Here is a 72,089-nt window from a genome sequence, read left to right on the forward strand (position 1 = left end):
CAACGAGTACAAAATTCGAAAATAAAACGATGAAGAATCATATAAAATTTGTGACAACGTAATGCTCGTAATGTTGAAAATAAAAGTAGCGATATTAGTAGTAGTAGTAATAAAATAAAGTATTTAGCTCGTCAGTAAATTTAGAAACCCGAGTAAATTAAATAAAAGAGGGACAAAATTGGGTGTCAACAATGGGTAGGGACGTTTTCGGTTTTGATGGATATGGTAGAAATCAAGGCCAAAAAAATCACTATTATCCTAGCCCCACGATGGGCGTCAAACTGTTTACCCCGTTTTCGGATAATCAATTAAATTTGTAAATGGGTATAGGATATGTGCTTTGTTCTTGATGTGTGTTAGATAGAGAAAATAAGTATTTGAGAGCTCCTTAATAAAGCGGCTAATGATGATAGTTTGCTAATGATATGAACGTTTGTGAACAATGTACGACACTTGATGGATGGAATGCAATAATAATAATGACGGGTGGCCTTGGCCGAATCAGATAATGAGAGAGATTGTATATATGAATTCTTCTACTACAAGTGTTCTTGGAAAATAAAAGGAGCCAACCTCCACAAAGGAAGGGGATATGCCCTATTTATAGTGGCACTCTCATGGTTCTCATACAATATGAGCTAATAAAATAATAATAACAAGGACTGCTCTGCACGGATTTGGTGGGATTAGACTGACGGCGCCGTCTGACACACGCATGGTAGGTAGTTGACCATGACTGGACGTTACTGGCGCGTGACTCGTCTGCAACGGCCACACGGACAAACGGCCACTCGGGCTAACGGCCATGCGGACCAATGGCCATGAAAGCCCGAGTCCTCGGGCTTGGCCGTTTCAACGATGCAGAAGGCAGATCAGTCGGTGCCCTTGCTCAGCTTCGGCCCAGGCACTGTTTCGGTCAAGAGCGAATAGCATCGGGCGCATTCCTATTCCCTCCTCCGGTTCCCGTTCCACCGGTTTGGCTTACATCCGGTTTTTACCGTATACAAACCACTGAAATGTAAATATGAAAATATGACTAATTGCATCATGGCTCAAGGTGGTGATAATCTTGTCATACTGCTTGCTCCACTTAAATTACGCAAATAATGTACCAAGCAATAAAATGAGCGAAAATATAAATGAACAATCCCACCCCCTAAATATCCCGCCTTCATTACGTCTTCTCCCCCGCATAAATAACAATATGAATTCTCTCATAATTTATATATGTATTGTTAAGCAAAAAAGAAAAACATGTATCAAACATTGTATTAGCAATGTTATGTTTTATGTTGAAAAGAGAAAAGCCCAACCAAACGTTGTAGTATAACTTGTGTTAGATTCTATGTAGAAATTACTTTTTCCAATTTTTGCAATCAAACAATTTATAAAGTTATGATAGTTTTAACACATAAATAACTCTCTAACCAGCAACTAAATGGCACCTTAAGCAATAATTTCTTTATCTTTAATTGGAGCTTTCAGGTCGAGCCGTGTGATAAAAATCCCTTGTAAAAGAGGTACTTCTCCTTTTATACCACAATCCTAAATTAATTGGGTCAGAATAAATGTCTTCTAGATGGGGTAAAGAAAAAAGAAGAAGAAAAAAATAATGAAAGCCATGTTTTAATTCAGTTGTAGCTACCAAAACTTTGTGTAAGGAAGGAAGGTAGCTTATGTGGCTTTTCATTTTTGACCTTTTTTTCTCAATTTTTTCTATTTCCTTCATCTCAATTTATATGAATGTATTTAACTGGATACAAAATTTAAGAAAAAAGAAAAACTTTGAATATTATGGTGTAAAACAAGCTAAAGAAATCTTCATGACTAAAATCGTTTTATTAAGGGTAAAATGGAATTTTAGAGTTTAAGTCGTTGCTACATATAGAAATGTGTCATTCTTTTTGGACCGAGGATTATTAATTAGAGTTACGACAACACCTTTCTTTATAGGAAGTAGGCGATGCAAACTCTGATGACTCCACCGCCGCACAACACCACGTTTTCGGTTGTGGAGTGTCCATTGACGGCGATGATGAGGATTGAGAGTTAAAAGCTTATATGATTACTCAACTTTGGGTAATTGGCCACCGTAGTCACTCAACTTTGGGTAAGTGACCTCTATAGTCACTCAACTTTATTTTGTCTTCCAAAAGTCACTCAACTTTGGGTAATTGACTCCCATAGTCACTCAACTTTGGGTAATTGGTCTCCACAATTATTTAGCCTGTAATATAATTTCTAGTACATATTTAATGACGTCACAGTTATAATTTTCTTAAAAATATCTTAAAAAATTAAAATCAATAATTAACTTTATTTATTTAGGATCCAATTCATCATAATTAGAATATATAATACTAAACTTTAGGATATTATGCATCATTAATACATAAAATAATGAACTTAGACAATATATCTCAAGTAATATTGCAAGGCATAAAAAATATTCTAAGAAATTAAAATTCTATCAAATTAAACAAGTGAACCAATAAACCCAATTAACCGGATTGTCAGCAAAAAATACTGTAGTTTATAAAAAGTTACTGAAACAACACTAATAACAACCGTAGAAGATTTAACCATCCGACCAAAAAGTTAATACCAATATCAATTGTTCCATGTTGATATTAACAGTTTGTACAGATCTTAATATTAATACATAAAAATAATGAACTTAGACAACATATCTCAAGTAACATTGCAAGACATAAATAATAAAAAGATTATGCTAAGAATATAAAATTCTATCAAATTAAACAAGTTAACCAATAAACCCAATCAGCCGTATTGTCAGCAATAAAAACTGAGATTTGTTAAATTGTTAATATCAACAAGTAACAGTTGATATTGGTATTAACTTTTTGTCAAATGATTAAATCTTCTACGGTTGTTATTAGTGTTGTTTCAATAAATTTTTGTAGACTTCAGTTGTTGTTGCTGACAATGCAACTAATTGGGTTTATTGGCTCACTTGTTTAATTCGATAGAATTTTATGCCTTGCAATATTACTTGAGGTATATTGCCTAAATTCATTATTTTATGTAATGACGAATAATATCCTAACTTTAGTATTGTATGCACTAATTATGATGAATTGGATCCTAAATAAATAAATTTAGTTATTGATTTTAAGATACTTTTTTAAAAAAAAATTATAACTTCCGAGTCATTAAATATGTATCGGAAATTATATTTTTCGCTATGGAGCCCAATTACCCAAAGTTTAGTGACTATGGAGGTCAATTACCCAAAGTTGAGTGACTGTGGAGGTCAATTACCAAAAGTTGAGTGACTTGTGAAAGACAAAATAAAGTTGAATGACTATAGAGGCCATTTACCTAAAGTTGAGTGACTTTGATGACCAATTACACAAAGTTGAGTGATCTTATAAGCTTTTAACTATGAGGATTGGATGATGAAGATTGACAGGGATTTACGTGTGGGAGTTTTGATGGGGACTGAAATGGATGGAAATGGAAGTGCAAGGGTTAGTAACATTTCTTAATTTTAGAGTTAGGGACTTGGAATTGGCAGTTACTCGAAGATGACACGTGGTGCCATTGCTTGGGTTGTGCTTATACTTACTCTATCTCGTAGTAGTTGTCCACATTACTAAAGATATTCGTTCCAAAATACTCCCTTCTTTTACTTTTATTTGTCTACTATTCCAAAAATAGATTTTCACTTTTATTTGTCCACTTTCGCATATCAAAGGAAAAATAATTTGTTTTTTCCTGTTTTGCCCTTAGCATTAATTACTCACTCTAAATCATTTTCCAAATTCAATACAATTATACACCAATTAATATGGGTATCATGATAAAATATGCACTTCATTTATTACTAGTGAATTTGTCGCGCTTCGCACGGACATTAAACAAATTAAAGTAAGGATAGATAATGATTGTTGCTTTAATTTTTAATTTAAAATAATTAATCTTTACTTTTAGATTTTTTTTTCCTATACACTTTAACAATAACACTATCAATTGTTTTCATAATATTCATAAGATTGGTATCAAATGAAAGAAGAATATCCAGTCCAGCACGTTCAACACTGAACAACTAAGAAATAATGCAATTATAAGCAATAAGCCAAAATATATACTCCCTATTATTAATTATTTTCATTTCATCTATTTTCGTGTGTATTATATTAGACATCTTGATTTAATAAAGAACTCAAATGCTCTCATTATTTTCTATTGAGAAAGATAAATACATAAACAACATGCATTTAGAGTTGATTCATACGTTAATACATACATTTGCGTCATCTAAAACATATATTTTTATGTAACGTATCGTTATGTAGGTAGTTTTACGTAGTATGCCTTATTATACATTCCCAGTGAAATTTATTTAAGTTTTAGGTAGTTAAAAAGGATTCAAGGAGAATACTAAAAATAAAAAGGTAAAACTAAAATTAAATGTAAAATTGTTAAACTATTGATTGCCATACAAATTATATAATTAACTTTTTATTAGTTGTACATTAAGAAGATATATTTTTATCATCTCGTATTCAATTTCTGTATCACCTATTACCATTTATCAAAAATTAGGTTCAATAAAAACTTTATGAAAAATATATTCACATTGGAGTTTGCAAGTTCGACATCTAACTAATATAACCTCCGATCAATGAAAAAAGAGCCAGCACCACCTGTCACAGTTTATCATAAATTAAGTTCACTATAAAGACATAAATTATATCTAGATAAGAACTTGCAAATACAAATCTAAAAAATATAACCTCCGATTGATGCACTAAGAGCGATAAAACATATTAACTTAGCACCTCCTTTAAAGTTATCTATCCTAAAATATCTAAGGATCTCAACGTATTCTTAAATTTTTAAGTTTCAATCTCTCATATATTTGGATAAATTCAAAAATAGCCATGGTAATTCAACTCAGTTTTCTTTGACTTGTTAGAATTATTGAGAATAAACCCGTATTCAAATTATTCATGTAAAATACAATTCATCATATAATAAAATGAGATTATTCGATTTTTTAAAAGGCTGGTCGAGCACAATTCACTCTTTTTTATTGGGACCAAATTTTGAAACTTTTCATATGACACATTAAGTTTGATTTTTTTTCCCTCTGTCAATCAACTTTGTCTAAGAAAGTATATTCGTTGATATTATTTTCAAAAACTAAGATCAAGCCTTCTGGTATTTAAATGTTTTGAGAAATAATAATATCAATGAAAAAAATAATCAACTAATGTCTCATGATGAGAAACTTTCATTTTCTGCATTTTAATCATGGATAATTGTTTATCATCTCCACAACCACCAGTGAAAAATAATAAAAAAAATTATTATATAAAATAATGAACAAATAAGAAATTAAAACTAAAATACAAAAGGAGTGCATATATGAATTATGATGCGTATTAAGTAAAATTAAGCCTTCTGATACCTAAATAATAATACCTACAAGCTTATCCAAAGAGATATATTTGACATATTCATAATGAGTGGTTTGATATAAGCAGTCTATCTAGTTTATCTCCTCTTGAAACATACAAGAACCCGGTCATGCAGTGGTACTTGATTTAGTCTATATTGCTCTGTACTTTCTAAAACTTCTTTAGCCAATTGATGCATTTTCTTTTTAACTTGCTGCAACATAACAGATACGGTTATTCTGAAAATATAATGACATGATGATAGAATATATAGCTAAAATGAACCAAAGACAAATTAAATATATACATAAACTCTCCGTAGAAACCTTTGTATTGAATTGATCAAACAATTCTCTAGAACTTGTATAAAAGTACAACTTAAATGACAAAATAACTGCAAAGCTGAAAAAAGGGATTAAAGAAAACAACATGGAAAATAACAAACTTTGATATCATGCCTTCAACTCACGAAAGAGATCCCATAGGATTATGTTGTGCTAGGGAAGGGCCTTGGGGAAACACACGTTGAACATGAAAGATAGAAAAAGGGACAATGCCACTTATATATCCTCACTACAATGCTTTTAATGTGGTTTAAGATGAACAATTATTAGCCATCCCACGTTGCACCAACGGTTAAGGTGTACAAACTGTTATAGAGGAAGAAGAAAAGGTGCAATTAAAATAATGAAAGAGTGTAATTAATAGAATTAAGAGAGTGATTTTTTTGATTTTTAATATATAACACATTAATTTTAAAATGAGAAAAATCTCAAAAAAATGAGAAAAAGGATAAATGGTGTTCTAGGCCATAGAGATGTGTCACATCACCTTGTTTATGATTAGCTTTATATTATATAGATACATAATTTTTTTAAGGGGTGTGCAAAATTAATAGTGGACAACTAAAAGTGAACGGAGGGAATGCTTGTCAATTTACAAAATCAAGATAGAATTAATTACTTTTTTCTATTTTGTCCTTAACATTAATTATTTTATTAATTATTTTTTAAAGTAACCAATATTGGTTAGAATGTAATTTACTGGAGAAATTTAAGGATAATATAATATTTATTTATGATTTCTTAAAGGGTGTGTAAAAAGGAAATAGAACGAGTAATATGGGACGGAGGAGGTAACTCATTCATGAATATTGTGAATGTAACCTCAGCTTAGATAAAAAAAAACAAAAGAAAAACAATTGCGTAGCTACCAGAACTTTTTTTTTGTTTCCCATCCGGTGTTCGGCACTCACATTAGAGCCCGACTAAATTCAGATTGGTGCAGTCTTAGATATCTTCTGAATCGGAAAAGAGAAAGAAACAAAGTAAGATAGCTTGCAGCGAGTTTTAAAACTTGGAAAATTTTAAAAAATATACGGCTGAATACAATATGTCGTATCTATATAGTCATATTTTTAAAATAAAATTGCATAGTCAAAAAAGATTCACAATAGTGTTTATATACTAAAATTTATGTCCGATCAAATAATATGCACATAAATTGGACGGACGGAGTAATTGCTTGCGGATGTAGGAAATGATTATAAGCAATCAGTTTCCGATACTTATCTAAAAAAAAAAATTCAAGCTAACAACTTTATTTATTATTGTTAATATAACATTATTAACACGTTTTCTAACTGTTTATTTTTCAGATTTGTCACTTATCCAATGACTTGAATATATTTGATTATGCGGCGAAAGTCCAATTCTTTCGTGAAAATACTATCATGCACTTTTATCTCAATTATCACTCAATCATACGCATGGTTTATGGTATGGGTTTGGTCCATCAAATTTCTTTTTCATTTTTGAAGTCATCATTCACGAATTGAAAAATTAAGGCACTAAACGGCCAAATGTAAAGTAGATATATATAATGATATATCACCTGTGGTTGCATTATACAATCTTAGTATAAAACGATACTAAGGAACCTTTTAACTTGCTAAAAATAATTTGCTACAATCTATACCTATATATATTATAAAGCTAGAAATAGACAAAGTGATGTGACATCTCTCTATGACTAGCATTCCTATTTATCCTTTTTCTGATTTTTTTTTTGACAATTTACCCTAGTTCTCAATCTTTTTTATATGTTTTAATTCATTTTGGCTATTAATGTTTAGAAACTGAAAAACAAAAACGGTTGAGTTCCACAGAATGACGGTTACTTATGGTTTTTTCCTATTTGTGCTCTTTCGTGACTTCAATATGGAATTTGGGAAGACTATTTATTTCCTACTAATTAATTTATATTAATGTCTGTGTTCATCATCTTTCGTCCTCTCCTCAGCACAAAATTGTAAGTGTTTTTCTTCTTGAACCGTTATTCAACTTTTCTTCTGAATAAATAACAAATTAAATACAATGATTATGAGTATTAATGCATGGTTGAATCTGTTATGAAATTTTACCCCTTTTCTTGATTGTTGCTTGCAATGCGAACAGACGCCTTTTGCCTTTTAAAACACATTGTATCCTCTTCTTCTCTTTTATATATATATATATATATATATATATATATATATATATATATATATATATAAGAATATAATTTTCTCATTTCGATAAACTGCCGATTAATTAATTTACAGTAGCTAAGCTTGTATTTTAACGGATCATCCTTATTTTGTTGCTCCGGTACATTAGTTTGTATTTGACCCCTAATTTTGGCCATTTCTCTCCTTTATCTGATTTTCCTCGATTATGTAATTCAGGAGATAAAGTGACTAGAAGATGAAGTGATCACTCGAAGTTTCTGGAGCTGTCTATGAAGGATAAGGTAGTTAATTAGTTTGGCTTGTCTCTACGCAGTATAATTTCTCATTTTTATGCTCCTATATTAAAATAATATAAAATATGTAGTTATGGTATCACTTTTTGTAACTGTTATTTTACGTATGATGCAAGGAACACTTATTTTTTCATTTGTTCCTATCAAATTGGTCTAAATCAATATAAATGGGTAAAATGCTTTTGGAGTTAATAGTAATTACGGATATAATTATTCAAGGACAGGAAAATAATTATTCAAGAACTGGTAAACTTAAATTAGCTTTGGAATTTTATGGACAAATAGTACATCATTTTGGTATCACTTAATTTGTTAATGAGTTAGCACATCCATTTTCGCATTTTAAATTTAGAACATGCTAACAAACAACTACAAGTAATAAGCTATTTATCACTTTTCTCTTTTTTGGTTTTCCTCTTTGTTCTATATGTACATGTGATATCGCATGCATGGCTTGTGGTTGAAATTGGGAAGGACTTATAAATTGATAGACTTGGTTATTTTGATGTTGTTTTAGTTATGTTCATATTTCTAAATAATTTAATTATTTTAAATTCTTAATTTTGTTTATTTCAAATACAAGATATACATCCTTTAAGAATAAGATTTCAACACAATTTGACCCAAAAATTCAAAAAAATTAAAATAAAATTTCAACATATTTAAAAGTTTTAAAATTCATCTGACAAAGGTATGAGTAGCTGGTCTTCCTAATGACAGTGTTGCTAATAAATTTTGTATTTCATTCTGCAAAGTTTAGCTTCCAATATATGCATGCTAATAATTATTTAAGTAGTCTTTTTGTGAGAATTAGTATGTTTAAGATGAGATATGAATTAAAGTATTTTTTTTTTTAATAAAGAAATTGTATCTTTCCCAGGACATCGCGTGCGGAGCGTGGGCTATTTACTAGTTAGCATTAATAGTTGGTATAGTCGTACAAGTAGCCAGGGCCAGGGTAGCTAGCATGGAAAGTGCGAATTTGGCATGATCCAATAACTTTGGTCCAAATCTATTGAAAAATTTACTAAATATGTGTACATAATAAATTTCATATGTATAAATTTCAAATTCAGAATCCCGTATACTCCAAATTCTAGATCTGCCTAGCTTAAAGAGAATAAAACATTATATATGCAAAGAATGAAACAAATCAATATTAATAAAAATTTAAGGCATGCCAAATATTACACTATAGTAGTTCATGCCACTATTGATGATTGCCAGTGACAACTTAGTGTCCTGCTCCAGGGCTTGGACCTGAATCCTTAATTCCTCCAAGTATTTGTACTCTGTTTGTAAACTTTTGGCCAACACCAGGACTAGGCCCATCTTTAATAGAACCCAAGATTAACTGATCAAAAGTTGCCACATTGCCGGAGCCAGAACCAAGGTCAGAGTCGTGAATCTTCAAGATATTGAGAGGACGTGCTTCAGAAGCCAAAAAATTAATCGAAGTAACCAAAAGAAGAAGCAAAATGTGGTTCAAAAATCTCACCATGATGGAGATTACAAAGATTAAAGTGGTGTTTTTTGTGCAGTAAATCCCTCTGGCTGAAAACTCGTAGTTTTAGGAGATGGATATTAGCACAATAATGAACCACGACGAACCCTCCAAATAAACTAAATTGTCTTGCTAGTTGAGTTTGTTTGGTACTTGTATGATTTCTTGTTATGTTGATTCATATGCCAATTTATACTAGTTAACGACTGGGCTAGGTTTTGACCACTATAGGTGGCTAATTGTTATTCAAATTCAACGTGAGTATAGCAATGCTAGATGAATTGATTTATCAAATGTAGGAAATTGTCAGGTAGTTTCTTAATTTTGAACAAAAAAATGTCATTACTGTTCAGCTTAGAAATGTTGTAGAATGTGGACTGGAGAGTCTAATTTGGGCAGCACCAACGTACAGAATTTCTATATTTTCTATGTTTGCTGTATTTATAGAAAAACCTTGTACTCAACTGCTACTAATTAAGACTGATTAGTTAATTAAGCTAAGAATGTTAATTGGAATTTGGGGGCCAAGGATTTATATATTGGAGATTTTCAGGTTTTAGTCAATTGTTTCCATGTGTAACTACCGAATAACGCCCCAACCACCTCGGACTTGGCACTCTGGCAGGTTTGAATATATGCTATGGGGTTAATTTTATTTGTATACGCTATAATTTAAGAATTTCTAACAGTATCAATGTATTTCAATATAGTCTAGCAAGTACTTTATCTTATTTTTCAGATTATCTTTTTCATTTTTATAGTTAATTATTTGTGTCATATTTTAGGTGACCTCATGGTGAATTTATTTTACATACACAATCAATTTATAAAGGTTAAATTCCTATGCAATGATGAGATGGATGGAGAATAGAAGTTAAACTTGTAAGGGTCGTTTAGTTGCTGGTTAGAGTTATGTAGGTAATAAGTAATACATGAATTAGCCATACGGGTATTAAAATGCCCGAATTAATTATGTAGGATTTAGTTATTCATGTATTAGTTCTTCTCATAATTTATAGATGTATTAGTTATGCAAAAAAAGGAATACATGTATCAAAAATTGTTTTAGAAATGTTATGTTTTATGTTGAAAAGAGGAAAAGCAACCAAACGTTGTAGTATAACTTATGTTAGATTCTATGTGGAAATTACTTTTTCCTATTTTTGCAATCAAACAATATATAAAATTTTGATAGTGTTAAGTTTAAAACATAAATAACTCTCTAATCAGCAACAAAATGGTGCTTTAAGCAATGATTTCTTTATCTTTAATTGGAGGTTTTCGAGCCATGTGAATAAAAATCCCTTGTCAAAGACGTACTTCTCATTTTTTACGACTGACTTAAGAAATTACTTAACTTCAAATTAATTGGATCAGAATAAATGTCGCCATCCAGATGAAAACAAAAATAGAAGAAAAAAAAGATATAAAAGCCATGTTTTAATTCATGCCTTTGAAAGTTTGAAAACTGTACAGCAGCCCTATATCTTTGACAGGTTGACGACGACTTAGCCTACGTAGGAATTGGAAAAATAATATCTCGTCTCTTGTCGACCATTCTTTAGTATCGTTCATTTGGACTTTGGAGGTCTATAATGGATCATATCTCCCTTAGCTTGTGCTATAAAAGACTTCATTTTGGGACCAAGACCTAGCTAAATATTTTATTCTACTAACTAAAATCACATGCTACGTGAGGTATGATTTTTTAGAACAAAGGTGTAATTTGGAGGTATTAAATCTTTGTAATCTTCTCCCACTATCACTACAAGAAAAATTATATTTGGCAACAATTTTTTTTTATTGCCATAGATTGATTATTGTTACAAAAAATATTTTTGGCAACAAAAAAATATATTTTGTTGCATGAACTTTTCCCAACGGCTGTTATTGCAACAACGTGCAACAACTTTTTTTTTAATTGCCAAAAGTACTTTTCGCAACAATAATCAATACTATGACAACAAAATTAAATTCTTTGACAACAAAAAAATCATTTGCCAACAATAAAATTAAGTTGGTGCCAAATATAATTTTTTTTCTTGTGATTTCTATACTTTCTTATAGTGTAATACTAAGTTATGTTCTTCATTCTTTTAAATAGTTGATAGAAACTTGATCTAATCGCTATTAAACCACAACTATTGACTCAACCTAAGACATCACTTGTGTTTTTGTGATTGAAATTCATCTGTCCAACTCGGTTACAATGGTTATACGCCTCTCCACTTAAATACCAAACTTTAGGCCCCAAAAAGGTGTTGGTAGGTAATTTCACAGCTTTTTCTTTTTATAAGGAACATGGAAGTTTGTTACTGATTACAATTTTTCAAAAATAGTACTCCCTTCGTCTCAATTTATGTGATATAGTTAGACTAGGTACAATTTTTAAGAAAGAAAGGAAGACTTTTAAAACTTGTGGTCTATTACAAGTCATAGATATTTGTGTGGCTCAAAATTATTTTATTAAGGGTAAAAGGAGAAGCGTCAAGTTAAATTATTTCTAAATATAAAAATATGTTTTTTTATAGACTAAAAAGAAAAGTGTATAACATAAATTGGGACAGAGGAAATTACTACTTATTTCATAGGTTTGTATTATGGAGTATTATTTTTTTCATTTCATATTAGTAGTTGAATATTTCCCAGATTCAATTGGTGGGATTTCACTGGGTCTGTTGTTGTATTAGTAGTTAATATTTCAACTACAATATGAATCGGTTATTCAAAATTCACATAAAAAAGAATTGTTGACAATTGAAACATTAGTTGAGTTTAATGAGTGTGTTTACCCCGAATTTAGGTAATCAATTAAATTTATGAGTGAGGTATAAGATATGTGGTTGAGCTTTAATCTATTTGGTTGGAAAAAGATATATATGGATATGCTATGAAGAAGTGAATAATAATCGATGGTTTGCACTAAATATATGTATTTAATAATATATGAATATTGTTTAATTGAATAAAGCTAAAGAATAACACACTGAATCCGGACCAAAATCAGAGAATGAGATAGAGAGATTTTATATATTTTGCTATTACAATGTTCTAGAACTGAAGAAGCCAACCCCTGAAAGTAGGGTAATGGCCCCTATTTATAGTTTTGCCTTATGGGCCTCATACAACATAAAACCCTTTTGAATAAAGAAAACCCCTAAAAGGGATAAGGTTGGGTCGTACGATCTGACACCTGTACGACAGGTAGTACAATGTGGCAGAACGGTCTTAACGCATGGCAATTGCATAACGGATCAACCGGACCAACGACCACGAACAACCGGACCAATGGTCATGACCAACTGGACCAACGACCACGAACAACCGAGCCAGCGGCCTCGAAAAACCGGACCAACGATCTTCTTCGCTTTCTTCGAATCAAGCACTTCTTCGGTCTGAAAGAAAGTCTTCATGCTCGTGCTTGTTTCTCTCTTCCCTCGATCTCCGGTCTCACCGGTCTAGCATACGTCCGATTTTTACCGTATACAGATAGTCCCCACACTTTCCAGACCGTAGTTTTATCGGAGTAACGGGAAGTGGATGAATCAAGAAACTGGTGGTTCCATATGCTCGTTATTATCTTTTCATTTTGGCGGGAACAGTTGCATCACATCCTCCTGTCATCAGCCACGTGTCTAATCCCAGATGGTCAGCTCTGACAACCGCCGTAACGCACGTCGTTTCAAGTCATTTCTCATTAATTATGGGACACGTGGCATCCCCAGTTGGCTGGGTTTGAAACCGCCTCGATCCCATATCTATATAACGCCTTTCTCCTCTTCATTTTTACATTTTACATCTTCATTTCACTTCTTCTCTGTTTTATTTCTTCATTTCATCACTTCTAATCATCCTTCATCTCATATTTCTTGCTGATTCGTTGCTTATATTGCGTGAGAGGAAACCAGCTTCACCAACTTCTTTAGCTGTTCTCGTTTAGAAAGTGCTGCTTCCTTTTCTTCCTACTCTTACCATTTTGAATTTTTTCTTGACTGCTCTCTTACTCCATTTTTTAACTTCTTTTTCGAATTCGCCAAATCTCCATAACTTCCAAATGTCTGCTAACACCGAAACCACCTCCCATGATGTTCCCTCGGTTTCTTCTGAGGGAACCGAGCCAACTTATCAATCCTAGGGAAAATCCGCCTTAGAGCCCACTGCTTTGGACATTATACCATCCAAACCCAACTATAACAAGGATTTCGAGGTTGAGAAACCTTCTCTGGTTTTCGACAGGGGGTTTGATGTAAGACGGTACCCCTCGTCCATTACCGAGGACAAACTTGATTTAGTCCGGGCTGATTGCGGATGGGATAACCGTCCGATACATGTTTTTGCCCCCGGACCTGATGAATCAATCACCGACTATCGGGAGGGCTTCTTATACGATTACACCTACCCTTTCACACTCAAGATCGACCCTTCGATCGACCCGGTTATCCTAGATATGTGCCGAATTTACGATGTCACCCTGGCCCAGATTGGTCCGATCGTATGGAGGACCGTGGCCTGCCTCCGACTATTGGACAGTAACTTGAAAAAGGAGTTCACGTTGGCTCACTTTATCCGGCTATACTTCTCGAGGTTGTTCCGGGGAGGTGTAATAAAGCTCGCTAAGTGAAGCCGGAACCCCATCTTCTCGAAGATGGACGAAGATAGAGACCGGGGTTGGCTGGAGCGTTACGTCCGGGTGAGGACCGCAGACATTATTCCGGCCAACTACATGCCCTTCCCGGAGAGGTGGAATGATAATCGTAAGTTCTTTTAATAATTGTTTTTGAATGCTTTGTCAAACAATAGTCCTTTCACATTCTCACTACTTGTCCCCTTTTTTATACCAGCCGTGGCGTGGATACCTCCGGCTGTCCGGAACATCAACAAATGGGTTAATGCACTTCTTAGCCAGTACACCCACGAAGCACGGACATGGGGACTCCTGTCACGTGGCCGATGGGTCGCTCACAACCACGGTAAAACCTTGCTTCTATCGGTATTCATTGCATTTTATACCTTTCCCTTTTGTAACATCTTCGGCATTCAGGTTTACCCAAGGGCTCGGTAAACCCAAGACCAGAGCCAGCAGCTGAACTCGCTATGTCGGCACCCGAGTTCGATTCAGCGGGTACATCCCGTATCATTGCTGCCGCTAACAAGAGAAAGAAGCCCTCTGACAAAGGGCAGAAACCGAAGAAGAGGGTGAGGAGCGCTCGGATTCTAATAGATGAAACAGAGCCCGAGTTCCTTGTCCGGAGGATCAGTGTGACCCCTCCTGATACTTCTATTCCAAAGGAGGGTACCACCATTTCATCACTCCCTCCAGCTGGGAAAGGACCGTCAGCTTCGGCCTTGCACACAGGTGGGGAAGAAATTCATTACCCGACTCCTCTACGGTCGATTGAATTTGTCGGTATTTCAGGTGATGGTTCCTCCGAGAAAACCCCCCTGCAAAGGACCAGAAGGTCTGGGCGTGCACCCGAGACCGATCTGACGGCTGAGCCGGTCCCCGAGACCGAAGTTCCAGTGGATGTGGGCCCACTACCCGGCTATGAGACCGTCACACCTTCCGAGATCCCTGCCTCTACCGAGGCTGCTGAGGCCGGCCTGAGTTCTCCAACTCCAACTTCAAGGTCGGAAAACTTTGATGACATGTTCTCGGATACTCCTCCTGCTACCGGCGAAGCTGCCGGTTTTGGACATCTCCCGATCCCTCGAGCCACGAGGGCGGCTAGCCGGACCACTGAGACTGGAGCTAAGGATAGCCTGGTGCGTGTCTTCTTGGCCCCAAGCGTAGAACCCAAGAGGACTAAATCGGCCGTAATCACCGTTCCCGAGGATTGTAGCTTTTTGTCTCGCTAGGTGGGAGTAGCAAGCTACCTGAGGCCGCTCGTCTCGGACTCGGACAAACAAAAGATGAATGGAGTCCCCTGGTAGTGTCTCATTAACGAGGGCATGCACGCGGGCAATCGAGTAAGTTTATCAGCCATCCTTGCATAATTCATTGAGAATTTTAGTTTCCCGTTTATCCGAGTTTTAACTTGTTTCTTTTGCAGAGTGTGGTGCTTGTTGACGAGGCCTTCGTCCATGCTTAGCAAGAAGTTGACGATCTCAAGGGCCAGCTAGATGCCCAAGGTCGAGAAACGGAGAAGTTCCAGCACCTTTTGCGGGTGAAGGAGGATGAATTAAACCGAGCAGTTACTCTTTCCAACCATCAACCCAAGCTTGACGTGGCAAAGGCCGAGAACCTTCGATTAAAGAATGAGTTGGCCGAGATGGTCGAGAAGAACCGGCTTCTTGAAGCAGATAAGGTCGGCCTTAGCCAGGACAAGGCTCGTTTTTCCTCAAGGCTCGGCGAGCTCGACGCTACTATCTCTCAACTCCGGGGGAGCTAGACTCGGTCAAGTCCGATGCCGTGAGCATGGTCGAAAGGCATTAGATGCTTGAATCTGAGAGTGCCAAGTACAAGGAGCGGATGAGGGTGTTTGAGCGAAAAGCAGAGGACGGGGCCCGGATATGTAATGAGCTGAAAACCGAACTCGAGGAGATGGACGAAGCTAATGACCTTCTCAAGGCCGAGCTCGAGTCGGCCACTCAAATCCAAAGGGTCTTCGAAGAAGAGCGGGGTGAACTGGTGGCAAAGCTAGCCCAGGATGAGGCTGATTTGGCAGAAGCCCTTAGGAGTGTAGAGGCTGCCGAGGCTCATACTACGATTGCGGTGGAGTTTGAACAGTGGAAGTCTCGGAGGGTCACCCTTGAGCAAGCTGGGCATGGCTTTGCGGATCTTCCGGCCCTGATACTTGAAGCTAAAAGGGTCGAGGAAGAAGCTAAGAGAGCCCTCGATGCTGACTCCGATGATTCCGAGCGGACAGTGTCCGAACACTCCGGATCCAGCCATACCGGATAGACTAGGGCGTGTAGTTAGCCTTTATTTTGTTTTTTTGCCTTTTTGGCTTGTTTTTTATTTTCCGACCTCGTAGGGGTCTCCGGTGTGAAAACCTTATATAAATGGAACATGCATTTTTCCTGATTTTCTTTATTTCTCTTTGCTTGAATGCTTATGACTTTTGCCCCAATTGCCGGTCCATTTTTAGGACAAGCAAAGACTCGGAGTCATTATTTTGGACTGCCTAAGTATTGGCTTTTCTCTTTGTCCGGTATGTTTTGTCCGGGAAGTTTACCGAGTGGTTTGCCCGTGGGACTTATCTAATACTTTGTGAATTCAGAGGTCTCCGAATCACGTTAGGCATTTTTTACCGGTATTTTCAGCATTTCTTAGGGCCGATATTTTTTGGCTATTCACTTATCATAGATTAGGTTCGGACACCTGAATCCCAGCCTTAGCAAATTTTGATGTAGCAGTCCCCATTCGAGAGAGTTTAAATATTTTGGCTTGGTTCATTGTGACCTTGTTGCCTTTGTCGAATTTCGACCGTAGTGCCCGAATTAGGATATATGAATGAAGAAATGCCGAAATATGGCAATAATCACCGGGGTAGGGTGTTTCGACAAGAAGACATCTGAAATACAATAATTCGAACTTTCGATAATCTTTGTATTGCAAGTATTTGTGCGTACATAATATGAGAATTTTTTCCGCTTCCTTCTGCTTTTGCCGCAACAAATACTAAATGGACACGATTCATTCTGATCGTTTGGTCCTTACATCGAAACCTAATGCAGAAGGTCCGATTTTGGTTTTGCTGTAGCAAATGTTGAGTGGACACGATTCATTCTGATCGTTTGGTCCTTACATCGAAACCTAATGTAGCAGATCGGTTTTGATTTGTTGAGCTCCTCCGTTTTCCCCTAACCGGGGTAAACCTCGATGTGGGTACAATAGTCCCCTAGTGCTTATCTGAGTTGCAAGATCGGGTAAGTGCTATTAAGTCCCCACTCGTACGGTGTGACCCCGAGTTTCCGGGCATGTGTCCTTGTCTTTGTCAAGTAACACGTTGTACTTGTTGCCTCATTGTTATACCCCGTATTTTTATACGCCGAGATTTTTCGCAAAAGAATCGACGCGAGTAAAGACGGAACCCTTCCCGGACACGAAATAGAAACTTGTAATTTTCAATTTTAATTAGAACATAAATTATTTATAAATTGCAGTTAGTGTAAAAATGTTATTATTGGAGATTGGGAATTAATTAATTGTGATTAGATTATTAGATAATATTTAGTGATTAATTAAGAATTTATTAGTTTAATTCGGTTTTTGTGGGTCCCACCCGATTAATCTTAAAAAAAAGAGTTTAAACTTATAATAATAATAATGAAACAATGCAATGGTGAATCAACATACGGGGGGGGGGGGGGGGGGGGAGTACGTGTAACAACATAGGAAACCATATATATACTTAAAACAAGTCATGAAATGTTCATTTCATGAACTTGTTCCAAAAACTAAGCAAACACAAAAGAAAAGAGTTGAAAGGAAAGGGGTCTCGGCCAGGACTGCTTAGTCGAGCAGTGGAGGAAAATTCTTTTGAAGCTTCAAGTGTAATTAATGTCTCAAAGTGTTGTGGATATTCAAGTGATTAGAAAGGCTAAGAAACCAACTTGTTAAGGTAAGAATTGATCACTTTTCATATGCTTTGTGGTGGGTTAGATGCATTGTGAATATGTATAATTGTAAATGGAATGTATAAGAATTATGTATGTTAGTATTAGAATGTTGTTGTTGAAGTTTAAAGTGAGCCGTGTGATAAGCTTATGTGAAGCAATGTTTAACCTTATTTTGCATGTATTGTGGATGGTTTGAACGTGTGGTAATATGTGGAAATGAATGAAAGTTTTAGAATTTTGTGTGATTGGTATTGAAGCCGTGTAGGGGCTGGTTTAGGAGAAATTAGTGAATTGGTTATTTGATGGTTGGTTGATTGTTGTTATGGACGTTATGGTGAGTTGGATGCATCGTGAATATGTATAAACGTGAGTTTGATGTGTAAAAGAAATGGTATATGTTGATGTAGGAAAACAATCCAAGCCGTGGACTGTTTTAAGAAAAAGGATGGGTTGAATTTATTTGGAATGTTGATTGTTATTGCCATGATTTCTATAATAAGAATAAGGATAATTGATGGTTAAAAATTGGAGTTGGAGTCGTTGTGGGCTGTCGTAGAAGTTAGTATGTCGTTAATATAGTTTCTTGCGATTATATAGATAATGTTGCTAAACGTGATGTTGTTATTTTGGTTGAAGTTTGGAAAATTTCGAGTTGTGTGGTATCTTGGTCGGGCTGTTTTGAATATTGTACGGGCTGTCCGGAGTTCCCTCGAGTCATGTTTAAATGGTCTCGGGTTGATACTTGAATGCATGACTAGTGATATTGGCTTAGTGGTAGTAGTCGGGTTGAATACGAACGAAACGTCGTCTAATTGTTTAAAAGGGGTTATTAACGTTAGAATACGTATTGAATTCCCTCGTAGCCTAATTCTTGATATCTTAATATAGGATAAAGTACTATTGGGCAGTGTGTACGAGTTGTATTACGACTAAACGCTAAAGGTATGTAAAGCCTATCCCTTCTTTCTTTTGGCATGTCCTAGATGTAAGTAAGATATGATATGAGCCTTGGGGTAATTCTACTCATTAGTTTCAAGCATGACTCATGATTTTTATTCGTTTCTTGATGTTAGAACTTTCAGGATAGTCAAGCTATTGTCTCGAGTCTATTATATGATTGACTAATATATGATGTATAGAAGTTCCTATTCTTAAAGTATTCCATAATTAGAGGTGTCCTTGACTTTCATAAGCTATCTCATGTTAATTTGATACATGTATATGATCCCTGAGACATCCCTTGTTATAGTTTATAATGACATTTAGAAAGAACTCAATATGATTATTATCCTGATACTTGAGAGCTGATTAGTCTACTTATCTATTGAGTCTCAAAAGATGATTTGTATGTATATGGTTACTCACTACTCTGCTCGTGCTTACTGTTACATACTTCCCTGAGTCCCGGGCCAGGACATGTTTTCGTGCGCAGATCCACTGCATTATTCACCGAGTCCCTCACTAGAGGGCCAGGACACGTTATATATATATATATATATATATATATATATATATATATATATATATATATAATGTATATTATGATATGATGATATGATGACATGATGATATGGGGATGGCGGTCGGGATGGCATATGATCATTTTATTCACCGAGTCCCTCACTAGAGGGCCGGGACATGTTATATGTACATGTATATGATGATTTTGTTTACCGAGCCCCTCACTAGAGGGCCGGGACACGTTATATATGCTTATGTACAGTATAATTATCTAGTCATGTTATTAAGTCCTATAATGGTGTGGGTATGATGTTGACACATATGATTTATGTTCAAAGGTAAGTCTTATGGTTTTCTGGTTGTTGCACTGGGTCCTACACTCTTGTCTCAGTATGATCCTATTTACTATATTTCATGCTTTACATGCTCAATACATATTTCGTAATGACCCCCTTTCTTCGGGGGGCTGCGTTTCATGCCCGCAGGTACAGACGCTCGTTTCGGAGATCCGCCAGTATAGAATATCTACTCAGCTATTTTGGAGTGCTCCTTTGTTCCGGAGCCTAGATATATAGATCCTCCTTGTTGTATATATATGTGTTTTTTCAGGGTACGGCGGGGCCCTGTCCCGTCATATGATAATGTCGTTACTCTTAGAGGTCTGTAGACATATGTGTGGGTCTGTATATAGTTGCTGTTTCGTTGTGTGGACATGACTTATGTTTGGGGCGTACCCATTCGTAGTGGCAGCCTTGTCGGCTTGCGTATATATATATATGTTTGGGATGTTGTGTGTAGTGGTAGCCTTGTTTGCTTGCGTATCTATATATATATATATATATATTTGTTGTGAAAGCTGTATATTATGGTAGCCTTGTTGGCTTGTGTATAGCTGGGACGTTCCCCTATATATGACAGCCTTGCCGGCTTATGTGCGATATAATCTGTTGACAGTTGTAACTCCTCAGGAGACAGGTGGCTATGACATGCATATATGCGACATCTTTAAAGCAACGTCTTGCCTTATATATATATATATATATATATATATATATATATATATATATATATATATATATATATATATATATATATATAAGTTATTGTTATGCTAGCTGTAGATGATTATAGTTAACAGGTGTATACGAGTGTCCAACTCGAGCATTAGTCACGACCTACGGGGTTGGGTCGTGACAAAAGGTCACGACCCAACCCCGTAGGCCGTGACTAGTGCCCGAGCTGGACACTCGTATGTACCTGTTAACTATAATCATCCACAACTAGCATAATACAGACTTATCAATACCAAGGCAAGACGTCGTCTCAAAACTGTCGCATTATTTAGACGTGTCACAACAACCTGTCTCCTGGGGAGGTACAACTTTCAACAGACACTATAGTACATAAGCCGACAAGGCTTTCATAATATATAAGGGAACATCCCCGCCATAAACGAGCCGACAAGGCTATCATAACACATTACTTCTCAAAACATATATATATATATATATATATATATATATATATATATATATATATATATATATATATATATATATATATATATATATATATATATATATCTACCCAAGCCGACAAGGCTGCCACTACGAATGGGAACGTCCCAAAACATAAGCCATATAGACACAACTGAACAGCATCGATACACAACCCACACATATGTCTACAGACCTCTAAGAGTAACAACAGTATCATATGACGGGACAGGGCCCCGCCGTACCCCTGGATAAAATACATATATACCACAGAGATTCTGTACCAAAATCTAGGCTCCGAAACAAGGGAGCTCTCAACGATAGCTGAATAGGACTCCTAAGCTGGCGGGTTACCAACGTGAGCATCTGTACCTGCGAGCATGAACGCAGCCCCCCGAAGAAAGGGGGTCAGTACGGAATATGTACTGAGCATATAAAGCTACAATAAATAGGATCATACTGAAGTGAGGAGTACAGAAAACCAGTACAATAACCAGAAAACCACAAGGCTTACCTTTGAATCATAAATCATGGTGTCAATATCAGACTTAACTCGTTATGAAACTTAATGTCACCATTAGAGAATCATCCTGTTCATATGCATATGTATAACGTGTCCCGGCCCTCTAGTGAGGGACTCGGTAAATAAAATCATATCATCATCATGTATATATATAACGTGTCCCGGCCCTCTAGTGAGGGACTCGGTGAATAAGATCATCATGTGCCATCCTGGCCACCATTCCCATATCATAATGTCATCATATCATCATATACATAGACATATAACGTGTCCCGGCCCTCTAGTGAGGGACTCGATGAATAATGCAGTGGATCTGTGCACAAATACATGTCCTGGCCCGGGACTCGGTGAAAGATGTAACAGTATGCACGAGCAGAGTAATAAGTAACCATATACACATAAATCATCTTTTGAGACTCAATAGATACGTAGACTAGTCAATGCTCGAGTATCAAGATAATAGTCAGATTCAGTATTCTTTGAAAATCATTACGAACTATGTCAAATAACGTCTCAGGAAACATAGACATGTATCAAGTCAATCCGAGGCAACTTATAAAAGTTATGGTCATTAGGCAATATGGAGTTTTTCAGGAATAGAAACTTTCATGAATCATTTACTATCCGATCATATAGAAAGCTCGAGGGCAGTAGTTCGACTATTTAAGAACTCTAATATCAAGAAGTGGATAAAATCATAATACATGATCGGAACTTATGAGTAGAATTACCCCGAATCTCATATCGCTTCATACTTATATCTAGGACATGCCAAAAGAAAGAAAGGATAGGCTTTACATACCTGTTATAGATTAACCGTAACCAAGTTTGCTTCGTCACCTCTTTAGCCTATTTAATATGAAAGTAACACTATTGTTAGTAAACTACAACTTTCTAGCTTATAAATCTACAACCAATCACTTATAGGAATCATTTCTTAGTTCATACTTCTTGATTAGGATTTTGATTAGTTAAGAACTTGACGGAAATCGGGCAGCACTTCCTCTATATAACTCGCCTAACCCGAATTTACAGTTAATCTCCGATTATCACAACAATACCAACAACAACCCAGTAATCTCTCTTAATTCCTTTTCAACTAATTCAAGAACACAAAATCTCTTTCCTCGAGTGTTAGTCCATATCTTATATCGATAAATTTTCCATCGATTCTCTTTATAAACACATAGACATATATAGCAACATCAAGAACGTAGTATTCATGCTATTTACCATAATTTCCATCCATAACAACATCTACATAATCCACAAAACAGCCTATAAGCCAACAACAACATCAAATACAATCTACGGTATAATTTTCGTATTTCTCATCCCACAATTTAGTTATGACTTCAATGAATTTGAGTATACTTAGAAGAGGATAATGCTTACCTTATGTGCCAAGAAATACTCTTTTTCCACATTACTTAACCTTGAAGAAATTTCAAATTCAACAACATGACAAAATGAAACAACGAGATCGAAGTGGTGAGCAAAACTCGTACATTGTTCTTGAGAGAAAAAAAAAATACACTTTCTTCCGTAACATATCAAGTCACGTTGCTGCTGATTCCCTTGTACGAGAATTCTCCAAATAAAGATGAGAAATTTCCACACGTATATTTTTTTATTATGCCAAACCCAACAGGAGAGAATACTATATTTACATATGCTTCTAACGAATTATGATAAGTTGCTGCACTAGCACATTTTCATCTGACCCCTTTCAACTAAGGTGGACTCCATTTAAATCATTTTTCTAGTGGTGGTGTGGCCCACTTACTCTCATACTAATTAATAATTACCCTACACCTAAAGTTGCCACAAATCACCTAAAATTACTTAGTCATAGCTGGTCATTTCCGTGTTTGCCATGTGGAAAGGATGGTTGTCACTTGACTTCATCTAGTAAGTGATTATTTCATTCTTTTATCCCCACCATAATTCAACATTTAAATAATTACACATATAATTAATTTCTTTATCTCAAGTCGCTTAAACATGGATCACTTTTAACATACTTCATATATTCGTCATCATAATCATGTGGTAGAACTCTAGTCCAAAACCTCCTTATAAATACACCAAATATTATTCCCAAATTACCGCCATCATACTTGTTAATTCCTAAGTTATTTCGGGACCTCATCCTTTTATACACCGAGCTCTTAATTTGCATGCTTGAATATGACCGAATCCTTCGGGCTCGAGTAAATTTGCTCATGTTAAATGGTTCAATTTCCTAGCTTGGATCATATTTTACTCAAATAAATTTCAAACCTTGACGAAACTTATTTTCTTCGATTTGTTTAACTTCAAATATTTACAACACATCTGTACCATTACTCTAACCACCTATAAGCTTGTGGGATAACCTCGTTTTCGTAACTAATGTCATTTAAATCGCACGCTTTCCAATGCATGAAAACATGGGATGTAACAAATCCCCACTTAATATTCTAATCATGGTAAATTAATCCCACTTCACTAATATCTCCACTAATTGTAATTAATAAGCAAACCGTGCGTTATTAAAATCAGGATTAAGAAGTCCTTGTCTCATATCTCAAAAATAATCCTGTCCTTGAACTTATATCGATTAGCTTACGAATAATCCAACGTACGAAAATACGGGATATAACATCTTTCCCCCCTTTGGAACATTCGTCCTCGAATGTTAAACTAGTCTTGCACTCCCAATACTTCTTTAAATGTTCTTTTATTGATTTATGCCTTTCACATGCCTCTCTCGTTGGTCAATTCCCTCCAAATTACAACGCATTATAGATCCAAACTGTAACGCTTTAGGCATACCATCTCCTGTTGTTTCTTTATCCATACTTCAAACTCTTCTATTGCCTCTTTATTCAGATTTCGCTCTTAGTTTTTCTATCACACATCATGTTATAATCTTATATGAATAAACGTGGGTTCTCAAATTAGCCCAAGAAATACCTTAGCGTCGTCTTACTAGTCTTCATGCTTAACCTCGCCTTCTCCTCTCGTATCTTGCAATCAGTACCGGAGCTCAATTATGGCCATGTTCAATTTGCCCTTCGTACTAATTCTATAGTGGTAATTTAGCTTAAACCATTTTTACATCCTTCTTTAATGTACCCCAAATATCACAACCGCATTGATTTTGCTGAATCTTTACTCTTCTTATCAAGTACTCACTTGGTCCCATTCTTAGCATACAAATATTCGTAGATTGCATAGTTATCCTTGTACTACTTAGATAGAACATATCCAATCTTAGTCATAGCCTTTCCTTCTCCTGGTTTATTCTGCTTTACATATCTTATTTGTACTAAAACTCACTTGCTGTCTATCTTGTTGTACTCCTTTCCCTTCCTTTACTTACCATTCAATTTTCTCATATTCTACTATAGGAGATTCCCTATCTCTTTTTCTTTGCTACTTATAAGTCATAATATCATTAGCAAGCAACCCCGTTGCCAACGTCTCAACCTCCAATCCAGTATAGCATTGCTATCCTTTATAATATCTCTTAAGTTACTCGTTACCATTTTCTTGTCGTATTCTTCCTTTTTATAAGCATTCACTTTCTAATGTCATATTATATAGAATCTTTACAAATGATCCTTAGTCTTGTCTCAAATACCATCTTGTCTTTTATCCACCCATTGCTGGCTATCAGATCTTATTAACTTGTTTCAGCAAGGGATCTCAATTGAAATTTAAGCATCTATATCAAATATATTTCAGTCTTAATTGTTTCCATTTATACTTACTTTTCTTTCACCCGCTTCCCCCCTTTGGGGTTGTACTTATACCATATCCATAGTTTTTTTTCTTTATCATTTATAACTTTGATTCCCCACGTACGAAACCTTAACCAAATCACAAAGCAATGAGAACTCTCGATATATAGTACAAAATCTTATCTGTTGGTTGGTACTCGAGTAATATAATTAATGTAGCAATTTATCCAAAGCCACATTCCATTTATTCCGATCAGTAATTAGCTAGTGCTTATAGTCGTTTCAAATTCTCAATTAGGTAGCACTTATGTTTTCATGATAAGTGTCCCAAGCTTTCCTAAAACACTATCTTTATCCCAACGGATATCATTTGTTTCTTCTTAATAAATTCACAATACGTCAGTTGTTTCGCAAATCCACAATCCTTGTCCTTTACGGATTTCACCGTTTCCGAGGTAAAGTCATATATATGCAGCACCCCTTTAGGCCTTATGCCCTTTCACCCTTGTTGTGTACCCAACACTAACTTCTAACTTATTCAAAATCATATCAAATTCGTCTTAGTAATGGTCTTATCTTACCACCGTGTCGTCGTACTGCACCCTTAAGTTCGCGACTATATATTTTCCTTTCTATCTTATACTCGTACTCAATTGATTATGTCTATCTTGGGTGCTTTCTTTAGTATTCCTTTCATTTCTCCAGTCTATGTCCATCTTTTATTTTGTGCACGAGGAATCTCATGCTACTCCTGTATCCTTCGGAAAACACTACTTCTACATAACCCCTTTCTCATTTTCAAAACATATTCTGTTCATCCCTATTTGTTCTTACCATCCAGTCATTTCTGACGCTCATTCTGCCTCATTGCTCATCTTTCTTTAGTTTGGTCTTTCACAATTCTGTCTTTTATATTACTCGTTTTCTTAGCTATACACGTCATAACACATTGCTACACTGCAATCCCACTCGCTTTCTTCTTATCTTCTTCCTTCTATTAACTCCTTCTATCCCTGTGCTCGCTTTCACTTTCGTTATCACTTGATCTCTATTCTGAACTCGCCTTATAGGACTTTGTAAATCTTTTTTTTTCTTTCTATATTTGCTTTTCCGTTTCACACTGATTACATCATATCCTTTAGTTACTTCCTCGCTAGGATTTACTCATTTCTATAACAATCCTTATGGTATTCACATTACATCCTGTTCGTAATCAATCCTATAACGTAGCACTTCTTAACCTTATTCACGATTCTTACTATGTTTTAATTGCACGGAGTAGGCGTATTTAACCCTTCACCCTTTTTGATCAATCTTATCCTTAATATCTCACAAGCTGTCTTATAAATACCTTCATAATTTGTCATAATTCTTCCTCCTCCGAACTTATATCTCAATCATACTATTAGTCCTTTAAACTGTAAACTCATTGTGATTTATCTCTACTTATCAGTTCAGTCGATACCTCAATATAACCTTCTGTTAAGATTTGCCCCCTTCTCTACACCATCTCTTAGTGTCGTAAGCCCTTCCAAATTATCCTAGCATCTCGTCAACAACACGTGAAACACATGACCCAAGACAACCTACAGGTTTGAGTTTTTCCTTCTACAAATTCCATCTCCAGTTAATTGATTAAACTAATAAAATGTCACCATGAAGCATTCTCCAAAGCTACCACAAGAAGAAGAACTAGAATCCAACAAGCACAACGAGACTCCTAATGCTTGATTCACATAGTTCATCTTCAAATTTGTTCTTGGGTCATGAACGAACTATTTAGTTCATAAACTACTTGATACTTTGTACTCTTCAAATAAAAGTGAGACTTAATTGATGGACGTTTTTGCCCTTCAACATGAGCTTTTTCTAAGGTAAAATGTGACTGGAAAGTATTCTGGTCCGTTCAAATGAATTCCAAACTTTGCTGCTCATATATGCTTCTTTGAAATAAAATTTACCAAGCAAGAATGATTCCTCTTACGGATGACATGGAGAGTATCTCCTAAAGCTTTAATCCAACATGATAAATTTACCCTATCGATATCGACCTCATACTTACTATTACTATCGCTTCAATAGTTAACTTCATTTCTCGAAGTCAGGCTCGCAACTTGGTCAAATCCTATTATTACTGTCGACACGACCTTTCAAGACATGTTACGAACTTATATCTCATTCCCTTTTTATTTCTAAGAAAATTTTGGTAGAGTTTCCTCTGTATTTCTTACTATCCCAAAACATGCACGCAGGAAATACCAACAATGCCTCACAGGGCCAACATATATACGTATGTATTATATCATATCATAGCCACACAGGGCTCCCAATTTCAAATAGAAGCATAAAGATGTCGAAACGTACCTGATCCTTTAACGATCTGTCCTGTTATACCTTCATATATATCTTCCCTTTCACCCTTCAACTTTACATTTAAATCATACTTCAATATTCTTACCTTATCCGACATACATCTTTTGCACCGTTGCTTACCTGTGTACTTTGTAACTTCCAGTATTATCAGTCGCTTTCTTCTGTCGATGCCGTTCTTCAGCTGAAATCAAGGGTTAGTATAAGGAATTCCATTTCCTATGGCTGAGCTCTATCGCACGATCTTAGATATTAAAGAAGCGAAACATCCTAAATGTCCTGTAGCTTCCTGTTTATAGATGTGGTGCACAACACACCGATAAACAAGACTCTACTAGACACGGTCTGTAGACACTCCGAGGATGAACTGCTCTGATATCACTTTTGTCACGACCCAACCCCGTAGGCCTTGACTAGTGCCTGAGCTGGACACTTGTATGTACCTGTTAACTATAATCATCCACAACTAGCATAATACAGACTTATCAATACCAAGGCAAGACGTCGTCTCAAAACTATCGCATTATTTAGACGTGTCACAACAACCTGTCTCTTGGGGAGGTACAACTTTCAACAGACATTATAGTACATAAGCCGACAAGGCTTTCATAATATATAAGGGAACATCCCCGCCATAAACGAGCTGACAAGGCTATCATAACACATTACTTCTCAAAACATATATATATATATATATCTGCGCAAGCCGACAAGGCTGCCACTACGAATGGGAACGTCCCAAAAACATAAGCCATATAGACACAACTGAACAACATCGATACACAACCCACACATATGTCTACAGACCTCTAAGAGTAACAATAGTATGATATAACGGGACAGGACCCCGCCGTACCCCTGGATAAAATACATATACACCACAGAGATTCTGTACCAAAATCTAGGCTCCGGAACAAAGGATCTCTCCAAGATAGCTGAATAGGACTCCTAAGATGGTGGGTTACCAACGTGAGCATCTGTACCTGCGGGCATGAACGCAGCCCCCCCGAAGAAAGGGGGTCAGTACGGAATATGTACTGAGCATATAAAGCATAAATACAATAAACAGGATCATACTGAAGTGAGGAGTACAGAAAACCACAAGGCTTACCTTTGAATCATAAATCATGGTGTCAATATCAGACTTAACTCGTTAAGAAACTTAATGTCACCATTAGAGAATCATCCTGTTCATATGCATTTGTATAACGTGTCCCGGCCCTCTAATGAGGGACTCAGTGAATAAGATCATCATGTGCCATCCTGGCCGCCATCCCCATATCATCATGTCATCATATCATCATATACATATACATAAAACGTGTCCCGACCCTCTAGTGAGGGGCTCGGTGAATAATGCAGTGGATCTGTGCACGAAAACATGTCCTGGCCCGGGACTCGGTGAAAGATGTAACAGTATGCATGAGCAGAGTAATAAGTAACCATATACACATAAATCATCTTTTGATACTCAATAGATAAGTAGACTAGTCAATGCTCGAGTATCAAGATAATAGTCACATTCAGTATTCTTTGTAAATCATTACAAACTATGTCAAATAACGTCTCAGGAATCATAGACATGTATCAAGTCAATCCGAGGCAACTTATAAAAGTTATGATCATTAGGCAATATGGAGTTTTTCAGGAATAGGAACTTTCATGAATCATTTACTATCCGATCATATAGAATGCTCGAGGGCAGTAGTTCGACTATTTAAGAACTCTAATATCAAGAAGTGGATAAAATCATAATACATGCTCGGAACTTATGAGTAGAATTACCCCGAATCTCATATCGCTTCATACTTATATCTAGGACATTCCAAAAGAAAGAAAGGATAGGCTTTACATACCCGTTATAGATTAACCGTAACCAAGTTTGCTTTGTCGCCTCTTTAGCCTATTTAATATGAAAGTAACACTATTGTTAGTAAAGTACAAATTTCTTGCTTATAAATCTACAACCAATCACTTATAGGAATCATTTCTTAGTTCATACTTCTTGATTAGGATTTTGATTAGTTAATAACTTGACGGAAATCGGGCAGCACTTCCTCTACTCGCCTAACCCGAATTTACAGTTAATCTCCGATTATCACAACAATACCAACAACAACCCAGTAATCTCTCTTAATTCATTTTCAACTAATTTAAGAACACAAAATTTCTTTCCTCGAGTGTTAGTCCATATCTTATATCGATAAATTTTCCATCGATTCTCTTTATAAACACATAGACATATATAGTAACATCAAGAACGTATTATTCATGCTATTTACCATAATTTCCATCCATAACAACATCTACATAATCCACAAAACAGCCTATAAACCAACAACAACATCAAATACAATCTACGGTATAACTTTCGTATTTCTCATCCCACAATTTAGTTATGACTTCAATGAATTTGAGTATACTTAGAAGAGGATAATTCTTACCTTATGTACCAAGAAATACTCTTCTTCCACATTACTTAACCTTGAAGAAATTCCAAATTCAACAACATGACAAAATGAAACAACGAGATCCATGGGCGGAGCCAGGATTTTTATCAAGGGTGTTCATATTTTAGGACAGGGGATGTGTGAGGGGGGGGGGGGGGGGGAGCAACGCATGAAAAAAACACAATGCCTCTGCCAACTATCAATATGGCCCAGTATTGCGTCAAAATAGTTGCAACAGTGAATTATTCCTTTAAGCTCCCACCGACACTCTACCCCTTCATAGAATTTATTACGAAATAAGCTCTACCATAGAACACTTTATCTAATGCAAGCTAAAGAATAAATAAGTAACTTACACGTTCAATGGCCTCACTCTCTTCAGGTGTAACGGTCACAACTTGTAGGAAGGAAAAACAAAAGAGTGTGACGCCGAGTCTTCAGGTGTAACTGTCCAAGCAATTTATCTGCAGTGTATCTCAACCGAAGATCATGAAATTCAACTTTGATAGGAAGGAAAAACAAAAGAGTTGTAACATCAAGTTAGAATATGAAAAAATAGAATGGAGTCGGGAAGATACTTGTACAAAATAAAATTAACATAAAGAAGTCAACAACAAAATATGCTATTACAAACTAATAAATTACAATTGCACTCGACGAGTTTTCATCCCTTGAAATGTTTTTATAATACACTCATTAGAAACATCTTTAAATACTTTTTTTTCCACATAAGGTACTATGCAACCATCTAAGAATTCATCGTCCATTCGATTCCGCAAGTCATTCTTAATAAACTTCATCGCAGAAAAAGCTCTTTCAGCTGTTGCAGTGGCAACTGGTTGAAGCAAAGAAAACTTCACCAAAAGGAATACAAGAGAATAGTTTAAATGCTTCTTTGTCTCAACTAACTTTCTTGAAAGTTCCCCAAGTCCACCTAAATTGGAGAACCTTTTGTCAATATCATGAACATCAATAATGTAATTAGCAAGTTGATTCTCAAGGGCCCTCATGCTAAATCCATCAAAGTCATCAGGATATAAGTCAGCCATTCTCACTATTTTTTGTTATGTCAAAACTAGAAAATGAATCAATTGGATTCAATCAAGCTACTCTATTAAGCAAATCACTAGTCACCTCATTGAAACGCTCATTGAGTTCTTGTAGCTACCAATCAATAATTTTATAAAACAAATCCACACGGTAATGATGCAAAGTAGTGTAATCAACTACTTTGCGTCGTGATCTTCCAGAGTTAGCATATGGATCATCATAATTAGGCAATGAAATTTTATGCTTGATACAAAAAGTTTCTACCTTTTCTTTAAGTGAATCACATCCAGAATGCTTTTCTAAGAGAGGATCCCATTCATTATCTATTAAAGCTTGCAACCTTCTCTTGCAAACCTTAACAAGAATCATGGCATTTGCAATATCTTGTTACTTTTTTTGTAATGACACATTAAGATCATATGTGATTCCTAAAACATCAGTCATCAAATGCAACAAGAAAACAGTCTCAAATGTTTGACAACTTCTAAGAAATCCCGATGCACTAGCTCTTTCATCTGGAGTACTTGCATTTACAACAAGAGCATCAAGTACATTAACAATAGAGGCAAAGTTATTAATAAATTTTCCAAACGACTTGTAGTGAGATCCCCAACGAGTATCACCGGCTTTAATAAGGCCAAGTTCTTGTTTCAGGCCTCTACCTGTTTCTAGCTCACCCATATCTAATGCTTCCCGGAGTTTTTGTTTTTGAGATTCTCGAAATCCATCCACACGTTTAAAAGAAGCTCCCAACACATTCAAAACATTTGAAACCAAGAGTACTAGTTCTCCCACTTGAACACACTTTTTAGAAACTGCAACAAGAGTTAGTTGAAGTTGATGAGCAAAACAATGAACGGAATGAGCCGATCTACTTTCTTGTTTGATCAACGTTTTAAGACCACCAAGCTCACCTTGCATATTGCTTGCCCCATCATAACATTGCCCCCGTACATAAGATAAAGTTAAAGAATGGTGAGCGAGTACATCCACAATTGCTTTCTTTAGAGATAACGCACTAGTATCTTTAACATGAACAAGTCCAATAAATGCCTCCATCACAAATCCCCTTTTATCAACACATCTCTAGATTCATCAACCAATAGAGCAAAGTAGTCACCATTTAAGTCCTCTATTATAGCCTTAATTGTTTCAATCTTACAAGCACTCACAATATCTTTCTGGATATCATGAGAAGTCATTTTATTATTTTTTGGAGTTTTTCCTAACACATAAGGTTGAATTTGATCACATTTATCCGCGTACCATGAAAGAACTTCAAGAAAATTACCTTTGTTCAATGACGATTCACTCTCATCATGACTGCGAAGTGCCAAACCTTGATTCAAGAGAAGTCGTACCACATCGATTGAAGCATTTAAGCGAACCCAATATTCATGCTTACCTTTATCATCCAACTTGTAAAATGCAGCCTGAATGGATTGTTCTTCTCGCATTAGATCTTCACACATTCTTTTTGATTGATTATGAATACTATTTGGTGCGATAGCAAGCTATCCTTTCTATACCAATTTTTAAACCCTTTAGTCGAAAATACATTACCACCACCTTAGATGAATGCTTTCACCGTGAAACAAATAACAAGGCAAACAATAAGCTGCATTTGCACTTGTACTATATTCCAACCAATCAGGAAATTCATCAAACCATTTAGAAACAAAACGACGTGGTATTCCAGAAATATCAGTTTTAGGAAACTTATGATCCTTAGGTTGGCAAGGACCTTTTGGAATGTATGCCCTCCTTACCTCATCAGAATGTTTGGATGATAATCCAAAATTCGAGTTCTTTCGGTCGGGTCAGCCTTTAGATCATTTACATCAAATTCTTGTCTTTGAGAAGAGTGAGACGATGGTATTTCTGCTTGGTTGGCATTTTCATCTCGGCCTAGTTGATTTTGATTCTGAGAAGAGTGAGACACCAAACATTGTTTTGGTACTTTCTGAAAATATTTCTCCATTCAAACTGAAATAACAGTTAAATGCGATGCACTTATTAGAAATCAGTCATACAAATTACTCGCTGAATATGTAAAGAAATTAAAAAAACACAAAAATTGCTGTTGGTACATCTAACACAGTACACTTCTACAATTGAAGATAGGTCCTAACTACATAATTTTTCTTGCCATCAGCCCATCACCTAGAAATAAAAAAAAATCTCTACTGAAAAAGTAGCAATATATGAAAATCCCTAATTTTTCTTCCCATCACCTAGAAATAATAATAAAAAAAAAAGATAGGTCCTAATACTTTGCACTTACTCTCATCCTCGCCATCTCTGTTACTGGAAGTTGATATTAGACAATTGAAGAGACAAAAGTACAACAAAATTTACATGCTCTCAATGATGTTATTTACTTACATCTATTAACTGGCATTATGGTTGCGGATCTTGCGGTGATAGTTGATAGCGGTGGTCGGTGGTGCAGGTGGTTTTTTGATGGAGTAAGAGAAGGCAGAGCCGCAGAGGGGCTGACAGTGGTGGGAAAGAGAAGCAAAGGGGGGTTTTTAGTTTATGAGGAAAAGAGGTGTTTTGGGTAGAAAATAGAATTTTGACTATGTTAATACAAAATAAGATGGCTTCTGCCGGAAGACAAAAAGTTTGATAAGTAACTTTTTTTTATTTTAAAAGAAAAAGTCACCACTTTTTAAAAGTTGTAAGAAAAAGTCGCTACTTTTTAAAAGTTGTGGACTTGTGGCAATACGGAGCAGTGAAAATAGACTACTAGTTTCTCTAATGCAAAAATAAAAAAAGTTGTGCCACAGCCGGGATTAGAACTCGTGTCCTCAACGATAATTTGCACACCCTTAGCCGCTAGGCTATTCTTCATTTCTATGTCAAGGTTGTTCATTACTAGTATATATCTACAAAATTCTATATTTAACATAGGCACTCGATAACGTTTTCCGACGAAGGATGTTCATATGACCATCCTTCGTCGGATTTGGCTCCGCCTCTGACGAGATCGAAGTGGTGAGCAAAACCCGTACATTGTTCTTGAGAGAAAAAAAAATACACTTTCTTCCGTAACATATCAAGTCACGTTGCTGCTGATTCCCTTGTACGAGAATTCTCCAAATAAAGATGAGAAATTTCCACACGTATATTTTTTTATTATGCTAAACCCAACAGGAGAGAATGCTATATTTACATATGCTTCTAACGAATTATGATAAGTTGCTGCACTAGCATATTTTCATCTGACCCCTTTCAACTAAGGTGGACTCCATTTAAATCATTTTTCTAGTGGTGGTGTGGCCCACTTACTCTCATACTAATTAATAATTACCCGACACCTAAAGTTGCCACAAATCACCTAAAATTACTTAGTCATAGGCTGGTCATTTCCGTGTTTGCCATGTGGAAAGGATGGTTGTCACTTGACTTCATCTAGTAAGTGATTATTTCATTCTTTTACCCCCACCATAATCAAACATTTAAATAATTACGCATATAATTAATTTCTTTATCTCAAGTCACTTAAACATGGACTATTTTTAACATACTTCATATATTCATCATCATAATCATGTGATGGAACTCTAGTCCAAAACCTCCTTATAAATACACCAAATATTATTCTCAATCACCGCCATCATACTTGTTAAGTCCTAAGTTATTTCGGGACCTCATCCTTTTATACACCGAGCTCTTAATTTGCATGCTTGAATATGACCGAATCCTTCGGGCTCGAGTAAATTGGCTCATGTTGGATGGTTCAATTTCCTAGCTTGGATCGTATTTTACTCAAATAAATTTCAAACCTTGACGAAGCTTATTTTCTTCGATTTGTTTAACTTCCAATATTTACAACACATTTGTACCATTATTCTAACCACCTATAAGCTTGTGGGATAACCTCGTTTCCGTAACTAATGTCATTTAAATCGCACGCTTTCCAATGCATGAAAACATGGGATGTAACAAATCCCCACTTAATATTCTAATCATGGTCAATTAATCCCACTTCACAAATATCTCCACTAATTGTAATTAATAAGCAAACTGTGCGTTATTAAAATCAGGATTAAGAAGTCCTTGTCTCATATCTAAAAAATAATCCTGTCCTTGAACTTATATCGATTAGCTTACGAATAATCCAACGTACGAAAATACGGGATATAACATCCTTCCCCCCTTTGGAACATTCGTCCTCGAATGTTAAACTAGTCTTGCACATGGTATAAACGAATATTTCTTTTGATTTTTTGGAATAAAAAGGTAATGACTTCACAACATTATCTAACTTGATTAAAATGGTTTTTGTTTATTTTCTGCTTACATATTAACATTCTTCTTATTCTCGTGAGGAATTGATAACATATACGTAGTCGAAGAGAAGTAAAATTTTCTAGTCCAGTACATCACCTTGGGGAGCATCGGTATTATTTGTAAGAAAGAAAGATGGGTCGCTGCGGATGTGTATTGATTATAGGCAGCTGAACAAAGTAACAATAAAGAACAGATATCCCATCCCCAGGATCGATGATTTATTTGACCAGTTGCAGGGTGCTAAGTGTTTCTCGAAGATAGACTTGCGGTCAGGTTATCACCAGGTGCGGGTAAAGGAGGCAGACATTCCGAAGACTGCATTTAGGACCCGATATGGGCATTACGAGTTTAAAGTGATGTCCTTTGGGTTGACCAATGCTCCAGCAGTATTTATGGATTTGATGAACCGAGTGTTTAAGCCATTCCTTGATCTGTTCGTGATTGTATTTATTGATGATATTCTGGTCTATTCACGATCAGAAGAAGAGCATGCAGATCACTTGAGGACGGTACTTAGGGTCCTCCAGCACCAGAAATTATATGCTAAGTTCTCTAAATGTGAATTCTGGTCGACTTCAGTAGCATTTTTTGGGCATATTGTTGGAGCTGACGGCATTCGGGTAGACTCGCAGAAGATTGAGGCCGTAAAGACTTGGCCTAAAACTACGACACCTACTGAGGTACGTAGTTTTCTAGGGCTAGCAGGGTACTATAGGAGATTTGTGGAGAAGTTTGCTTCGATTTCAGCGCCTTTAACAAGGCTGACTCAGAAGGCAACTAAGTTCCAGTGGACCGACGCTTGTGAACGAAGTTTTCAATTATTGAAGGACAAGTTGACTACAGCTCCAGTTCTAACTCTTCCTGAGGGGCCAGATGGCTAAGTTATTTATTGTGATGCTTCCGGTGTTGGGTTAGGTTGCGTATTAATGCAGCATGACAGAGTTATAGCCTATGCCTCCCGACAGCTCAGGAAGCACGAAAGAAATTATCCCACCCATGATCTGGAGTTGGCAGCGGTGATTCATGCTTTGAAGATATGGAGACATTATCTATATGGCGTACATGTTGATATTTATACAGATCATAAGAGTCTCCAGTATATCTTTAAGCAAAAGGAGCTGAATTTGCGGCAAAGGAGATGGCTAGAGTTGCTGAAAGACTATGATGTTGATATTCTATATCACTCAGGAAAGGCCAATGTTGTAGCAGATGCACTCAGCCGTAAATCTATGGGTAGTTTGGCAGATGTACCACCAGGGCAGAAAGAGATAGTCCATGAGGTTTGTCAGTTAGCTAGTTTGGGAGTTCGTTTGGCTGATTCTGATAATGGTAGAATTTTTGTGCGAGGTGTTGCTGAGTCATCTATTGTAGAAGAGGTAAAGAGACACCAGTATGAGGATCCTATTCTGGTACATTACAGAGATACAACACTTCAGAAGGATGAGACCCCATTCGAGATTTCATCTGACAGAGTATTACAATACAAAGGCAGATCATGTGTACCTGAGGTTGCAGGGTTACAGCGACAGGTTATGGGGGAGGCACACTATGCTCGTTATTCTGTTCATCCGGGATCAACAAAGATATATCATGACCTTAGATGTTTGTATTGGTGGGATGGTATGAAAAAAGACATAGCAGAGTTCGTTGCCCAGTGTCCGAATTGTCAACAGGTGAAGATCGAGCACTAGAAGCCTGGGGGACTATTACAGGAGATGGAGATTCCTATCTGGAAATGGGAGGTAATCAATATGGACTTCGTCACAGGTCTACCTCGCACTCAGCGGAAATATGACTCTGTCTGGGTCATCGTTGATAGATTGACGAAATCAGCCCACTTTCTTCCAGTCAGGACTACATATTCAGCTGAGGATTATGCCAGGTTGTATCTTAAGGAGATAGTGAGACTTTATAGGGTTCCCACAGCTATCATCTCTGATAGGGGAGCCCAGTTTACAGCTAACTTCTGGAGATCCTTCCAGGAGGGATTGGGGACACAGGTGAGTCTCAGTACAGCATTTCACCCTCAGACTGACGGACAGGCCGATCGTACCATCCAGACACTACAAGATATGTTACGGGCTTGTGTTATTGATTTCAGGGGCAACTAGGATGATCACTTGCCACTTATCGAGTTTGCTTATAATAACAGCTACCATTCTAGCATCCAGATGGCACCGTATGAGGCTCTATATGGCAGAAAATGCAGATCACCTATAGGCTGGTTTGATGTTGGTGAGACTAAGTTGATAGGCCCAGATATGGTTCAGCAGGATGTCGATAAGGTGAAGCTTATTCAGGAGAGATTACTGGCAGCCCAGAGTCAGCAGAAGTCATATGCAGATAATCGACATCGACACTTGGAATTTCAGGTTGGTGACTAGGTGTTCTTGAAGGTGTCACCCATGAAGGGTGTTATGAGATTCAGCAGGAAAGGGAAGTTAAGCCCGAGATACATTGGGCGTTATCAGATTAAATAATGAAATAATGCAATGGTGACTAAACATGGGGGGGGGGGGGGGGGGGAGAGTACGTGTAACAACATAGGAAACCATATATATACTTAAAACAAGTCATGAAATGTTCATTTCATGAACTTGTTCCAAAAACTAAGCAAATACAAAAGAAAAGAGTTGAAAGGAAAGGGGTCTCGGCCAGGACTGCTTAGTCGAGCAGTGGAGGAAAATTCTTTTGAAGCTTCAAGTGTAATTAATGTCTCAAAGTGTTGTGGATATTCAAGTGATTAGCAAGGTTAAGAAACCAACTTGTTAAGGTAAGAATTGATCACTTTTCATATGCTTTGTGGTGGGTTAGATGCATTGTGAATATGTATTTGTAAATTGAATGTATAAGAATTATGTATGTTAGTATTAGAATGTTGTTGTTGAAGTTTAAAGTGAGCCGTGTGATAAGCTTATGTGAAGCAATGTTTAACCTTATTTTGCATGTATTGTGGATGGTTTGAACGTGTGGTAATATGTGGAAATGAATGAAAGTTTTAGAATTTTGTGTGATTGGTATTGAAGTCGTGTAGGGGCTCTTTTAGGAGAAATTAGTGAATTGGTTATTTGATGGTTGGTTGATTGTTGTTATGGACGTTATGGTGAGTTGGATGCGTCGTGAATATGTATAAACGTGAGTTTGATGTGTAAAAGAAATGGTATATGTTGATGTAGGAAAACAGTCCAAGCCGTGGACTGTTTTAGGAAAAAGGATAGGTTGAATTTATTTGGAATGTTGATTGTTATTGTCATGATTTCTATAATAAGAATAAGGATAATTGATGGTTAAAAATTGGAGTTGGAGTCGTTGTGGGCTGTTGTAGAAGTTAGTATGTCGTTAATATAGTTTCTTACGATTATATAGATAATGTTGCTAAACGTGATGTTGTTGTTTTGGTTGAAGTTTGGAAAATTTCGAGTTGTGTGGTATGTTGGTCGGGCTCTTTTGAATATTGTACGGGCTATCCGGAGTTCCCTCGAGTCATGTTTAAATGGTCTCGGGTTGATACTTGAATGCATGACTAGTGATATTGGCTTAGTTGTAGTAGTCGGGTTGAATACGAACGAAACGTCGTCTAATTGTTTAAAAGGGGTTATTAACGTTAGAATACGTATTGAATTCCCTCGTAGCCTAATTCTTGATATCTTAATATAGGATAAAGTACTATTGGGCAGCGTGTACGAGTTGTATTACGACTAAACGCTAAAGGTATGTAAAGCCTATCCCTTCTTTCTTTTGGCATGTCCTAGATGTAAGTAAGATATGATATGAGCCTTGTGGTAATTCTACTCATTAGTTCCAAGCATGACTTATGATTTTTATTCGTTTCTTGATGTTAAAACTTTCAGGATAGTCAAGCTATTGTCTCAAGTCTATTATATGATTGACTAATATATGATGTATAGAAGTTCCTATTCTTAAATAATTCCATAATTATAGGTGTCCTTGACTTTCATAAGCTATCTCATGTTAATTTGATACATGCATATGATCCCTGAGACATCCCTTGTTATAGTTTGTAATGACATTTAGAAAGAACGTAATATGATTATTATCCTGATACTTGAGAGCTGATTAGTCTACTTATCTATTGAGTCTCAAAAGAGGATTTGTATGTATGTGGTTACTCACTACTCTGCTCGTGCTTACTGTTACATCCTTCACTGAGTCCCGGTCCAGGACATGTTTTCATGTGCAGATCCACTGCATTATTCACCGAGTCCCTCACTAGAGGCCGGGACACGTTATATATATATATATATATATATATATATATATATATGATATAATGACATGATGATATGGGGATGGCGGCCAGGATGGCATATGATCATTTTATTCACCGAGTCCCTCACTAGAGGGCCGGGACACGTTATATGTACATGTATATGATGATTTTATTTACCGAGCCCCTCACTAGAGGGTCGGGACACGTTATATATGCTTATGTATAGTATAATTATCTAGTCATGTTATTAAGTCCTATAATGGTGTGGGTATGATGTTGACACGTATGATTTATGTTCAACGGTAAGTCTTATGGTTTTCTGGTTGTTGCAATGGGTCTTACACTCTTGTCTCAGTATGATCCTATTTACTATATTTCATACTTTACATGCTCAGTACATAGTTCGTACTGACCCCCTTTCTTCGGGGGGCTGCGTTTCATGCCCGCAGGTACAGACGCTCATTTCGGAGATCCGCCAGCATATGATATCTACTCAGCTCTCTTGGAGTGCTCCTTTGTTCCGGAGCCTAGCTTTGTGGTATAGATCCTCCTTGTTGTATATATATGTGTTTGTTCAGGGTACGGCAGGGCCCTGTCCCGTCATATGATACTGTCGTTACTCCTAGAGGTGTGTAGACATATGTGCAGGTCTGTATATAGTTGTTGTTTCGTTGTGTGGACATGACTTATGTTTGGGGCGTACCCATTCGTAGTGGCAGCCTTGTCGGCTTGCGTATATATATATATGTTTGGGATGTTGTGTGTAGCGGCAGCCTTGTCTCCTTGCGTAGATATATATATATTTGTTGTGAAAGCTGTATATTATGGTAGCCGTGTTGGCTTGTGTATAGCTGGGACGTTCCCCTATATATGACAGCCTTGTCGGCTTATGTGCGATATAATCTGTTGACAGTTGTAACTCCTCAGGAGACAGGTGGCTATGACATGAATATATGCGACAGCTTTAAAGTATATATATATATATATATATATATAAGTTCTTGTTATGCTAGCTGTAGATGATTATAGTTAACAGGTGTATACGAGTGTCCAGCTCGGGCACTAGTCACGACCTACGGGGTTGGGTCGTGACAAAAAACCTTGTCGGAAAACCCATTTTGGGACAATACCATACTAAGGAAAAGAGTGTAACACGTGTTTTCAGACCTAGATTCTAACATTATCCGGTACTTTTCTTCCTGTAAAAAGGAAAAAGGGTTAATAGAAAAACACGAGGTGTCCATACCTTAGCAGTAGTATCTCTTCAAATCAGCCACATTCCAGTTATTGCGCAACCGTTGTTCGTCCATGGATTCCAGCTGATACGATCCTTTGCCCGTTATCTCAGTTATCTTGTACGGTCCTTCCCAGTTCGGACCCAGTTTTCCTTCGTTGGGATTCTTGGTGTTCAAGGTAACTTTCCGAAGCACCAAGTCCCCAACTTGAAAATGTCGAAAATTAGCTCTCCGATTATAGTACCTTTCCATTCTCTGCTTCTGGGCTGCAATACGGACCAACATGTTTTCGCGAATTTCATCCGTGAGATTGAGTTTTACGGCCATGGCCTCCTCGTTTGACTCCTCGGTGGTATACCTGAACCGGAAACTCGGTTCACCAACTTCTACGGGAATGAGGGCTTCGGCCCCGTAGACCAACGAGAAAAGTGTTTCTCCCGTGCTTGATTTCGATGTGGTCCTGTAATCCCACAATACCTCCGGTAGTACTTCCCTCCAGTGATGCTTTGACGCTTCAAGTCTTTTCCTCAGATTTTGAATTATTGTTTTATTCGTGGATTCCGCCTGTCCGTTCGCACACGGGTGATATGGAGTTGATACGATTTTCTTGATCTTCAACCTTTCGAGAAAATCATTGACTTTACCGCCCACGAACTGAGGACCATTATCACAAGTTATCTCGGCCGGGATGCCGAAACGACAAATGATGCGGTCCCATAAGAAGTCAATGACTTCCTTCTCTCTAATTTTTTCGAAGGCCTGTGCTTCAACCCATTTGGAGAAATAGTCAATCATAAACAAAATAAAACGGGCTTTACCTTGTGCCCATGACAATGGACCAACAATGTCCATTCCCCATTTCATGAAAGGCCAAGGTGACACCACCGAATGCAGTAACTCCCTGGGCTGATGAATCATTGGGTCATGTCTTTGACACCCGTCGCATTTTCGGACAAATTTCTTCGAATCTTCCTCCATCCGGTTCAAGTAATAACCGGCTTTGACAATTTTTTGGACCAGGGCTTCAACACCGGAGTGGTTGTCGCAGGTCCTCTCGTGCACCTCTCTCATCACATACTTCGTTTCTCCGGGACCAAAACACTTGGCCAGGGGCCCGAAGAAAGACCGTCGATACAATTGGTCGTCTACCAAGCAGAAACGCACAGCTTTTGTCCTTAGTGACCGTGATTCTTTTGGGTCACTCGGGAGCTTTCCGTCTCGCAAGTAGTCAACGTACTTGTTGCGCCAATCTCAGGTTAAACCCATTGTGTTTATTTCGGCATGCCCGTTTTCTATCGCTGAATTCATCAAGTGCACCGTAGTACCGGGGTTGATTTCTTCCCCTTCGACCGAAGATCCCAAATTGGCCAATGCATCGGCTTCGCTGTTCTGCTCCCTCGATACATGCTGCACGGTCCATTCTTTAAACCGGTGTAATATCACTTGAATTTTTTCCAGATACCTTTGCATCCGTTCGTCCTTGACCTCGAAGACGCCATTTACCTAGTTGATGACCAAGAGAGAATCACACTTTGCCTCGATTATTTCGGCCCCATACTCCGGGCTAATTCCAAACCTGCAATCATAGCCTCATACTTGGCTTCATTGTTAGTCAATTTAACAGTTCTAATGAATTGTCGAACGGCATCCCCGGCGGGGATTCTAAGGAGGTTTCCCAACCCGGAACCTTTAAGGTTCGATGCTCCATCCGTGTGTAGCGACCAAATACCCGAAGCCTTCTCCGAGCCGGGGTGAAGTCTGCCACAAAATCGGCCAAGATTTGGGACTTGATGGCCGTTCGAGGCTTGTATTCGATATCATATCCGCTAATCTCTACGGCCCATTTAGTTAGTCTACCCGATAATTCCAGTTTATGCATGATGTTCTTTAGGGGGTAAGTAGTCACTACACATATCAGATGACATTGAAAGTAAGGCTTGAGCTTTCTAGAAGCGCTTACCAAAGCCAATGCCAACTTTTCCAAGTGGGGATAACGGGTCTCCGCTTCCCCTAAAGTTCTACTCACATAGTATATGGGGAATTGCGTACTTGATTCTTCTCGGACAAAAACACTACTTACCGCTACCTCGGAGACGGCAAGGTAGAGAAAAAGCTGCTCGTCCGCCTTTGGTGTGTGCAGTAGCGGCGGGCTGGACAAGTACCTTTTCAATTATTGGAAAGCTCTTTGACACTCCGGTGTCCAAACGAAGTCGTTCTTCTTCCTTAGTAAGGAGAAAAAGCGATGACTCTTATCTGAGGACCTCGATATGAAACGACTCAGCGTCGCTATCCTTCCGGTGAGCCTCTGCACACCTTTGACGTTATTCACCACCTCAATATCCTTGATGGCTTTGATCTTATCCGGGTTGATTTCAATTCCCCGGTTTGACACCATGAAACCCACAAATTTACCGGACCGGACACCGAAGGTGCATTTTTCCGGATTAAGCTTCATGTTGTACTTGCGGAGTACATCGAAGGTTTCCTGCAAATGCTTTAAATGGTCCTCTGTTTCCAGGGACTTGACCACCATGTCGTCAATATAAACTTCTATTGTTTTCCCTATTTGTTCTTCGAACATTCTATTAACTAGGCGTTGGTAAGTTGCACCGACATTTTTTAATCCAAAAGGCATGACGTTGTAACAGTAAGTCCCATACCGGGTAATAGAGGATGTTTTATCTTGATCCTCCGGGTGCATCTGGATTTGGTTATACCCGGAGTATGCATCGAGAAAACTTAACATCTCATGCCCGGCCGTCGCATCGATAGTTCTATCGATGTGAGGCAACGGAAATGAATCCTTCAGGCGTGCTTCGTTTAGATCCTTATAATTAACGCACATTCAAAATTTATTACCTTTTTTCGGTACCACTACTACGTTAGCTAGCCAATCCGGGTACTTTACCTCCCGGATAGAGCCTATTTTTAACAGCTTTGTTACCTCATCCTTCACGAAGGCGTGTTTCGCCTCTGCCATGGGCCTTCTCTTCTGCTTCACCGGGGGAAACCTCCCGTCTAAGCTGAGCTTGTGAGTTGTTACTTTCGGTGGCACACCTGTCATATCTATATGGGACTATGCGAAACAATCGGCATTAGCTCGAAGAAATTTAATTAACTTGTTCCTGAGCTCCGAGATTAACCCCGTGCCCAAGTATACCTTTCTATCCGGTAGACATTCGGACAAGGTGATTTTCTTCAACTCTTCTACTGTTGACATGGTCGCATCCGAGTCATCCGACATGACGAATGATTTGGGTACATCGAAATCATCCTTTTCATATCCCGGATCCAACCCCGTGTGCTTTAGTTGCTATTTGGTGTTCTTTCCCCAGGTTGAATCTTCTTCCTTTTGATCCGATTTTTTGGGCTAAGGTGTCTCTTCCTCGACCGCGAACATCACTCGTACAGCGGGTTGTTCACCTAGGATGGTTTTTATCCCCTCCGGGGTCGGGAATTTCAGCAGCTGATGTAATGTCGACGGCACGGCCCTCATGCTATGTATCCAAGGTCTACCCAGCAATGCATTATACTTCATATCTCCTTCGATTATATAGAACACCGTTTGCTGGATAGTGCCATCAATGTTAACCGACGAAGAGATCTCCCTCTTTGTGGTTTCGCTTGCCATATTGAACCCGCTGAGCACCCAGGCTACCGGTACGATCTGATCGAGTAGCCTTAGCTATTCGACCACTCTCCACCGGATGATGTTGGCCGAGCTACATGGGTCAATCAAAATACGTTTAACCTGAGTTTTATAAATAAGTATAGAGATTACCAATGCATCATTGTACGGTTGAATGATGCCTTCTGCATCTTCGTTGCTGAAAGAGATGGAACCCTCGGGTAAATAATCCCGGCTGCGCTTCTCACACACAATAGAAACCTTGGTCCATTTCATCACCGGCCCTCGTGGGGTATCGATACCCCCGACTATCATGTTGATTATATGCTGAGGTTCTACTGGTTCGACCCGTTTATGAGCCTCCCTTTCCTTATAGTGACCTTTGGCTTGTTCACTTAGCAATTCTCGGAGATGGTCGTTCTTCAGTAACCGAGCCACCTCCTCTCTTAGCTAGCGACAATCCTCAGTTCTGTGTCCATGGGTTCCATGATATTCACACATCACGCTCAGGTCCCGTTGGCCTAGATCTGACCTTAGTGGTCTCGGCCATCTTACATTTGCGATACGGCCAATAGCCGAGACGAGGTCCGAAGTGTTGACGTTGAAGTTGTACTCTGATATCCTCGACAAGTCTTTGTTGTTGGCCGAGCTTCCGGCATCGCTCCTGAATGAGAGACCTTGACTGTTCGACGGGCGCTCAGCCCGTTTATCATCCCGCCCGTAGAAATGGATCGGGCCAACCCTTGATTTCTTCGACTTGAAGCTTGGCTTTTCCGAATGAGAGTATGGCCGATACCTTTCCCTCGATGGTCTGGACTCCGGTTCGTAATTTTTTCGCGATCTCTCCGAGCTTTTGTTCATATTTACGGGCCTCGGGGGAAGCTCAAGTTGGTCATCCTCTACCCGAATCTTTGACTCGTATCGGTTATGGACATCCGCCCAGGTCATAGCCTCGTATTCCAGCAAGTTTTCATTTAATTTGAATGAGGCCGTCGAGCTCCAAGGATTGAGCCCCTTGGTGTAAGCTTGTGCAGCCCATTCCTCCGGAACCGGAGGGAGCTCTGTTCGTTCCCTTTGGAGTCGGTTGACAAATTCACGCAATAACTCGTCATCCTTTTGGGCTATACGGAAAATATCCGCCTTACGGGCCTGCACCTTTTTGGCACCGGCGTGAGCTTTTATGAATGCATTGGCGAGCATTTCGAAAGAAGTGATTGAATGCTTGGGCAGATGGTCGTACCAAGTCAATGCTCCTTTTGACAGAGTTTCCCCGAACTTTTTCAGCAACACAGACTCAATTTCATCCTCTTCCACATCATTGCCTTTTATAGCGCAGGTGTATGAAGTCACGTGTTCCTGACGGTCCGTTGTGCCGTTATATTTCTAGATATTCGGTATCTTGAATCTCTTCGGGATCAATTTTGGAGCCGTACTTGGAGGAAAAGGCCTCTGAATGTACCTCTTCGAATCCGGTCCTATTAGAATAGGCGGAGCCCTCGGTATTTGGTCCACCCAAGAGTTATATGTTTCCACCCTCTTTTCGGTCGAGTCTACCTGTTTCGCCAATGTTTCGAGCATTCTTAGAACCTCGGTGGATGAACCAACTCCGGACCCATTGCTCTCAACCATCCGCGTCTCATCCCTTCTGGGTTCAGCAACACTCTTCGCCTTCTCCGGGGTCGTTTTATCACTTATGTTTTGCAACTGGGCTATTGCGATTCCTTGTTCGGCAATCGCTGCTCTCTGTTCCTGCAACATTTCAAAAATTAAACGTAAGTCAATATTATCATCCGGGGTATCCGGTACTTTCCGGCCTTGTGTCCGGGACAAAGTAATTGAATTGTGAGTATTTAAAGGATCGGTGGCCGGCGGGGCGGCGTTCTCCTGATTCACGGTGTTTTGCCGGTTGAGGCCCTCCCTCGAATTAACGAGGTTCGGGTCAGCGGGATTTGCTGGTAATCCTCGTGGCCTACTGTCTTCATTTTCGGCCACAATCTCGTTGTTGTTGACGTGACCAGATTGTCCACTGTTAGCCATTTGGTCCGTTTTGACAGAGACGAACAAAAGATATTTTCGATTCTGACGGGTAAGATAGAAATCAAGATCAAAGACCACTATTATCCTAGCCCCACGGTGGGAGCCAAACTGTTTACCCCGAATTTAGGTAATCAATTAAATTTATGAGTGAGGTCTAGGATATGTGGTTGAGCTTTAATCTATTTGGTTGGAAAAAGATATATATGAATATGCTATGAAGAAGTGAATAATAATTGATAGTTTGCACTAAATATATGTATTTAATAATATATGAATATTGTTTAATTGAATAAAGTTAAAGAATAACACACTGAATCTGGACCAAAATCAGAGAATGAGATAGGGAGATTTTATATATTTTGCTATTACAATATTCTAGAACTGAAGAAGCCAACCCCTGAAAGTAGGGTAATGGCCCCTATTTATAGTTTTGCCTTATGAGCCTCATACAACATAAAACCCTTTTGAATAAAGAAAAACCCTAAAAAGGATAAGGTTGGGTCGTACGATCTGACACCCATACGACAGGCAGTACAATGTGGCAGAACGGTCTTGACGCGTGGCAATTACGTAACGGATCAACCGGACCAACGGCCACGAACAACCGGGCCAATGGCCACGACCAACTGGACCAACCACCACGAACAACCGGGCCAACGGCCACGACAAACCGGACCAACAATCTTCTTCGCTCTCTTCGAATCAAGCACTTCTCCGGTCCGAAAGAAAATCTTCATGCTCGTGCTTGTTTCTCTCTTCCCTTGATCTCCGGTCTCATCGGTCTAGCATAAATCCGATTTTTACCGTATACAGAGTGCTCTTTAAAAATCTTTAACAAAAACTAAAACCAGACACTATGGGAGGATAGACATCAGACTTTATGAACATTATATTCTATTAATACAGATGCATTGTTAGAGGCATTTGCCTGTTATCCAATGCAGAAAATGAACCGCGAATATAGTTGCAGCACTGTTTTGATACGTGATATACAATTGCATAAGACAGAACGAAGTAAAAGAACACGGAAGTACATATTAATGCATGCTAACAAAAGCTAGGCCAAATTAAAATCATCTGGCTTCATCGATTTTCAATTGTGAAAAAACCTCACTCTCACTGGCACTGACACAACTTGTGCTTACATCTATAGAAGGTAATCGATGAATACCGGGCAATGCCATCTGCCACGAAACATCGGTGTTGTTACTATCTTCGTGAAATTCTTGGGGCTTCCCAGGGTGTTGAAGCGAGAGTGCATAGTTCAAGTCCCACAACACATCTGCCATACTAGGCCTATCACTGCCATCATCTTGCACGCATTTCTCTGCTGTTTCCCCGAATTTCCTCAAAGAAGTTGGGTTAATTTTACCTGCAAGTAGGAATGGAAAAATTAGCCGATGAAAACATGACTCCCCCAACCCGTCAACATTTGAGCAGGTTATTGACCCGCTCATATTATAGCTCAGCCCATTTTAGCCTAACCCATTTTAAACCATCTAAAAATTGGGCTGAGGTAACCCAAGTTGATGCAAGAGAAACTTAGTCAAAATATTTTCAAAAAGACAAATTTTGTATCGGATACTCCCTTTGTCCCAATTAACGTGACAGTTTTCCCTTATAGAGAGTCAATTTGACTAATTTTTGAAGTCAAATTGGATTAGATCTACTCGATATTTAAAATCAATATTTATATATTCAAAAACTCTATTGAAAACACTATAAGTTGCAATTCTTCTCATGTCAATATAATGAAAATATATATTTTAAAATATTGATCAAAGTTCACATATTTTGAAACTTTATAAGCGAAAATTGTCACATAAATTGCGATGGAGGAAGTATGTTACATATAATCATAATAAAGAAAAATTAGTTTATTAGGTATCTAAAATTATAGTATTAAAATTTAATATGAGTTGGGCAGGTTGGGTTATGACTCATTTTATAACCCATTTTAGCCTAACTCATTTCAGTCTAAGTAACTTTTGGCCCAAATTCAGCCAAACTTGCCAATTTGACACCCTTACCTGCAAGCAACGGGTCAATTATCTTTTCCAGCTGTTTTTTTTTAATCCAAGAAAGTCCCCATTCCGCCAAGTTCATTTGATTTCTCGGAAGTAGGTTGTCTACAGCTGGTCTAGCACAAAGCACTTCAAGAAGTACAACTCCAAAAGAATAGACATCAGATTTTTGAGTCAGTTGCATGGTATTCACGTACTCGGGATCAAGGTAACCGAAGCTACCTTTAACATCCGTAACCATATGTGTTTGATCAATGGGACCTGATTTGGAGAGACCAAAATCAGCAACTTTGGCAACATAAAATTCATCAAGAAGGATGTTTGTGGACTTAATGTCCCTGTGAATAATTGGCTCACTTAAACCGGTGTGAAGGTAGTGTAAGCCCTTAGCTGCACCTATACAAATTTGTAGCCTTTGATCCCACGATAATTCTGACCGTGAAGATGATTTACTAACATCTTCCTTCGAACTATACAAATGCTCTCTCAAAGTTCCCTTCTCCATGAACTCATAAACAAGTATCATCTCGTTTCGTTCATCACAGTAACCAATCAATGAAACGAGATGCTGATGACGAATTTTGGACAAGATCGTTATCTCAGTTTGGAATTCCATAATACCCTGGCCATTTCCTGGCTCGCTTCTTTTCACAGCCACTTTAACACCGTTGTGTAAAGTTCCTTTGTAAACTTTTCCAAAACCACCCTCACCAATCATAAATTTGGGATCAAAGGTCTTGGTAGCATACAAAATCTCATCAAAAGGTATCTTTAACCCAAGGTTCGTTTCCGGATTAGTGCTACTACCAATTGCACTACTTCCTGCATAAACATTCACCATCGCGCCAACAACACTCTCAACAGGTTTCGGTTTTCTTGATTTCAAACAAAACAAGATAACCACTACAGAAACAAAGGCGAGAACCACACCACCTACAGTAGAACCAATGATTATCAACAAACGATTCTTGGCTTGTCCGTTTCCCTTTGGAGCTAATTTCTGTTCGTTAATCAGCTCCATGATTTCCACCCCGTTCAGAAAAGCATTTTTATCAACTGAATCATTCCGAGGGCCAACTGAGATATTCATAACACCAGAACCATCTGAATGCACTACAAAATCAACATGAAAAGGAGCTGCCGATTGTTGAATAATATCATATGGACTAATTGGCTGACCAAATAGACCATATATATAGGCATTGAAAACTGTTGTATTCCGGCTTTCACTAACAAAGTCACAGAAGTGTAGGCGTACAAAAAATGTAGCATTCTTATTTACTCGAAAAAGCCAAGTTATGCTAAAGAAGTTGTCACGTTGTGTCTTACCATCTCTATTCATTTCTTTGAGAGTTTTATAAACAAAATGAGGAGCATCAAATTTAGTGGATCCTCCTTCCAGATCATATTTAGGCATAGCACTATAGATTGGACGGTTCTTTGCCGATCCTTTGATAGACAAGTAATCATCATCAGGCACCCAATTTCTTCTCATGGTATCATTTTCAGGGGTAATATTTTGACCACCAACATTAATCCTATGAATTACAGTTAATGCACTCAAGGACCAATTCTTTTTGCTATTTCCTTGAGGAGTGACATAAATAGCAGATTCAGGAATAAAATCTTGAGGAGTACCAAACGCTTCTATGGCGTTAACAAACGCCAAAGACGATTCTTGAGAAGGTATAAAGTTGATTTCCAAATTAGGACCATTTACAGGGAGCAGAAACTCTTTGATGACAGGGTAAGTTACGTTTTTCGGGACACTATAATTCGACAAAATCAAGAAGCCCGAAGCCAAAACATCGAATTTGGCATCAAAAAGATTAGAAAAAGGATAGAAATGAAGTCGTACCATGTAAACACCATTTTTCTCTGTTGAGAGTTCATACAAAGAAGATTTACTGAATACTCTGGCAGTTCCATAGAGTCCAGATAACACGGGATTGTTAACAGAGTGACTGTGGCGCGAGTCAGGTTTCGTGTCGCTGGAAAAAGTGGTATTGGGGGAGACGACTACTGAGTAATGTGAACCACAGTTGATGAAGTTGTAGTTTTGAGGGAAGGTGTAATTTGAGGATAAAGAATATGGAAGGAAGAGAAGGGAAAAGATGAAAAATGAGTGAAGATTTGCCATGATGGAGAAGAGTGGAGGGAAGTTGTGAAATGAAATGAAATGAACTTTTGGCAGAATGCAATGTAGAAAAAAGGAGGATGATGAAGTTGACTGCAAGTTGACTTGGAATAGGACTTACGCCAATTATTGTAGATAGTCATTGGTTGGATGGATATCTTATTTTGTAGTAGTAGTAGTAATTCTGAGGCCATGATTGGCCAAAAATATCTTGAAAACAACTTTTACACACAAATATATTCCTGAATTTTGACGAATCATCATAGTATTTATTAATTTTACCTTGCTCTCACTCTACTGTAATAGAGGCGAGTGAACCACGTGACAAAACTCAGACTTGATGCTACAGCCATAAGCGGATTTAGAATTTTTAGAATATGAGTGCACCACTACAAAGTAAAGGAAAAAAATATGTTGAGTAAGAATTTATTCCTATTCTTGTAAGTAAATAATACAAGGTTAAGAATTTATTCCTATTCCTCTAAGTAAATAATACAACATTCAACCAAGTACACCATTAATCCTTTTTATAGCATGGGTGCCAACAGATAATATTATACTAAACAACAAACAGCATGCACATAAAATACCTAATTTCGCAGAGAGATCATAAATTCACATGCACCATAACATACCCTATAAATCTGCCCCGGGCTACTACACCACACTTGAGCCTAAGTGACTACCACGAGCTGTTGCATGGTTACTTAGACTTCACCATATAGTTCTAATTCCTGCAATGTCTAATTTGTCAAACACCTTATGCGTCAAATTTCTGACTGTTAGACCCCCATGTCCTACAATGTCAATTTGTCGTGGGAATTCAAGTTTAGAAAAGCCAAAACAGTCAGCCAGCATGATTTCCTATAAATATCTAAAGAAAACTCCACTGGAGCAAACTTTCACTATTTCACAAGGGTCAGGGAATTGGGGACACATATAGAGAAAAGAAGATACTCTCTCCGTTCCAATTACGTGGCACCATTCGGATTTCAAGATTCAAAAAAATCTTTCTTTCACGGTAATTTTTTCATATCTTTTAAATATTTTGAATTATCAATTATTGTGACTTATATTACTTTTTAAGTAGTTATCAATTATTGTGACTTATTTTAATTTTTAAGTAATTTCCAACTATTTCAAAAAACTTAAAATTCTGTGCCAAACATTAACGGCCAAAATTAAACTTTTTGGCTCTCAAAATTCGTACTCTGCCACATAAATTGGGACAGAAGGAGTAAAGCAGTGCCTGCTGGTCGTTGGCAGTGGATTGAAGTGTTGAGGTATTTATCTTGGCTCGTGATAAACCTTAGGAGAACCACATCCCAAAGTTAGCTACTGAGGTGTGAGAGCCTAAGACAATAATATTATTGGAAAGTATTATTGGATCGGGTCCACCCATAAGGGATGCTAGATGACCCACGGGCCCATTAAATATGCCAGCACGTTAAACCCTGGAACTAGCCTATATAAATATAATTATGGGTGTAAAGAAAAGTCAATTCATCATATAGAGACGGCTAGGGTTTACACATAAAATATATCTCCGCATGATAAGGGATATCTAGGCTATGGAAACATGGGGATTCATCCGTTTTGTGAGAATTCCCGACGTCCGGTGACACGAGTCGCGGTTGCTCAAGATCCGCTTCCGCTATGGAGAAATCCGTAAGTCTCCTAATGTCACGCCCCAAAACCCACCCTAGACGTGACCGGCATCCGACGTCATGAACAACATCGGAAGAACCTAAACAACACAATAATAATACTTGAACCCGCCAGGTTCAACATTCGCCTCCAACAATTTATAAATTAAATGTAACACATCATGAATTAAATCAGCGGAAGTCTTTAATATCATAAAAGTTAATCAAAACGTGACAAATGCCCAAGAGTTAACAACTCAACAATTACCCACAAGAATGTATACTATGGAGCTTCTAGGATAAAGAAGTAATAGTTTGACTCATCGGGACGCAACCCAAAACTAATAATAAATGAACAAAATAAAAGGGTGTCCCACGAATGAACGTGTGGGCTCACCAAATCAGCAGCAACAGCAAGTCCTTTCTAAGCGCTTGAAGTACCAAGAACCTGCTTTCCTCCATTACCTAACATACCATCAAAAACAATAATGGTATGCTTGAGTACTTCGTACTCAGTGAGTGCCTCGGGGACAATAAGTAATATAAAAATAAAATATAATAATACATAAAGAAATCAGTTCTGAAAAGATAGTATAAAAACTGTCATTCCAATTTATGATTCTTAATATCACTTGTTGCACAGTTTATAAAGCCATTTAAAAATCCCGGTTTCAATTATACTTTAAATCGATCAGGCATAATTACCAGTTCCATAATAAAGATGGATATCACAATCGCCCATATAGGCCCAACTCAATATCAACAACACTACGTAATACACCGGAATATGAATTCACGGTGGCTACCCTTCCTCCCGAATAGCAAGGCACATTGCGCAATACACCGAAATATGGATTCACGGTGGCTACTCTTCCTCCCGAATAGCAAGGCAATTAATACATCCCAGGTAGCGAACCCGGAAGTGGCCACTCTTCCCCCCCGAATGGCAAGGCAATTCATACACTAGGATCCATAGTAGCTACTCTTCCTCCCGAATAGCAAGGCAAACACAACAACAAAGTCCATGACATAGAAGCCGATTCGCAATTTGTCTCAAAGTAGTCACACCATCAATAACCTTAAAGTTCATTATGCATGTCGAAAGGATAAGTCATTCCAATCAATATTTTGAAAACGTACAACTTCTTTACAAAGAATTTCATGTCCCAATTTACCAATGAGAATGTCATTACCAACAATTAACCAGCATTACTAAACATCTCTCATAGAGGAAAACATTATTAATATCTTGTACATATATAGGGTTTGTTACAAACTAGGTTTAATGTGGGTTTGTCCCCTCACACACATTAACCACCATTTAGACATGAATTAGAGTTCAAGGAACATGGAAATATTTCTTTTCCTTTCATTCATTAAAAGATCTTGAATAAAATTTATACTTCCAAATTCAAGAACAACAACTTGTCAACAACATCCACAACAATATCAACAATTATTTTATATCAATATCCAACAAATACTATCCATTTAATCATACCAAAACAGCCCCCAAGTCATTTGGTATCCAAAAACTATAACCGAACTTTCAATGCCATTTTCTCTATTCTAACTCGTCAAATCTATCAATGATAAGGATAAAAACATCAGTAAAATCTTAGACATACCTTATATGAGCAGCCACCACGAAAACAACATCCCCTAAGTTCAATTTTTAGCTTAGAACGACGGCAACAACTTGTTCTACACTTTATCCTTCACGAGCCTCGGGATTCGGGGCCTCGAACTTGATTGATTCACCACTTTCTCTCTCTAACTCTCTCTCTCTCTCTCTCTCTCTCTCTCTCTAAAATTCTAAATTTTTTGGTAGGGGAAATGTGGCTGCTAGGGCTGAACATTTTAAATAGCAAGGGAAATGGGCCTGACCCGGTTTGGAATCGGGTTGGGCCAACAGCTTGACCTTTCTGTCTTAAAACGTCCATATCTCTTCATCCCGATATCACATGGAGGCCCACGACCTATGGTTCGAAAGGTATTTCAATTATCTACAACTTTCATTGAGGACGTGTTTCCAAATTCCCAAATAATAATGGGGTTATGGCCTCCCGAAGTCAGATCACCCGAAAACGTATTGTTTTCACCTGTGTTACGCTCCAAGGGACGGTCCGTAACACGTGTTACGGCCCGTAACTTAGAGCGTAACACAGGCCAAATTTCCAGTGAGGTTCTGGAAAATTTTGGGGCGTTACGGCTCCATGTTACGGCCCGTAACGCGTGTTACGGCCCGTAACGTGGAGCGTAACGCAGGCCAACTTTCCAGTGCAGATAGTCTTCAGTAAAATGGTCATAACTCTTTGTACAAAATGTTTCTTGGGATGGCCGACATACCGTTGGAAAACTATTTCAAATATCTACAACTTTAATTGAGGAAGGTTTTCCAAATTCTCAACACATTTTCACGAAAATCGCCCAGAAGACAGACCTACCAAAACTTAGGCGAATTTAAGAGACCTCAAGAACTTCACTAGTTGGTTTGACTTCAAAACGACCATCCTCCACCCGAATTCATCAAGAATGGATTCATATATATAAAATATAATCTTAACACTAGATTTTTACATATTCACACCTAGTTCAAGTTTACGGGGTGTTACATTATCCCCCCCTTAAGATCATTCGTCCTCGAATGAGGATAGTATTATAGGAATGTAATTAAACAACACGAATTTTAATCACACAATCACCTTGCACACTAATAGCTCAAAACTTAACTCATACCTGAAATAGGGAACAAGTGAGGATATCTCTTCTTCATGTCCTCTTCCGCCTCCCAAGTAGCTTCCTCAGTATTATGATTTCGCCACAACACTTTAACTGATGCAACGTCCTTTGTTCTCAACCTTCTAACTTGGCGATCCAAAATCTGAACTGGTTCTTCTTCATAAGACAAGGATTCATCAATCTCAACCTCTTTATAGTTCAATACATGAGAAGGGTCAGGTTTATATAACCTCAACATCGAAATGTGAAACACCGGATGAACTATGGACATCTCAGCCGGTAACCTCAACTCATAAGCTACCTTCCCAACTCTTCTAATAATCTCATAAGGACCAATGTAGCGAGGACTAAGCTTGCCCTTTCTGCCAAATCGCATTACCCCATTCATAGGTGACACTTTCAAGAAAACCTTGTCACCAACAGCAAATTCCAATTCCTTACGCCTCGTGTCCGTATAAGACTTTTGTCGACTCTGAGCGGTCTTTAGTCGTTGAACAATAAGATTTACCTTTTTTATCGCCTCATGAGTTGAATCAGGACCCAACAACTCTACTTCTGTTGGTTCAAACCAACCAATTGGGGACCGACAATGCCTCCCATAAAGAGCCTCATAAGGAGCCATCTAAATACTAGCTTGATAGCTATTATTGTAAGCGAATTCCACCAAAGGTAGGTGTTCATCCCAACTTCCTCCAAAATCGATTGCACAAGCACGCAACATATCCTCCAAAGTTTGAATAGTCCTCTCCGCTTGCCCATCAGTTTGAGGATGAAAGGCAGTGCTCAGTTTCACTCTAGTCCCCAAACCTTCTTGAAACGTCTGCCATAAATGAGCAGTAAATTGTGTACCTCTGTCAGATATGATAGATGTCGGAACACCATGCAACCTAACAATCTCCTTCAAATATAACTTGGCGTACTCTGCAGCGGCATATGACGTCTTCACAGGAAGAAAATGGGCAGACTTCGTGAGTCTATCCACGATCACCCAAATTGAATCATACTTGGCCCTTATGCGAGGTAAACCTGCAACAAAGTCCATATTTATCATCTCCTACTTCCATTGTGGAATCTCAATGTTCTGAGCCAAGCCACCAGGCCTTTCATGTTCAGCTTTCACCTATTGACAGTTCAAACACTTAGCCACAAAGTTAGAAATATCAACCTTCATGCTCTTCCACCAATAGTGTTGTTTCAAATCCTTATACATCTTGGTTGATCCCGGATGAATCGAATACTTGGAACTATGAGCTTCCATCATTAGTTCTTGTCGAAGACCATCAACATCGGGAACACACAATCGTCCTTGCAATCGCAGAACACTATCGCCAGTCCCAATAGTAAATGAAGTGTACTCACCCCTTTCCACTCCATCTCTCAGCTTTGCCAAAAGTTCATCATCATATTGCTTGAATTTAATCCTTTCTACAATATCAGACCGTGATGGAATGATTCCCACTAACTTTCCATCTTCAGTTTCATCAAGCCTAACCCCAAAGTTAGCGAGTCTTCGAATCTCTTTCCCCATGGTCATGTCATGAGCACGCAAATAAGCCAACGTGCCCATGGATTTTCTACTCAAAGCATCAGCAACCACATTAGCCTTACCAGGATGATACAGAATATTCAAGTCATAGTCTTTTAACAACTCCAACCACCTCCTCTGCCTGAAGTTCAACTCTCGCTGCTTGAAGATATATTGTAGACTCTTGTGATCAGTAAAAACATCACAATGCTCACCATACAGGTAATGACGCCAAATTTTCAAAGCAAATACCACAGCAGCCAACTCCAAGTCATGAGTCGGATAGTTCTTCTTATGCTTCTTCAACTGACGCGAAGCATAAGAAATCACCTTACCATTCTGCATCAACACACAACCTAAACCAATTCTAGAAGCATCACAATACACCACATATCCACCATACCCCGAAGGTAACGTCAAAATAAGGGCTGAAGTCAACCTTTCCTTAAGCTCTTGGAAACTCCTTTTACAAGCTTCAGACCACTGAAACTTAGCAGTCTTCTGTGTTAATTTAGTCAGTGGAGAGGCTATTGATGAAAAACCTTCCACAAACTTTCGGTAATAACCTGCCAAACCCAAGAAACTACGAATTTCAGTCGCACTAGTGGGTCTAGGTCAATCCTTCACTGCTGCAATTTTCTGAGGGTCTACTTTAATGCCGTACCCGGTCACCATATGGCCTAAGAAAGCCACAGAATCAAGCCAGAATTCACACTTAGAGAATTTTGCATACAACACGTTCTCCTCAAGTGTTGTCAATGTTATCCTCAAATGATTAACATGTTCCTCACGATTTTTAGAGTACACCAAAATGTCATCAATAAACACAATAATGAAGCGGTCTAGATACGGCTTAAACACATGGTTCATTAAATCCATGAATGCGGCAGGCGCATTAGTCAACCCAAAGGACATGACTAGAAACTCAAAGTGCCCATAACGAGTACGGAAAGCAGTTTTCGGGATATCCTCCTCCTTTATCTTCAATTGATGATATCCAGACCTCAGGTCAGTCTTCGAAAAGAACTTAGCACCCTGAAGTTGGTCAAACAAATCATCTATCCTAGGCAAAGGATACTTATTCTTAATGGTCACTTTATTAAGCTGACGGTAGTCGACACACATTCTCAGGGAACCATCCTTCTTCCTAACAAACAAGACTGGAGCACCCCAAGGTGAGGAACTTGGTCGGATAAAACCCTTATCCAACAAGTCCTTCAATTGATCCTTTAATTCCCTTAGCTCCGCTGGAGCCATACGATAAGGTGGAATAGAAATAGGTTGAGTGTCGGGAATAACATCAATTCCAAAATCAATAACTCTATCATGAGGAATACCAGGAAGGTCTTCAGGAAATACTTTGGGATAATCACTCACTATGGGAACAGATGCGAATTCGGGTACTACAGATTTTGTATCATTAACAACAACCAAATGGTAAATACACCCCTTAGTAATCATCTTATGAGCATTAAGATGGGAAATAAATCTACCCTTCGGCTTGGCAATTTCACCCTCCCAAACAATAACGGGCTCATCGGGAAAGGCGAAACGAATTAACTTATGGCGACAATCCACATTAGCATAACACGCAGACAATCAGTCCATCCCCATAACTATATCAAAATCCACCATCTCAAGTTCATACAAATCAGCCACAGACTCACGACCTTTAATCACAACAACACAATTCCTATACACTCTAGAAGCAATAACAGGAACACCGGTAGGCGTATCAACAGCAAAGGGTTCCAACAAAGATTCGGGATTCATACCCATATCAAGAGCAAAATAAGGAGATACATAGGATAAATTTGAACCCGGATCAATCAATGAATAAGCATCATGAGAACAGATGGTAAGAATACCTGTAACCACAGCGTCAGAAGACTCAGCTGTCTCCCTACGAGTCAGCCCATAAAGTCGAGTTGTCCCTCCACCAGAAGTATTAGCAACTTCCTTTCCTTTGCCATTATTACGAGCATTCTGATAATTATTGATAGCATTACTAGCAGGCGAATTTTTAGCAGATACAGAAGCAGGCGAATCATTCTTTTGGTTATTCATAACAACCATCTCATGTAGCCACTTTCTGCAGTCCCTCTTAAGATGCCCCCTAATACCATAGTGATGACAGCTACGACCCTCCCACACTGGCGGATGACTACTTCCCTGCGAAAACCTACCATTATTATTATTATTATTATTTTTCTGGCCTTGTCTACCAGAAAGCACACTAGCATGGGAATAAGTGCCAGAATGAGCAGGTGCAGAATACCCTTTACTCTGCCCTCCCTTATAATTATTACCACTGAAACCACCCGCTGATCGGGCCTTCTTGTGCTGATCTCGATCCACCCTCTCCTCATTTTTCCAACTCTCTTGTTGCTCAGCAAATCCCACCAAAGATGAGAAAGTACAAGTAGGAGACATAGCAACAGCAGCACATGCAGACTTGATACGTGGTACCAAGCCTTTCACAAAGCGAGTCAACTTATGCTCTTCAGTCGGAATCATGTATAAAGCATACTTTGACAGACGAGTGAATTCCAAACTATACTCACGAACTGACTTGTTACCCTGCTCTAGCTTTTCAAACTTTGTAGCCATAGCAATTCTTTCCTCATCAGACAAGAACCTTTCCATGAATGCCTCTTCAAATTCAGCCCATGTCGGAGCTGAAGCAGCATCACCCCTCTCAGATTCCCACATCTCAAACCATACGTGGGCAACATCCTTTAACTGATAAGAAGCAAGCCTTACAGCTTCAGAATCCCGGGCATCCGTTGCCTTCAATGCCTTAAAGGTCTTATCTAGAAAGTGTTGGGGGTCATCCACCTCTCGTGACCCAAAGAACTCTGGTGACTTCAAGTCAAGGAATTGCTTAAGTCTGCCTCCACCATGATATCCCATAACTCCACGCTATTGCTGAGCAGCAACTAATACAGTCAACATTTGAATAGCCGTTTACATAGTACCAATATCGGGTACACCCGCAACAGGGACAGCAGGAGCAGGCGGTGCTGGAGGTGGTGCTTGATTTCCAGCATCATTTCCATTACCAGCATTCGTGCCCCTAAGATTTCGGTTAAATTTTATGGGACGTCCTCATTTACCATTTTTGGATCGCGTCAGAGTCATTTCTGCAAGGCACGAATTAACTAGCGAATTAGAACGATCCTAAAAAGGACTTTAAGCTCTACAGCACAATCTAGAATCAAGAATAATAGGAAACACCTATAAATGCCCTGGGAGTTTCTCAATCATGCAGGTGATCAGGTTGCACAAGGAAAACTCCACTAAATACAGCTCCACAGACACCAGCAATAATCCTAGGACGTATTTAAACCTAGGCTCTGATACCAAGCTTGTCACGCCCCAAAACCCACCCTAGACGTGACCGGCATCCGACGTCATGAACAACATCGGAAGAACCTAAACAACACAATAATAATACTTGAACCCGCCAAGTTCAACATTCGCCTCCAACAATTTATAAATTAAATGTAGCCCATCATGAATTAAATCAGCGGAAGTCTTTAATATCATAAAAGTTAATCAAATCGTGACAAACGCCCAAGAGTTAACAAAACTCAACAACTACCCACAAGAATGTATAATATGGAGCTTCTAGGATAAAGAAATAATAGTTTGACTCATCGGGACACAGCCCAAAACTAATAATAAATGAACAAAATAAAAGGGTGTCCCACGAATGAACGTGTGGGCTCACCAAATCAGCAACAACAGCAAGTCCTTTCTAAGGGCTTGAAGTACCAAGAACCTGCTCTCCTCCGTTACCTAACATACCATCAAAAACAACAATGGTATGCCTGAGTACTTCGTACTCAGTGAGTGCCTCGGGGACAATAAGTAATATAAAAATAAAATATAATAATACATAAAGAAATCAGTTCTGAAAAGATAGTATAAAAACTGTCATTCCAATTTATGATTCTTAATATCACTTGTTGCACAGTTTATAAAGCCATTTAAAAATCCCGGTTTCAATTATACTTTAAATCGATCAGGCATAATTACCAGTTCCATAATAAAGATGGATATCATAATCGCCCATATACCAGTTCCATAATATCTCTCACGTTCAAAAGATGAAAGTTGCCGAGATGAGAATGTTGAGATGGATGTGTGGCTACACCAGGAGTGACAGGATTAGGAATGAGGATATTCGGGATAAGGTGGGGGTGGCCTCGGTGGAAGACAAGATGCGAGAAGCGAGATTGAGATGGTTTGGGCATGTGAAGAGGAGAGATACAGATGCCCCAGTGCGGAGGTGTGAGAGGTTGGCCATGGATGGTTTCAGACGAGGTAGGGGTAGGCCGAAGAAGTATTGGGGAGAGGTAATTAGACACGACATGGCGTAATTACAGCTTACCGAGGACATGACCTTAGATAGGAGGGTTTGGAGGACCCAAATTAGGGTAGAAGGCTAGTAGATAGTCTCGTTACCCGTTCTTATTAGTAGTCGCATTATTGCAATATAATTTATTGTGCTTCGATTTCTGCTATTATCTGTTATTTCCTGTGCTTTGGTTATCCTGTGTCATCTGCTCCGATTTCTGCTATTATCGGTTATTTTCTATGCTCTGATTATCCTGTATTATCTGTGTCGCTTGCATTATTTCATTTCCATATCGCTTTAAATCTCTTATCCGAATCTCTTAACCTTATCTAACCTTATCTGACTTCTTTTTATACTTTTATTGAGTCGGGGGTCTTTCGGAAACAGCCATCCTACTTTGGTAGGAGTTAGGTCTGCGTACACTCTACCCTCCCCAGACCCTACGATGTGGGATTTCACTGGGTTGTTGTTGTTGTTGTTGTTGTTGTATCACAATCGCCCATATAGGCCCAACTCAATATCAACAACAATACGTAATACACCGGAATATGAATTCACGGTGGCTACCCTTCCTCCCGAATAGCAAGGCACACTGCGCAATACACCGAAATATGGATTCACGGTGGCTGCTCTTCCTCCTGAATAACAAGGCAATTAATACACCCCAGGTAGCGAACTCGGAAGTGGCCACTCTTCCCCTTGAATGGCAAGGCAATTAATACACTAGGATCCATAGTGGCTACTCTTCCTCCCAAATAGCAAAGGAAACACAACAACAAAGTCCATGGCATAGAAGCCGATTCGCAATTTGTCTCAAAGTAGTCACACCATCAATAACCTTAAAGTTCATTATGCATGTCGAAAGGATAAGTCATTCCAATCAATATTTTGAAAACGTACAACTTCTTTACAAAGAATTTCATGTCCCAATTTACCAATGAGAATGTCATTACCAACAATTAACTAGCATTACTAAACATCTCTCATAGAGGAAAATATTATTAATATCTTGTACATATATAGGGTTTGTTACAAACTAGGTTTAATGTAGGTTTGTCCCCTCACACACATTAACCACCATTTAGACATGAATTAGAGTTCAAGGAACATGAAAAGATTTCTTTTCCTTTCATTCATTAAAGGATCTTGAATAAAATTTATACTTCCAAATTCAAGAACAACAACTTGTCAACAACATCCACAACAATATCAACAATTATTTTATATCAATATCCAACCAATACTATCCATTTAATCATACCGAAACAGCCCCCAAGTCATTTGGTATCCAAAAACTATAACCGAACTTTCAATGTCATTTTCTCTATTCTAACTCGTCAAATCTATCAATGATAAGGATAAAAATATCATTAAAATATTAGACATACCTTATATGAGCAGCCACCACGAAAACAACATCCCCCAAGTTCAATTTTTAGCTTAGAACGACGGCAACAACTTGTTCTACACTTTATCCTTCACGAGCCTCGGGATTCGGGGCCTCGAACTTGATTGATTCACCACTTTCTCTCTCTCTCTCTCTCTAAAATTCTGAATTTTTTGGTAGGGGAAATGTGGCTGCTAGGGCTGAACATTTCCCTTAAATAGCAAGGGAAATGGGCCTGACCCGGTTTGGAATCGGGTTGGGCCAACAGCTTGACCTTTCTGTCTTAAAACGTCCATATCTCCTCATCCCAATATCACATGGAGGCCCATGATCTATGGTTCGAAAGGTATTTCAATTATCTACAACTTTAATTGAGGACGTTTTTCCAAATTCCCAAATAATAATGGGGTTATGGCCTCCCGAAGTCAGATCACCCGAAAACGTACTGTTTTCAGCTGTGTTACGCTCCAAGGGACGGTCCGTAACTTGGAGCGTAACACAGGACAAATTTCCAGTGAGGTTCTGGAAATTTGTGGGGCGTTACGGCTCCATGTTACGGCCCGTAACGCGTGTTACGGCCAGTAACGTGGAGCGTAACGCAGGCCAACTTTCCAGCGCAGACAGTCTTCAGTAAAATGGTCATAACTCTTTGTACAAAATGTTTCTTGGGATGGCCGACATACCGTTGGAAAACTATTTCAAATATCTACAACTTTAATTGAGGAAGGTTTTCCAAATTCTCAACACATTTTCACAAAAATCGCCCAGAAGACAGACCTACCAAAACTTAGGCGAATTTAAGAGCCCTCAAGAACTTCACTAGTTGGTTTGACTTCAAAACGACCATCCTCCACCTGAATTCATCAAGAATGGATTCATATATATAAAATATAATCTTAACACTAGATTTTTACATATTCACACCTAGTTCAAGTTTACGGGGTGTTACACCTAACTAGTATTTATGCTTCAAATACTATATTGGTATCCATGCGATAGGCTCGTGTTCCAATTGAAGACATGATTGTATGCTATACATGAAAATTAAGGTTTTTATGAATAATCCTGAATATTAATTGCATTATTTCGTGTCTTTAAATGCCTAATTTTTGCATGAAATCTTAGGGCTTTTATCGATCTCATCTAGAGCTTTCTGTTGATATGTGGATCATATTTTTTGGCCTTATAATTTGTTAGATATTGAATTTAAAGTTTTAGGGTTTAATTATTATGAATTTTACCCCAAGAATTCAATAAACTCAGTTTTATGCAATTGTTTTATGAATTAAGTTGGGTAATCTATTCCCATCTACTTTTGAGAAAAAATATACAATCAATTGTGATTTTCGTCAACAATTTGGGTCAAATTTTATGAAAAATGTTTTAGGACTTAAACTGAAGGAAAAACCATTAATTTTGATCGTGTGGATCAACTTTTTAAATGTTTTTCGTGGAATTAGTTGTACATATCAGTCCTAAAACATGTTTAGGATTAAAATATATAACTAATTCAGAGAATATTCACCGAAAAATACATTTTGATCGGAATATTCACGTGACCCGCTGAAAAAAAAAGGTTATTGTTTTTACGGTTTTTGGCATGTTCTTTGATGATTTTTTGAGCAATAGGTGCTTGAAATCAATCCTAAAATATGTTTGGGACAAAATTTTGTGTTTTGAATGAACTTAAATGGCCAAAATTGGGTGAAAATGAGAATCGGGTCATATTGAACCAGTTGTACAGTCAACTGAGTCGAATTGACCAATCTAAAGAGGGAAGATGACCAGCCTAGGTGGCTGTACGAAACCACTCTCGATTGAAACACGTTTGTGGAGAGTGTAGTCACCCTAATATCATAATTCGATGATTCTTTTTCAATTTTGCTCCAAATTAAATTTATGATTTTTTCATATTTTTGAAATAATTTTTGGACACTAGAAAATATTTTTCCCATAATATACAATTGCATCAGATAGAAGCAGGGGTGTTCATGGTTCGATTTGAGTCGGTTATTCTCTAAAAGATGACCAACTCAACTTAGTTCGTTTTTCAAATGTTAGAATCAAATCAAATCAGTTAAGTCGGTTTATGATTGATTCGGTTATTATGAAGCGCAGTTGATGAAATGTTTTTTAGGGAAGGTGTAATTAGGTGATGAGAACATGGAATATGGAAGGAAGAGAAGGGCAAAGATGAAAAATGAGTGAAGATTTGCCATGGTGGAGAAGAGTGAAGGGAAGTAAAGAGGACAATTATTATGCAATTGTTGAAATGATTTTTTGGCAGAATGTAGTGTAGAAAAACGGAGGATGATGAAGTTGACTGCAAGTTGACTTGGAACAGGACTTAGACTAATTAATGTAGATAGTCATTGATTGGATGGATATCTTATTTTGTGGTAGTAGTAATTCTGAGGCCATGATTGTCCCAAAAGTATCTTGAAAACAACTTTTACACACAAAATATATTCCTATATTGTGAGGAATTATCTTATTTACCTTGCTCTCACTCTACTGCAACAAAGGCCAGTGAACCACATGACATAACTCGATTTACTCTATGGCATACTCCATGCTTAAGCTTAGGGGGTCGTTTACAGGATATATAAGAAAAAATTGTACATGCATGAGCTTTGGTATTAATAATCTCATGCTTGGTAGTATATGTAATTGTATAACTGATACATGTGTTAATTATATGTAACGACTCACTTGGCCGTTATAGTCTTTTTGGCACTTTTGACCCTTCCTCAAGCTTGTTTAGCTCACTTTTGACCTGAGAGGACCGTTGACATGCTTCCCGAGGTGTTTATATTTGATTCGGGCGACTTTTTGAGAAATTTGGACTTAAAGCGAAAAGAGTTGACTCAAAGTTGACTTTTGAGTAAACGCACCTTTTTCAAAAATTCGTCGATTCCGAGAGGTCTAGATGGTCATTTAAAACTTGGGTGTATATCTAGTTCGGTTCCCAATGCACTCAGGTGCATTTTGGGACTTGGGTTAGGAAGTTGGAATTGAGATATAGGGGGTTGACTCGGTCAACAAGACCTCCGTTGGAAATTCCGAGGCCACGAGTGCATTCGTAGCGTATTTTTATGTGTGTCTGTGTATGTGGTTTGTGATTAGATGGCCTCAGGTATTAGTTGGGATTTCAGATTGAGATTTAGATTTATTTTTGGAAAAATCTGTGCTGATGTCCGCCTTGGCGGCACCATTACCGCTATAGCGGTACCGCCATGGTATTGGACACTGTGGCGGCCCAGTGCATTGAAGGCAGACCGTCTCGGCAGTCCCGCTGCCGCCAAATCGGTATCGGGCCTGGTTATTTCATTATGTATTAAAAGCCCTTAGTGCCTCATTTATTACTATTCCGAAAACTGAGCTATTGGGAGGAAATCTAGGTCATTCTCGAAGAAAATTCTTGGTGGTAAGTTCGTCTAATCCCTTTGCTATTCCATTGCCCCTAATCACCTTAGAATCTCTTTATCTTGATAGTTTACTAAGTGATTGAAGATTAAAAGTGAGTTTAATGAATATTCTTTCTAGGCTTCTAAATTAGGATTTTTTGGTTGGGTTAGTTTCCTTAAGCATTGAATTGATGATAGAATCATTTATTTCATGACTTCTTCCTAATTAGAGGCTAATTTATGGGATTAGAAGTTAGGGTTTATACCCAAATTTGGGGGTTTTGCCTAAACTCTAAAATTGAGTAAATTGTTGATTATTCTAGCTTGCTATTGATGGGAATTGATCACATAGAGGTGTAATTTCATGTTGGGACCTTTAGATTCCTAATTTCACCCTTCTAGTTCATAAACCCTATTCCATAGGTTGGGAATTTGGGATCTTGAATAGAAGTAAGGTTTGTTGATGATTTTTCTTGATTATAATTCCATGATTCGAATATGCTTAGACTTTCTTGATCTCGAGGCTCAAAGGAAAGGAAAGGCTAAGGAGTGATTGTTAGTGATATTGTTGTTCGGCCTTCCAGGTAGGTTACGGTTTACCCTATGGTGAGACTTCGTTTAGCGAAGCATATATTTAGATAATATTGTCGGAGAAAGAATGTAAACCCTCAGATATGAAGTTGGGTTGGATATTGTCTTAGGTTGGGCCCTGTTGTGCGACTGGGGCTAGCCACCCCGTTATGTTGTGACCTGATTTGTTCTATTGTTGTTGGCTTGATGCCACGTGTGATAGTAGATATTAGAGACTATTGTTGTATCTGTATCATGATATTGTAGTATCTTACTTGTTGACGTTTGATACGAGGATAGTGTTGGCTTGTGGAGCCTTTTCATGATATTGTAGTATCTTACTTGTTGACGTTTGATACGAGGATAGTATTCAATATGGCTTATGTGGCCTTTTTCATGATATTGTTGGAGTTCCTTTGCGTGGTACTTGTGATATTGATCTGATTATTGACATTGAACTCATACATTGCACGCATTCTCATCCTTCATGATATACTGTTGACACACTAATGATACTTGAGGAAACATTGTGATGAGCTGGGCTTAGTTGGATGAGAGTGACGTGAGGACTGATATCCGATGGTTGTCCCGGAATCAAGGTTGTGCGTAGCGATTGCCAAGGTTTTTGCCGGAATCGTGAGGTAGCGGTTGCTGAGGTTTGTGCCGGAGCCGTGAGGTACATGGACTTTGCAGTTCCCCCATGGATTATGCTACCGAGACGTCGATATTTACGTCCGGAGTACATGTGTACACAACATTGCATTACATATACATTTCATACATTATCGCATTGCATTGCACTTGGCTTCTGTTGTGATATTCTAGTGATGTACTTGTGATATACGGATTCAGACATAGTATTTGAGACTTGACACAATTAGGTTTAGATGCTATGACCCAGGTGATGACGTGTACTTGATTTCTGGCTTGTGTTTGACTTATACCTTGATTGATTACCTGTTACATCCTGTATTTTCATGCGTTGGAAAGCGTGCATGATAAACGACGCTAGAAACGGAAATGAGGTTATCCCCCAAGCTTATAGGTGGCTAAAGTGATGATACAAATGTATCATAAGGATTAGAAGTTAAATGAACCAAAGAAGATAAGATTCGTCGAGGTTCGAAATCTATTTGAATGGAATACGGTCCAAGCTAAAATATCTCGTATAATGGACCAGGGAAATTTGACCGTTCAATGTGAGCAAATTTATTCGAGTCTTGAGGATTTGGTCATATTCAAGTATGGGAATCAAGAGATCAATGCGTAGAAGGAATGACATTCCGAAATTATTTAGGACTCGAAAAGTGGAATGACGGTGATTGAAAATAATATTTCGTGTGTACCAAAAGGGACAATGGACTAGTGTCATATTACACGATTATGATAATGAGTATACGAAGTGTATTAAAAGTGGTCCTTGTTTAAATCAATTGGGAGCAAGGAATTAAATTGCACGAGAAAGTAAGCAAGTTTTCATAAAATGGGAATAAAGGGACAAATGTATTGGCATGACCACGTGTAAGCATTACAAGGAAATAAATAAATGACTAATGCTATATAGGGTCTGTTGGGATAAGTTTTAATGATAGCAATACATTTTCCTAAGTGGTGGGCCATAGGGCCCTACGTGTAAGGACAAGAGTTAACTATGTGTCCTATACAAATTTAGTCACAATTCTATTAACAATGCATGTTAGCTGCACGTATACTTTTAGCAAGCAGCAACAAATTTTAATCCTAAATAGAGTATCAAAGTTTTATGTTGAAGAAACAGCAACGTCTTCTTCATCTCAAAAAAGAAAGGAAAGGTAATCCCTCTCAAGAGCAGCAAACGGATTTTTTTTTAATTCTTCGCACCACTTTGATCTCGTTGTTTCTTTTATCGCGTTGTTGAATCCGAGCTTTCTTTGAAGTGAAGTGAGGTGGAAGGAGATTATTTCTTGGCATATGAGGTAAGAATTCTCCTCTACTAGATATATTTAAATTCGTCCAGGTCATAGTTAAATTGTGAGACGAGAACTACGAAATTAATTGCGGAAAATCGGATAAATGGTTATTGTTATCATATGGACTATTTGGTGGTTATTATAAATTATTTAGTGAGCTGGAATATCATGAAATTTGTTGTATTTATTGTTATCCTGCTTGTTGTTATACTAGGTATATACGAAAGTAAAGAAGTGTATACAAGTATCGATATAGGAATTGATGAAATAAACGTGAACTTACGAATAGAATTGTCAATTGATATAGTTGGAGTCGTCGGCTATTTTTCTTGTTGTAAATATATGATATAAAGCTGAGATTTGTGGTAAATGATGCCCTTATCATATTGAGAATATTTTTAAGGTTAAGAAGAAAACATACGAAAAGGTGCCATGGAGTATATGGATTATAATTCGAGCTTGTCGCTCGTTATAGAGTATTATGAAGTTGTTATGGACACGCATGCTGTGTTTTTGGGATTTATTTGTTGTTGGGCTGATATACCAAGTTGGGAGATGCTAATGATATAGAGGAGATGCTGCCCGTTTCGTTTTAGAATTAAGTTATCAATTAATATATATGATAGACGAAAACCTTCTTAAGTCACGTGCGTATTCTTACGATTATAGGTTTATCATATTAATTATGAAAGTTCTTGGATGGACTGAGCTCTTGAACGACGTGAGGTATGTAAAGCTGTCCCTTCTTTCTTTTGGCATGTCCTAGACGTAAGTGATGAATAACATGAGCTTTGGGGTAATTCCATTCATAAGTTCCGAATATGATTCATGATTCTTATTCACTTCTTGATGTTAGAGCCTTTAAAGTAGTTAAGCCACTGCCCTCGAGCTTTCTATATGTTGTATAGTATAATCGTATGTATAAGTCTTTATTCCTAAAGGCTCTATAATGACTAATGTCCTTAACTTTCATAAGCTGTCTCATATTGATTTGATACCTGTCTATGATCCCTGAGACGTTATTTAATATAGTTCATAATGATATTCAAAGAGCCACTAGGATGGCTAATGTTCTTGAATTCCAGAAACTATTTTATTATGTCTTGATACGTGTATATAATCCTTGAGGTTCTATTTTTATATAATCCACAGCGACATTCGAAAGGTATTTGATATGACTATTGTCTTGGTTTTCAAATGATGATTCGTTTTGATTATTCTATTGAGTCTCAGATATGATTTAATTTGCATATGGTTTCTCACTACTCTGCTCGTGCATGCCTCAATACATCTTTCACTGAGTCCCGGGCCAGGACATGTTTTCGTGCACAGATCCACTGCATTATTCACCGAGTCCCTCACTAGAGGGCCGGGACACGTTATATATATATATATATGATGATGATATATGATATGGGGATGGAGGCCAGGATGGCACATGATGATCTTATTCACCGAGTCCCTCACTAGAGGGCTGGGACACGTTATATATATATATACATGATGATGATATGATTTTATTTACCGAGTCCCTCACTAGAGGGCCGGGACACGTTATACATATGCATTTGAACAGGATGATTCTCTAATGGTGACATTAAGTTTCATAACGAGTTAAGTCTGATATTGACACCATGATTTATGATTCAAAGGTAACCTTTGTGGTTTTCTAGTTATTGTACTGGTTTTCTGTACTCCTCACTTCAGTATGATCCTGTTTATTTTATTTATACTTTACATGCTCAGTACATATTCCGTACTGACCCCCTTTCTTCGGGGGGTTGCGTTCATGGCCGCAGGTACAGATGCTCACGTTGGTAACCCGCCAGCTGAGGAGTCCTATTCAGCTATCTTGGAGAGCTCCCTTGTTCCAGAGCCTAGATTTTGGTACAGAATCTCTTGTGGTGTATATATATTTTATCCAGTGGTACGGCGGGGCCCTGTCTCGTCATATGATACTGTTGTTACTCTTAGAGGTCTGTAGACATATGTGTGGGTTGTGTATCGATGTTGTTCAGTTGTGCCTATATGGCTTATGTTTTGGGACGTTCCCATTCGCAGTGGCAGCCTTGTCGGCTTGCGTAGATATATATATATATATATATGTTTTGAGAAGTAATGTGTTATGATAGCCTTGTCGGCTCGTTTATGGCGGGGATGTTCCCTTATATATTATGAAAGCCTTGTCGGCTTATGTACTATAATGTCTGTTGAAAGTTGTACCTCCCCAGGAGACAGGTTGTTGTGATACGTCTAAACAATGCGACAGTTTTGAGACGACGTCTTGCCTTGGTATGGATAAGTCTGTATTATGCTAGTTGTGGATGATTATAGTTAACAGGTACATACGAGTGTCCAGCTCGGGCACTATTCACGGCCTACGGGGTTGGGTCGTGATAAAAGTGGTATCAGAGCAGTTCGTCCTCGGAGTGTCTACAGACCGTGTCTAGTAGAGTCTTGTTTATTGGTGTGTTGTGCACCATATCTATAAACAGGAAGCTACAGGACATTTAGGATTTTACCTTTGTTTCATATCTAAGATCGTGCGATAGAGCCCAGACATAGGAAATGAAATCCCTTATACTAACATTTGATTTCAGCTGAAGAACGACATCGACAGAAGAAAGCGATTGATGATATTGGGAGCTACACAGTACGTAGGTAAACAATGGTGCGAAAGAGGCATGTTGGATAAAGTAAGAATATTGAATATGATTGAAATGTAAAGTTGGAGAAATGAAAGGGTAGGTAGATAGGAAGGTATAACAGGACATATCGTCAAAGGATCAGGTACGTCTCGAGGTGCGATATGTGAGGTAAGTCCCGACACCTTTACACTTTTTCTGGAAACTGGGAGCCCTGTGTGGCTATGATACAATATGATATATGCGTATATATGTTGGCCCTGTGAGGCATTGTTGGTATTTCCTGCGTGCAGGTTCTGGGATAGTAAGAAGTACAAAGGAAACTCTGCCCAAACTTTCCCAGGAATAGGAAAAAGAAGAGAATGAGATATATGTTCATAATATGTCTTGAAAGTTGATACCGATAGGGTAAACTTATTATGTTGGATTAAAGCTTTAAGAGATATCCTCCATGTCATCCGTAAGAGGCACCATTGTTATTTGAAAAAAAATTATTTCGAAGAAGCGTATATGAGCAGCAAATTCGCAGTTTATTTGGACGGACCAGAATATTTTCCAACCACATTTTGCCTTAGAAAAAGCTCATGTTGAAGGGCGAAAACGTCTAGCAATTAATTTTCACTTTATTGGAAGAGTACAAAGCATACAACAAGTAGTTTGTGAAATAAATAGTTCGTTCATGACCCAAAAAAAATCTGAGGGTGAACTATGTGGGTTAAGTGATGGAAGTCTCATGATGCTTGTCGAATTCTAGTTCTTCTTGTGTGGTTTAGGAGGACGCTTCATGGTGACGTAACCTTGGAGTGGGAGTGTTCTTGTGTTCTTTGAGTTTATTAGTTTTAATCAACTAATTGAAGATGGAATTCGTGGGAGGAAAACTCAAACTTGTGAGCTG

At 38.1% G+C, this 72,089-nt stretch overlaps 3 protein-coding genes across 3 annotated transcripts; all 3 read right to left on the reverse strand.

The window, feature by feature from the left end:
* Nucleotides 1–9,233: 9,233 nt before the first annotated feature.
* Nucleotides 9,234–9,882, reverse strand: LOC132605395 (PAMP-induced secreted peptide 2-like). The gene has a single exon (XM_060318553.1). It carries the CDS (start codon nucleotides 9,727–9,729, stop codon nucleotides 9,463–9,465), a length of 267 nt encoding a protein of 88 aa, XP_060174536.1. The 5' UTR covers nucleotides 9,730–9,882; the 3' UTR covers nucleotides 9,234–9,462.
* Nucleotides 9,883–31,759: 21,877 nt separating this feature from the next.
* Nucleotides 31,760–32,431, reverse strand: LOC132608272 (uncharacterized). Its single transcript, XM_060322322.1, has one exon. The coding sequence runs from the start codon at nucleotides 32,429–32,431 to the stop codon at nucleotides 31,760–31,762; it is 672 nt and encodes a 223-aa protein (XP_060178305.1).
* Nucleotides 32,432–47,670: 15,239 nt separating this feature from the next.
* On the reverse strand, nucleotides 47,671–51,077 carry LOC132607074 (probable receptor-like protein kinase At5g24010). The gene is made up of 2 exons (XM_060320880.1): nucleotides 48,830–51,077; nucleotides 47,671–48,171 (listed from the first exon to the last, which is right to left on the reverse strand). The coding sequence occupies exons 1-2, from the start codon at nucleotides 50,961–50,963 to the stop codon at nucleotides 47,873–47,875; spliced, it is 2,433 nt and encodes an 810-aa protein (XP_060176863.1). The 5' UTR covers nucleotides 50,964–51,077; the 3' UTR covers nucleotides 47,671–47,872.
* Nucleotides 51,078–72,089: the final 21,012 nt, after the last annotated feature.

This window comes from Lycium barbarum, chromosome 8 (genome assembly GCF_019175385.1).
Source record: "Lycium barbarum isolate Lr01 chromosome 8, ASM1917538v2, whole genome shotgun sequence".
Lineage (NCBI taxonomy): Eukaryota > Viridiplantae > Streptophyta > Magnoliopsida > Solanales > Solanaceae > Lycium > Lycium barbarum.

Coding starts and splice junctions, on each gene's coding strand:
- LOC132607074 (XM_060320880.1), bottom strand. CDS start 50,963: ATGGCAAATCTTCACTCATTTTTCATCTTTTCCCTTCTCTTCCTTCCA. Junction 48,172..48,829: donor AATTGACCCGTTGCTTGCAG/GTAAGGGTGTCA, acceptor TCCTACTTGCAG/GTAAAATTAACCCAACTTCT.
- LOC132608272 (XM_060322322.1), bottom strand. CDS start 32,431: ATGGAGGCATTTATTGGACTTGTTCATGTTAAAGATACTAGTGCGTTA.
- LOC132605395 (XM_060318553.1), bottom strand. CDS start 9,729: ATGGTGAGATTTTTGAACCACATTTTGCTTCTTCTTTTGGTTACTTCG.